General features: G+C 47.3%; 3 protein-coding genes across 4 annotated transcripts; 2 read left to right on the top strand and 1 right to left on the bottom strand.

The window, feature by feature from the left end:
• The first annotated feature begins 12,801 nt into the window (after positions 1 to 12,801).
• Positions 12,802 to 40,827, top strand: SNRNP200 (small nuclear ribonucleoprotein U5 subunit 200). Its single transcript, XM_014859119.3, has 45 exons — positions 12,802 to 12,981; positions 13,493 to 13,656; positions 14,937 to 15,108; positions 16,092 to 16,284; positions 16,768 to 16,823; positions 18,181 to 18,279; positions 18,649 to 18,801; positions 18,902 to 19,001; positions 19,187 to 19,323; positions 19,934 to 20,017; positions 20,114 to 20,287; positions 20,587 to 20,724; positions 20,960 to 21,115; positions 21,699 to 21,869; positions 23,066 to 23,259; positions 23,453 to 23,576; positions 25,937 to 26,086; positions 26,329 to 26,439; positions 27,005 to 27,136; positions 27,306 to 27,494; positions 27,853 to 28,050; positions 28,463 to 28,615; positions 28,729 to 28,809; positions 29,093 to 29,176; positions 29,833 to 29,939; positions 30,284 to 30,402; positions 30,707 to 30,861; positions 30,973 to 31,162; positions 31,368 to 31,541; positions 32,549 to 32,709; positions 33,027 to 33,254; positions 33,608 to 33,799; positions 33,887 to 34,065; positions 34,273 to 34,424; positions 35,282 to 35,390; positions 36,212 to 36,320; positions 37,061 to 37,250; positions 37,348 to 37,512; positions 37,742 to 37,863; positions 38,137 to 38,280; positions 38,376 to 38,552; positions 38,839 to 38,999; positions 39,100 to 39,181; positions 40,188 to 40,280; positions 40,385 to 40,827. The coding sequence occupies exons 1-45, from the start codon at positions 12,937 to 12,939 to the stop codon at positions 40,526 to 40,528; spliced, it is 6,411 nt and encodes a 2,136-aa protein (XP_014714605.1). The 5' UTR covers positions 12,802 to 12,936; the 3' UTR covers positions 40,529 to 40,827.
• A 2,109-nt stretch (positions 40,828 to 42,936) lies between these two features.
• Positions 42,937 to 47,426, bottom strand: CIAO1 (cytosolic iron-sulfur assembly component 1). The gene is made up of 7 exons (XM_014859118.3): positions 47,038 to 47,426; positions 46,341 to 46,489; positions 46,057 to 46,168; positions 45,854 to 45,942; positions 45,409 to 45,610; positions 44,657 to 44,744; positions 42,937 to 43,817 (listed from the first exon to the last, which is right to left on the bottom strand). The coding sequence occupies exons 1-7, from the start codon at positions 47,174 to 47,176 to the stop codon at positions 43,577 to 43,579; spliced, it is 1,020 nt and encodes a 339-aa protein (XP_014714604.3). The 5' UTR covers positions 47,177 to 47,426; the 3' UTR covers positions 42,937 to 43,576.
• Positions 47,427 to 59,377, top strand: TMEM127 (transmembrane protein 127). Of its 2 annotated transcripts, XM_014859117.3 has the most exons (4): positions 47,427 to 47,630; positions 48,041 to 48,358; positions 56,000 to 56,164; positions 56,948 to 59,377. In XM_014859117.3, exons 2-4 carry the CDS (start codon positions 48,115 to 48,117, stop codon positions 57,253 to 57,255), a joined length of 717 nt encoding a protein of 238 aa, XP_014714603.1. In that variant the 5' UTR covers positions 47,427 to 47,630; positions 48,041 to 48,114; the 3' UTR covers positions 57,256 to 59,377. The 2 variants fall into 2 exon arrangements, with proteins under 2 accessions (XP_014714603.1, XP_070367816.1); XM_070511715.1 differs by lacking the exon at positions 48,041 to 48,358.
• Positions 59,378 to 68,107: the final 8,730 nt, after the last annotated feature.

The raw sequence follows: 68,107 nt of genomic DNA on the forward strand, positions 1-68,107 counted from the left end.
TGCAAATTGATTATTAATTACAAAAGGAAAAATGGTAGCTTCACAGCAGAGAGAACTGGCAGTCACCATCATAACCAAGAGATCAAAATTTGCATCACTATTACGTGCTTCCTGGTAGGATGCACTGAGAAGGACACAACATCGCCTGGATAATATTCTTGACCGAAATGCATAACCTGTATAAGCCATGCTGTGGGGAAATATAAAATCAAATCGAAAGACATTTTACAAAATAACTGGTGTATACCCTTCAAAATGACAGTGTCAGGAAAGACCAAAAAAAAAAAGGTGGGGAGAAATAGCTCCAGATTTAAGGAGACTAAAGACAGAAGACAGTTAATGCAATGGATAATCCTGCATTGGATCTTGGAAGCTGGAAAAATATTATGAAAGACATGATTGAGATAACTGTCAAAATTGGAATATGGAAATATTATTATACTACTGTTAGGGAAGAAAATGTCCTTATTCTTCAAAAATTCACACTGAAATATTAAGGAGTAAAGGGGCATAACATATGCAACTTTGAACTATTTCAGAAGAAAACATTAGAGAAATAGAGAATGGTAAAAACAAACGTGGCAAAAAGTTAACAATTGTTTCATGTGGATAAAGCGTACAGATAAGTTTGAAATTACTTCAAAATAAAATTTTTAAAAAGAAAAATGAAATTTGTCTGTGCTAACAACTTAGTCTATTAATTCCACAATATAGAGCACATTGTGAGCAAACGTTACCCTTCCGTCAACTAACAGACATGGTTCTCATATGACACTTGCATGTTATTTGGTTGAAGTGATCGATCACATGAATATCACACGAAGGTAAGCCTTGGGAAAACACACTGTGACACAGAATGTGACCATGCCTGGCAGTGTTCAAGGGTTTGGCTGTGAGTGTGGAGAGAGTTCAGGCCAGAGTGGTGCTGTGCCTTAGAGAGCAGTAGTGTTGGGCTATGTCAGGAATATTTTAAAACAACTGTTGAAGTTTTAGGTGTACAAGCAAGAGATGTAATATGTGTTCATTGAAGAAATCTTAGAAAATCCAGGTAAGCAAAAGGAAGAAAACAAAAATCGTCCATCACTCCATCACCCAAGTTGCCTGCCGTCGGCTTTCTGGAGTTTACATAGGTTGGAAAGATGTCCACACAGAGGCCAAAGAATGGTTAACAGTGTGGGCTCTGGGGCCCTGCTCAACTGTTTTCATTTGTGAGGTCTTGGGCAAGCTATTTGACCACTTTATGTCTCAATGTCTCCATCCATGAAATAGAGAAAACACTACTTTGCTCAAATGGTCGATATGAGGAGTGAGTTAATATTTATAAATCACTTAGAACAATGCCTGGGATATGGCAAAACAACACACATGTTACATAAATTTTCTTTTTTTTTTTTTCTGCTTTATCTCCCCAAACCCCGCTGTACACAGCTGTATATCTTAGTTGCGGGTCCTTCTAGTTGTGGGATGCCGCCTCAACATGGCCTGACAAGCGGTGCCATGTCCACGCCCAGGATCCGAACCCTGGGCCGCCGCAGCAGAGCGCGGGAACTTAACCACTCGGCCACGGAGCCAGCCCCTAAATTTTCTTTTTTTTAAACTGAAATATCATAATAGGCAAAACTAATCTATAGTAGAAAAGATCACAACAGTGATGGCCCCTGGGGAGAGAGACTGATTAAGAAGGGCATGGGAATTTCTGGGGTAATAATAACGTTTTACACCTCGGTGGGGTTTGAGTTTACACAGGTATATGTGTTTGTCAAACTCTGAGAATTTTACACTTGAAGTCTGTGTATTTCATTGTATGTAAATTTTATTTCAAAAGTACAAAAAGAACTGTAAATAAATATTGAAATATTGCTAATGATGTTCATGCTAAAGGACTTAAGGGAAAGGGTATTGATGTCTGTAATTTACTTTGAAATCCATAAAAATAGAGGGTGGATAGATATGTGATAAAGCAAGTTTAGTAAAATGCTAGCGTTAGAATTGAGGTAGTGCTCATCATAAAATTCCTTCATCTTTTCCAGGTGATTAAAATTTTTCATTAAAAAATAGGAGATATGGGGAAAATAACATATAATATTGTAATGCCGTTTAACTTACTTGTTTTTACTCTAAAATGTGTGACAATTCGGTTATTAGTCTTTTCCATAAATGTAATAATTATAACATTCTATTCAATACGTTAGCATCATTAACTAAACCACTATTACATATTTCAATTGATTCTGAATTCATTACAAAGCAATTTGAAGGAAATAGAGACTATGCAGTGAGAAGGATACTTCGCAAAAGAACTATCATTAATACCCTCAAAGACTTAAGAGAAGATATTTCATCCGTGAAACTAGAACAAGATACTCTTTAAAAAATTAGAGTCCAGAAGGAGTTCTTGGAAATTAAAAACTTGATAATAGAAATGAAAAACCCAGAGAAACTGAACAATAAAACAGAAGAAATCTCCTAAAATTAGAGTGACAATACAAAGGGCTGGAAAAGAGTAGAGAAAAATTACAAGGGTCAGACAGGTAGGTCCAATATATGACAATTAGGGGCCCCAGAAAGAACAGAAAATGGAAGGGAGGAGATCTTGTCAAAGAAATAATGAAACAAGTATCCCAAAACTAGAGGACGGAGTTTTCAGACTGAAACTGAGCGTCCAGCACATGGATGAAAATAAACCCATACCAAGGTACCTTGTCAGAAAATTTCAGAACACTCAGGACAAACAGAAGATTCTACAAGCTTCTGGAGAGAAACAAATCACATACAGAAGATCATAAAGAATGGTGTCAGACTTTTCAGCACAGTGCTAGAAGCAAGAAGATGAAAGAGCAATCCTCCCAAATTCTGAAGGCAAAGGGTTTCTAAGTCTAGAATTTTATACTCAGCCAAACTATGAAACAAATGTGAGAGTAGAATATAGTTTTGGCGATGCAAGTTTAAAAAAAAACAAACCTCCCACATACCTCTTTTCAGGAAGCTGTACTGGTCCATTCCACAATCCTGCTGGATACCTGACTGCCCTGAACCCTGTACTTCTGGCCTCCTTTGTGGCCTCACCCACTCATGGCCCGAGTGACCTGGCAGACGCTCACAGAAGCTGAGGCTAGCCTGTGATACAGACATTCCATCTCACCTGTCCTTCTCTTGGGGCCTCAGTCTACTGGGACCATGTTGTCCTTTCTTTGCAGAGCTGGGTTTGTGCTTGCTACTCATTTTCTCAAAGCCGAGCAATATATTATTTACAGAGCATATATAAGTATTAAAACTATAAAGAAAAGTAAGAGAATGGTTAACATAAAAATCAGGAAAGTGGTGAGCCAGCCCTGATGGCTTAGCAGTTAAAGTTCAGCTCACTCTGCTTTGGTGACCCAGGTTGGGCTCCTGGGGGCAGAACCACACCACTGGTCTGTCAGTAGCCATACTGTGGGGGCAGCTCACATAGAAGAAACAAAGAACTTACAACTATATACAACTATGTACTGGGGCTTTACAGAGGCAAAAGAACAAAAAAAGGAGGAATATTGGCAACAGATGTTAGCTTAGGGCAAATCTTCCCCTGCAAAAAAAAGTCAGGGATTCTTCAAGGCAAGGGAAAACAGGATTGAAACAAAAAAACAGCTCACTAATTGGGAAAAAATATTTACAAGCCACTTATCCGACAAAGGGTTAATCTCCATACTATACAAAGAACTCAACACTGCTTAACAACAAAAAAACAAACAACCCGATCAAAAAATGGGCAGAGGACATGAACAGACATTTCTCAAAAGAAGATATGAATATGGCCAATAAACACATGAAAAGATGTTCATCATCGCTAATCATCAGGGAAATGCAAATCAAAACTACACTAAGATATCACCTTACCCCCGTTAGATTGGCAAAAACATCCAAAACCAAGAACGACAAATGTTGGAGAGGTTGTGGAGAAAGAGGAACCCTCATACACTGTTGGTGGGAATGCAAACTGGTACAGCCACTATGGAAAACAGTATGGAGATTTCTCAAAAAGTTAAAAATAGAAATACCCTATGACCCAGCCATCCCATTACTGGGTATCTATCCTAAGAACCTGATATCAGAAATCTCAAGAGTCCGTTGCACCCCTATGTTCATTGCAGCATTATTTACAATAGCCAAGACGTGGAACCAGCCTACATGCCCAGAAACTGATGATTGGATAAAGAAGATGTGGTATATATACACAATGGAGTACTACTCAGCCATAAAAAAAGACAAAATTGGCCCATTAACAACAACGTGGATGGACCTTGAGGGTATTATGTTAAGCGAAATAAGCCAGTCAGAGAAAGACGAACTCTATATGACTCCACTCATAGGTGGAAATTAGTATATTGATAAGGAGATCTGATGGGTGGTTACCAGGGAAAAGGGGGGGTGGGGGGAGGGCACAGAGGGGGAAGTGGTGTACCCACAACATGACTAACAAAAATATACAACTGAAATCTCAAAAAAAAAAAAAAAAAAAGTCAGGGAAGTGGTTACCTCTGGTGAGAGTAGTAGCATGGGAAGAACAATTAGGGAGGACTCCTCAGGGGTTTCTGAGGTACTGGGGTGATCAGCGCATTGGTGTTTCCTATTTCTTTGTCACACTGGTCTCTGCAGGAAGTAGCAGTCCAAACCTTCACTAAGCCTGCCCTCGGCTGCCTGTGTCTGCCTCTGAGAAGAGCTTATGCTTGGCACTGTCTTGAGTGCATGGTGGACACTACATCCATGCATATTGGCTTATTAAAAAGTTGGCTGGATACACCGTTGGGAAGGCTACAGTGTATCAGGAAAAAGTGATTAGGGCGTAGGATTGAATTTCATCCCAGCTAGCAGTCTGGGGCTGGGAGGATGAATAGGTAGGAACTTGGAGCTACCAAGACGAATGAAAATCAGAGCCCAAAGAGGAAGGTAGGCAGGAGCACAGGGAGATGCAGTGCAGGTATGACCTGTAAGCGCCGCTCTGCAATAGAAATCAGAGGGAACGAGATGGTAGGGAGGGGGAAGCCTAACAGAGGAGCTGCTCAGTAAAAGCAGGAGACTCAGCACCTACTCACAAATCTGTCCTCTATCTGTGGCAGAAGCCAGTCCTCGAAACTCTGCAAGCCACCGGCTGCCTGGATAGGAATGGATCCATCTGGGAACCAGTGTGAGCCACGCCTTGACACATGCCTTTGCAAAGAGCTACATTCATATACAGTTATGATGTTATTTCATTTTTAAACAAGCATATGGCAAGCTGCATACCAAAATGAGTTCTCAATCCCTGCAGATCAGTCACCTGGGAGGCCACATACTTAGACTAATAGTGTGGCCCGGCGCACAGCATTCTGGGACAGCCACCCAACCTACAGCCACGCTCCTGGGATACATCTAATGCTGGCAAACTGTTATCTTCTGTGTGAGGCCCGGAGTTTGGGGAAGAGCCTACAGTCAGTCATAACCAAGTTGGCTGGGGAGAAAGGCCATCAGGATTGATAAGACCATTTGGGATAAGAAAGGAAGGATATGACAAAGAGTGAGGCAGTGTTCCTGTTTGAGTCACAAACCACCTCCACACACAAAGTGTTTTATAAATGCTTTTGAGAAATGCAGCTCTGTTGGACAATACCCTACACTTGTGATTTCCTGGCGTAGTTTCAGGTGCCCAGCAACCCTATGAGTAGGTAAAACTATCCCCGTTAAACAGGTGATGCACCTGAGGCACAGAGTCCCTAAGAACTTACCCAAGCCTGCACGACTAGTAAGGTGAAGCTGGGATTCGAACCCAGGAAGTCGGACACAGGAGTCCATGCTTTTAATCACTACATCAAACTCCCTTTTGGTTAAAACAAGGACATTGCTCCTAACGTGGAGACCTGGAAGGGAACAAAGCCTGTTTAGAGACAAACTCCAGATGAATTCATTAGAAAATCAATTTTGTCACTACATAGTTAAATCTTACATATATCTTTTTTTTTTTAAGATTTTATTTTTCCTTTTTCTCCCCAAAGCCCCCTGGTACATAGTTGTGTATTTTTAGTTGTGGGTCCTTCTAGTTGTGGCATGTGGGATGCTGCCCCAGTATGGCTCGATGAGCAATGCCATGTCCGCGCCCAGGATTCGAACCGGCAAAACCCTGGGCTGCTGAAGTGGAGTGTGCGAACTTAGCCGCTTGGCCATGGGGCCAGCCCCAAATCTTACACATGTCTTCATACATCTGCCTTGTTTACTGTGCAGCCCTGGAACCTAGTGCAGTGACTGGCACATGGAGACAATAAAATTTTGCTAAGTGAAGAAGTGAATGAATGAACAAAGTAGTTCAAAAGTGTGCATTACTAGGTGACCTGATGTTCTAGGCAAACAGAGAGGGAACTACCATTTCCTGAATCCCTTCTCCATGTGGGGCATTGTGTTTACTGGAGTCATTCGATTTAGCCTCACTCATAGCCTGTAAGGTGTATGTTCAGTCCTAGGTCAGGAGGCATGTCACCATCCAATATGCAAGTTACCAGGGAGGTTTTGGTCACCCAGCGCTCCTCTGTCCCAGCCCCAAGAGTTCAGACAACCTAAGGGCTTCCTGGACACACCAAAGACAATCACCAAGTCCTTTTGGGTGTTGCTATCATTTCTAACATTCCGTACCCCCTGCCCGTCGTACCTCCATCGGCACACCTAACCTCTTGTTCTACCCCCTGCAACAGCCTCCCAGCTGTACTCTGTCTCTCGTTCTGTCCCCTGCCCCTCCTCCATCTTACGCAGCACTGTGAGAATCACCTTTCTGAAGCCCGGCTCTGTGAGGAAGACCCTCGACAGAGCGTCTGGAACGAGATGGCCTGGCTTTGAGGCAGGTGAGGCCAGGCAAGTCCGTTATCTTCTCTGGGCCTTGATTTCTTCGTTGGTAAAATGGAAGGAAGTCAGTATATTTCATAGGGCTTTATGAAGATTAAATGAGATAATGGATGCTAACGTGACACTTTGCAAATGCTTGCCATGTGATAAACAGTAAATGTTTGCTTAATCTAAATGTTGGTCCCTCTAATCAAACACCTGCTATAAAGCTGCCACAAACAAACAAAACCCCCCAAACCGGCCACCTGCTATGGCTTCCTATTGTCTCCTAGGATAAAGCAAAAACTCTTTACAATGGCAGTATTTTTTCAAGAGATTCTAAATATATCTATCCAAATTATATCACATTGTTCCATTTCTAACATTTGCCCCATACTCAGCTGAATTGAGCTCTTAGCTGTTCCCTGGGACATGCCTCTGTTTTCCATCTTCATGCTTTTGCTTTTTCTGTATCCTTTGAAATCTCCCCCACCCCCTGCCTCTACTCCTAGCCAGCCTTTACATGATACCTGCAAAGCCTCCCCTGGTCTCCTGAATCAGAAGCGACTTCTCTGATTCCCCACAGTGCCCCCTTGTGGCAATGACAGCATTCAGCTTTTTTTTTTAAAGGTTAGCACATGCGCTAACATCTCTTGCCAATCTTTTTTTTTCTTCTTCTCCCCAAAGTACCCCAGTACATAGTTGTATATTCTAGTTGTGAGTGGCATTCAGCTTTTTATTTGTATGTTTCAATTTCTCCTTCAAGACTAATTTCTCAAGGGTTCTAATTGCATCTTGTTTTTCTCTGAGTCCCTAAAAGTCCTCACAGAGTTTAGTGCACATATAAATATTTGAGAGGTAACTAAATGAAGTGAGAGGTCTCAAGGTACAGAAATTCAGGGCCCAGGAGCCTGAGTAACCCTGTGTCCAGGTCTGGGGCTAGGGAGGAGTGAATTCTGAAGGTCATCTTTGGAGAGAGGCAGTACAAGGGGGCACACGTAGACGGGAACAAAGCTAAAGCTGAGCCCAACTTGGTAACTAATGTACCCCAAAGGTTTGTGCCTGTCAGGGTGCTCCCAGGTCACTCAGCTTCCTGGGGATAATCCTGTTTAAAATTTTCTTTTTAAATAACTTTATTGAGATATAATTTAAATACCATATAATTCTTCCATTTAAAATGCACAGTTCAATGGTTTTTAATCTGCATTCAGAGTAGTGTGCTGATCACGGTAGTCTAATTTTAGAACATTTTCATCACCCCAACCAGAAAACTTGTTCCCATCAGTAGTAACTTCCTATCCGTCCTCTCCTACACACCCCCTCCAGACAACCGCTAGTCTACTTTCTGTCTCCACAGATTTGCCTATTTTTGACATTTCATATAAATGGAATTACACAATTCCTTGCTTTCACTGAATTCTCTCAGCTCTGGGTCTTCTATAATCTAGCCCCTCCCACTCCATTTCCACTTTCCCACCTCCATTCCTTCATCCACTAGAGTACCACGAACACAACAGTGCGTGGCAAACTCCTACTCGGGACTTGACTAAATGAATGGAGAATCCTGCAAAGCTCATATGGGTATAAATTTAAAAACAATTTAAACATCACTGCCTAAAAGTACATCAGCCAATCTGTGTGATGGGAAGTTTTTCTTTGCTTGTGGCTCCTTCAGGTCCCAGCTAACTGTCATCTTCCTGGGCTCGCTTGCTTCCTGGATACCTTTCTGTTCCTCTGTCTCCGTGCCTGCCTCCAGCGCCCCTCCTCCCCGCGCCATGCATTTCCCCCAATAGGAGAACTCCCATCTCTGATGTAAGCTCTGCCCCTTCCCAGAGTGAGGAAGCATAGCTGTCGTTTTGTTTTCTAAATCACATTTTTTTTCTTCCTGCACATACATTTCAGTGTGACAATCCTCTCTTGGCTGCAGCCTCCTCAATGTGGGAAGCTGAACCACTCCGTCTCTAAAGCTCCTTCTGATGTGGATTAAGGCTGCCCCAGCTAGAGAAGCCCAAGGTGACCTGGCCTACATGCCAAACTACATGACCCAGTGGACTTTTTTTATGATATGAATTAGGACTGCCCCAGGGAGAGAAGCCCAGGGCATCCTCACCTACATGCCGATCTATATGGCCAGATTCGTATCTAAAGTTATATGACCGCACAATAACCAGACCCCATCTGCACTGAAATCATTTAATGACTTTTTACATCATCTTTTCTTTTCTCCAGTAAAAATAAGTCACGTACCCATGCCTTATAAAATTAGCCCTAACCCTCAACTCGGGGCAGCAGCAGGAGCTCTGCCTGCCCATGGGCCCTGTCCCCATGCCAGCGGGGGAAGCAGAAGCGGCAGCAGCAGGAGCTCTGACCGCCCGTGGGTCCTGTCCCCACGCACCAGCTCTGCCTGCCCATGGGTCCTGTCCCCATGCCAGTGGGGGCAGCAGCAGAAGCTCTGACTGCCCATGGGTCCTGTCCCCATGCTATTCCACACTATTCTCTAAATAAAAGAGCACTACTGCCAGATCTTGAGAGTCTAAGAAATATTTCTTTCGACTCCTCGGCTCACCGACCCCGCATCACTTCCAGTTCTGATGGTCTATGGAAATTTGCAAATCCACGGAAATTGCTAAATGGAGGATTATATTTGGTAGAGCCTGCTTAGAGAGGAAAAGGGGAGATGGGAGAATTCTCTTTTTTCCCCTGCTTTGCAGATTTGCCTGTGGCTTGGGCTCAGCTGTGAACATGAGTACCACTCTTACGGAAATGCACAGCAGAATCCCTGAAATACCTTTCAGACCATTTTGTGTCAGGTGGATGAACCACAGCAGGGCCATGGAATAAAACTCAGTCTTGAGGATTCAAATTTAAATAACCTTCAGTGAGCCCCCACCTTGAGTCCAGCACTTCATTGGTGCTTTTAAACATACTACTTCATTTCATCACAACAGTCTTATGAAAAATGTTTTATTGCCTCAATTTTAAGGATGACAAAATGACACTCACCTAGAGAGACCAGGTAGCTAGCTTAAAGTCACACAGTCACTGAGGAGCAAAGCTGCCACGAGGAATTCACTGCCCCTTGGAAGGCCCAGTTAGATATACAAAAACACCGTCAGGGCTGCAACTCTGTGCTAGAGGGGCCAGGCAGGTAACACCAAGGAGTGAGGAGGCCAAGTATGAGAAAATAGGAGCCGTGGGGGAGCATGTGCATCCTCCAAGGGCGGCAGTTGCTGATTAGCAAGGGGCAAGTATGCCATGTAGCAACACGGTTCTCATGTGGCCAGTGTACTGATTTCTCCATAGATGCTGGAAATCTAGATGTGTCAACTATCCCAATTTTTAAATAAGGAGCCAATAGTGAACCAAAAAAACAGCAACAAAACCCTGCAGGTCAAATTTGGTTCAGGAGACTGCCACTGAGGACAAATTCCTGTGGCTTAATAGCCATCTTCCCTTTCATTCATCTTTCAAAAGCAAAGAGGCTATTGGTGCAGTAACCATTCAGCTATTAGTTGCCATTCCACAGGTGAGAAGTGCTTGATTGGAGTGGGGGCAGGGGAGCGCCTCCTTGGGCTTTGTCGTTAGGGAAGAAATTAAGTCACTATCTTCAAGGAGCTGGGCCTACCAGGAGAGCAGCGACCTTCACCAGAGTTCCTTGGGCTGTGGAGACCGGCCTGCAGTGGAATGCGACAAGCATTTGGGAGCAAATAGAGGGGCCCTGTCTGACCCAGAACCAGGGTCTTGAAAGCATGCCCTTCAGGTGGGACAGGTGGAGGACAGAGTTTTCTTTCAATTGTTAAATATACGAGAAACCCACAGGAAGAAAGCAGTCATTCTCTCTCTAAACACACACACACAACGCTCGCTCCACGGGTGCTTCACCTTCCTCATCCAGAAATGGGGCTAATTAGCCCCTCCTTGCCTGCATAACTCACCAGACTGTAGCTAAGTGTTGATGCAAATAATCCATAACTGATCTATAAATGAAAATTTGGGTGAGTTTATTCTGAGCCAAAATGTGAGGACTGGGGCCTTCCTTCCCCAGGGAAGTGTTACCCTACAAAGGGCACGATCTGCTGCTACAAGACAAAAGCCAATTGCCAAGAGGCAAGATGGTGGCAGAGAAAAGACATTTTATTACAGCTTGCCAGCAAGAGGGAAGATGGCCGACTAATGTCCAAAAGAACCATCCTAAGGGGGGCACAGAAACTTGAAGCAGTTATATAGGCCAGTGGGTTATAGGGGAGGGGGTTAGGAATGTTTACCCTCTGGTATTACGGATTGGGAGTTGCCACGCCAGATCTCTCAGTCTTCATTGATGATGGCTATCAGCAGAGACTCTCCTTTTGGGGGGTCATCACATTCCTAAGGAACTCAAAAGAACAAAGTTATCGTCTTATTGCAATTGGGAAGTATATGCACTAGCAGGCCTCAGAAAAACTACAGAACAGGCAGATCTCCTGGAGGGTGCAAATCCAGCTGGGTTAGTTAGAGGTCATTCAAAGTTATGACATGGTATCTTGTCTACAATATGGCTTCCGTTATGTCAACCTTGCATTGAGCCAGTTTCAGAAGGAAGGGTACCAAAGAAGTGGGGTGTACAGAGTGGTTCTATACCCTCAAAGAGCATGTATCACATATGATTGAAATGTCCCTTTTACAAGAGTCAGGAGACTGCTCTGTCTGCACGGCCATTGATGGACACAGCAGGTAGTAGGTCTGCTGTCTAGGGGGACACAGCAGGGAGGTAGGTCTGTTGTCTCAAGCTGGGTGGTCACGGGTGAGCGCAGCAAACAGTTCCTAGCCTAGGGAGAGATGCTCATCCTTAAGGAAACGCCAGTGTGGGGGAAGTTGCACCTTTATCTCAAAGGCATTTATTCTTGCCATAGGAAATGCTTAAAGTGGATATACAATACATGCTCAACGGCCATATCAGGCCCTTTTGGAAAAACAAGTCCGGCCAAATTAGGTTTACATCAAATGGCTTCCTCACATACTCCAATGTATCCTATTGCTTGTCATTTCTATTTGTCACAAGCCAAAGGAAGAAGCTGGTGGAAAAGTGCTTGGGGTAGGATGGAGAACTAAGCAGGCATACGTTTCATTATGACAAGAGATTTTCACATATTGTGGTATATGGGATAACTATTAGGGTTCAAAACAGATTCTGCTACTGCAGCCTGGGGTTTGCATGGTTCATCAAGCCATGCTGTGGTGGCATCCCACATAGAAGAACTAGAAGGGCCTACACCTCGGATATACAACCATGTACTGGGGCTTTGGGGAGGGAAAAAAAAAGAAGAGGATTGGCAACAGATGTTAGTATAGGGCCAAGCTTCCTACCAAAAAAAGCATACCTTAAAAAAAATAAATGCTTGAACTAAAGAAGCTTGACTTATGACCTATCAAACATACATTATACATCTGCTTTAACCATTAAAGAATGCACTCTCAAGATAAAAATGCCTACTTCCCCTCCTACGTCCTATTGGCAACCCCTGTATCAGTCCCTTTCCTGGCATCTCGGTGACACCGACCTGCTAATTCGCAACTGAATACCTCTCTGAAACTTTGATGAATGTGTATCTTGGGCTCCTTTAATGTATGTTCTTTGTCCTAAAAAGATATGACTGTACTGAAAACCATGCTGCTCTGGAACGCTTCCTTTCGAGGAAAGGCCTTCCCCCGTTATAATCTTCACTCCGGCTCAAGTAAAACACAATATTTCACTTATTTATAGAACAGTTATTGGTTATTTTGCATCCATGGTTATAATGTGCGTGTCTTAGGGACCCAAAGCCGGGCAGAACCGCGGGGAAAGCACTCGCCCTAGGTCCTAAGTGCGAGGGGGCGTGTTCCGGGTTCGGGGCCTGGGCGCGTTGGTCCCGCTCACCCCGCCCAGAAGGCCGCAGGGACTCGGCGGGCACCGGCCGGAGACACGCCCCGCGCGCACTTCCGGTACGCGACCCGGAAACGGAAGGTGGCCCGTATTTTCCTCCCTCCGGTGCGTCTTCCCTGCGTCGCTCGGCCGGACGGTAGCGGAGAGCGGCGGCGGTTTGTAGCGTGCGGTGAGGGCGAGCTGAGCTCTCAGACCCCGGAGCAGCCGCCGCCATGGCGGATGTGACCGCCCGGAGCCTGCAGTACGAGTACAAGGCGGTGCGTGTGGGCTCGGGGAGGAGCCCGGCTCAGGGAGCCCAGCGGGGAGCGGGAGGCTGAGGAAGGGAGTCTGGGTCTGAAGGCCTACAGGAGAACCGCGGCAGCCGAGGGGAAGTCAGATCGCGGCGAAGGGCGGGTACACGAGGTGGGGGTGTATGAATAAGCCCACAGGGGTCTGGCGCGGGCGGGATGGGCTGAGAGCTCTGCCAGCAGTGTTTGTGCCTGTCCGCTCGGCGCTATACCCGCCCACTTCCACATGTCACCCCCAACGTGCCCAGCACCTTTCCCAGGTATGGGTGGTTGTGGGCAGTGTGAGGAGCAAGGATTGTTCAGCTGATCTGATTGCCCTTTGCTCACGCGCAGTTATACGAAGCTGTTTCTCTTTATTCCCGCTCGTGCTTAGCGCTTAGTTGCTCCGATTCTTCCTTCCTTTATCATAAGCTGGAATCCCTGTGATGTGTGAATTAGCCCTGCACATGTCAGAGCTTCAGTAATTTTGTGATCTTTTCAGAACTCAAATCTTGTCCTCCAAGCTGACCGCTCTCTCATTGACCGGACCCGCCGGGATGAACCCACAGGAGAGGTGCTATCCCTGGTTGGGAAGCTGGAGGGCACCCGGATGGGAGACAAGGCTCAACGGACCAAACCACAGATGCAGGAGGAAAGAAGAGCGAAGTGAGTACCAGGGAAAATGACTTTTCTTCAGATCAAAGGCTGTCTGCCCGGGAGCATTTGAGCAGTGTTTTTGCTGAAATGCTTCGTGCAGGAGGAGACACCAGTGGCATTAAAACAACTGAGTGAAGGTAAAAACAGAACATTAGAGTTAAAAGGTTCTTTGGCTGTATCAGGGGTACCTGAAGTGGAAAACGACCTTTAGACCTTTGTCCAACGTGTGTTTCTGGTCTCTAGAGAGATCCTAATTTTCTTCATGGTATTTTCAAGACCCTTGCTATTCCTTTGTCTCAGCAACTCGTTTCTTTCTTCCATTACTAATTTCCCACCCCTACTTCTTTCCTCTCCTGTTACCCATTTCCTACTTTTGTTACAAGCTAACATTTAAGCATCTGTAATATGAATGACGTGTGGTTTTTTTTGTTTGTTTTTTACTTTTTGGGGGATTTATTTCAAAACTTAAAAACTTTTGAACTTTATCTCACCGTTATCTTTTGTCTCTGATCATCTGTCTTCCTCCTTTCCCTTGATGAAGTCTCAAAAATTTGTAGGGCCAGGTTTGATTAGTTATATTTGAAATGTGTTAATACATCATTGGTCCTCCACTTTGCAGAGTGTCACTTCTTTTCCAGTTTTGTTATAATTTGTTGGGAATCAGTGGTAGTAGATTGCTTTGGAGCTTCAGTTTCTCTGGCTAGAAGATGCAAATGTGTCTGAGGGGTGAAAAACTAGTCAAAATCCAATTGTATAATGTCATACAAAGTAAAAGGCGATCTTTTTTAAAAAAGTGAGGAGGATGTCTCATTGTAATGTATAGTGCATCTAGGGAGAGAATGACAGAAGAGTCCCTTTCTGTTACTGCGTTTCCATTAAAAAACATTCCTTCAAGTGACTAAGGCCAAATGGGAATTATTTGCTGAGGTACAAATTCATGAGTATTTTTTGTTATTTTAGAAATTTTTCCTTCTTCTCCTCAAAGCCCTCACTACATAGTCGTGTATTTTAGTTGTGGGTCCTTCTAGTTGTGCTCTGTGGGATGCCGCCTCAGCATGGCTTGATGAGTAGTGCCATGTCCACGCCCAGGATCTGAACCAGCAAAACTCCGGGTCGCTGAAGCTGAGTGCGTGAACTTAAGCACCCAGCCACCGGCTGGCCTCACACATTCATGTTTTTAAGTATTACCTGTGTGCCGTGAAGCTGAGGAGAGTAGAGTGGGCTTGATTTAGTCTTGCCTTTGGGACGGAAGGTTCTGCCTGTTCAACATAACACTATGTGTTCATTAGGCGAAGAAAGCGTGATGAGGACCGGCATGACATCAACAAGATGAAGGGTTATACTCTGCTCTCGGAGGGCATTGATGAGATGGTGGGCATCATCTATAAACCCAAAACTAAAGAGACCCGAGAGACCTATGAGGTGCTGCTCAGTTTCATCCAGGCTGCCCTTGGAGACCAGGTGAGACACCCAGAGGGTGAAGCCATGTTTTTGGAGTGGGAGAGGGTTACTACTCGGGGGCACCAGAAGAACCGTGTCTGGATTTTCCTGTGTAAGCCATAGCAGTTTGCAGAAGTGGCTAATATTTACTGAGCACTTACTTATGTGCGAAAGAACTTTATGTGTCTTCTCTCTTTCTTTTTTTTTTAAAAGATTTTATTTTTTCCTTTTTCTCCCCAAAGCCCCCCGGTACATAGTTGTGTATTCTTCGTTGTGGGTTCTTCTAGTTGTGGCATGTGGGACGCTGCCTTAGCGTGGTCTGATGAGCAGTGCCATGTCCGCGCCCAGGATTCGAACTAATGAAACACTGGGCCGCCTGCAGCGGAGCGCACGAACTTAACCACTCGGCCACGGGGCCAGCCCCAGCGTCTTCTCTCTTTCAACCCTCACATGAGCTCTATAACTAGGTGCTATTAATATTCATTTTTCCATTTTACAGAAGAGAGATGCGAGGCAAAGAATAGTTAAGTAATTTTCTCAAGTTACAGAGGTAGTATTTGGCAGAGCCAGGATATAAGCCTCGGTAGTCTATATCCGGAGTCTGTACTTTTGACCATTATGCGTGTGTGATTAGATTAAGGACCTTTAAAAGTCTCAGAGGCTCTGGTCAGGGGGGTGCTAGAGAAGGTGAGGACAAAGAATTACCAAAGTTGGCAGGTTAGAGGACTGCGGAGCCTCTGCCACCTGGAGAAATGTGGCCAACTGTTGTGGAAGCTGTGTCCTGTTTCCTTAGACCACCAGCTAGTCTTTTTTAAAACAGATGGGTCTTCCTTCAGTTGTGTGACTCTTGGTGGCATTTTTTATTAACATAAATGAAAATAAAACCTGCTATGCTGGTTGTAAAGAGGTATGGCTCTTCACATCCTGTTGTCACATAAAGCTTGTCAGTGATGTGCTATGTCTCATTGTTCTAAATGTTGTTGGGTTTTTTTTTTTGCTACCAGCCACGTGATATCCTTTGTGGGGCAGCTGATGAAGTTCTAGCTGTCCTAAAGAATGAAAAGCTTCGGGACAAGGAAAGGAGAAAGGAGATTGACCTGCTGCTGGGTCAGACAGATGATACCAGATACCATGTGCTAGTGAACCTGGGCAAAAAGATCACAGACTACGGTGGAGACAAGGAAATCCAGAATATGGGTAACTGAGCTTTTTATATTCTGATCGTATTAACTAGTTGCTTCTTGACCCCTAAATGTGATGTTCTGGCCTCAGTCATTAAAGCATCTGACCGTGTCAGTGAGTTCCCATAACCTATTTGGTGCTTATTGTGGAGTTATGATTGATGGACTCCAGAATCCCTAGATTACGGCAGGCGTTTCTTACCCTGAGACCCTTTTTTGTGTAGAGCACTTGGGAGAAAACCTGGGCAGAGCCTAGGGGGCTCAAGTGGTTGAGAAGGCAGAGCAGGGCCTAATCCAGGTTGGCAGGTTGGAGAATGCCTCAGTGGTGGCAGTACAGATGGCTCTCCTGTGGTGATCGCTAAGTGTCTTTGTGTGTCCTTAGACCTTAGATCTGTCTTGAGGAACGTAGGTCAGGCAATTGAGGAAGCAATTAGTTCCATAGTGCATTGTGACTAACCTTGTTCACTGTCTTTTTTTTCTCACTCCCTTGTTGTTTCAGATGACAATATTGATGAGACATATGGTGTGAATGTACAGTTTGAGTCTGATGAGGAGGTGAGTGATAAAGCAAATGGACCCAGTCTATTGTTTTTTGAGATTGTTAAGGTGAGGGGACCACTTCTAATGTAAAGAAGTTCCCTAGCTTAAGCCAGATAAATTTTATGATGTTGTGTGGGTGCCAAACATGGATGTAAATGTTATTTTGCTAAAAAATTGTTACAGTTATCTAGGTTTTGTAAAGCAGATTTAAACCTAGAAATACAAAAGTAGAAATAGAAATATAGAAAAAATAATTTAAAATAAACCAAGGGGGTCAGCAAAAAGAAAGACAAAAGAAAAGTACAGTGTATACCTGCATTGAGGGTGTATGCCGCCACGTTTTATTGCATTTTAACCGTATTGTGATAATTTCCCACTTTTCGGTACTGTGTTCTATTGCCAGTTTCAGCAGAATACACATTGCCCAAGATCATGGGCGTATTTTGTACATGATTGTTTAAGTAACAGTTGCAGCAGCCACTGAGGTTTGCCATCTAATCGGAATTTCTTGAATATAACTAAATAGGAACTAGGGGGGCGCTTGAAAAAATTTGCAGACTTGCCTTAGAGTTCTCAGTGGGCGAGTTTGGCCCTTGCCAGCCTTGGAATATCATATACTAGGACAGGAAGAAGGGGTAGCCCGGGAGAGTCAGAGGAAGGAGCACCAAATGGGGAGCCAAGAGGTCTGAATTTCCGTCTTGTATCTTGCGCACATGATTTTGCTTTAGCTTATCCATCTATCAAATGAGATGATTGAAGTAGGTGACTGCTAAGCCCCCTCCTGCAGCGTGGTTAGTAGGATTTATACTTTTAAGTAGCAACAAACTAAAAGAATGCTTTGCTCATAGTGTTCATTCATTTAACAAATCCTTATTATTAAGTGCCTGCTTTCAGCATGACACTGCTGAGTACACAGTGCAGGGGGAGCAAGTGTGGGAGTGAAGACAGTGGTGAGCAAGCTGTGTGTATGTCTGCATTTCTAGATCACTGTATGCTTTCCCAGGCAGCCTTCTGTGTAGCTCTTCTCTCCTGTTAGCTGATAGCTCTGTTTTTCATTTATTGGTTGTGTGTATATGAGAGAGACTGTGATCCAGTTGGTTGCCATTGTGGTAGAGTAAGGTGAGAAGCAGAATAGAGAAGAAAAGCATGCCAAGTGAACTTCACTATGCCAAGTAAACTTAGAGTGGGGAGGTCATTCTGTTAAATGCACTCTGGAATAAGGCCGATCCTGGATCCCAGTAAGCTGTTTGGTTTCACGCCAAAGCCATTGCTCTAACCATGGAGCTAATTTTAAATGACTCAAGGGGGAGGTTCTGCGGTGATGTCAGGGTCAGCTTCAAATGATGAGTTGGGGTTGGGACTATTTCCACAGGAAGGTGACGAGGATGTGTACGGGGAGGTTCGCGAAGAGGCGTCTGATGATGACATGGAAGGGGATGAGGCTGTGGTGCGCTGCACCCTCTCGGCTAATGTAAGTACAGTTTGCTCTTGCCCATTGCTGCAAGGCCAGGTTATTTCTGAGGGTAGCACTTCTTTCCCATACCTAGATCGTGTTAAATGTTGTTTGTTGACCTACCTTTTTATAGGGTGAGCCATAGAAAACATTTAGTGCCTTGATTTTCTTAAGATTTCACTCAGTCGTCCTCCTTCCCAAAGGCATGGATTATGAAATCTTAGTTTGGTGTGCTCCTGAACTCAATATAGCAGAGTTTTTACCCACTCTGGAAAGTCCTCAAAAGAGGCTAGGCTACGGGGGTGAATAGAACTTTGTTGCAAGGTGGTGAGAAAGCATTTGGGGCGAACAGAGACAGGTGAGCTAAGTTGCTGGTTGTCTTTGTAGCTTGTAGCCTCAGGTGAACTGATGAGTTCCAAGAAGAAGGATTTGCACCCTCGGGATATTGATGCATTTTGGCTACAGCGGCAGCTCAGTCGCTTCTATGATGATGCCATTGTGTCGCAGAAGAAGGCAGATGAAGTGTTGGAGATTTTGAAGGTATGGCCAGGATAACGTTGTGTTCAGTGGATCTGAGCAGATGGGACAGCGTATGAAGCAGATGGTTGCGTTCTTAATTATGGTGTTACCTTCTCTGCAGACGGCCAGTGATGATCGGGAATGTGAGAACCAGCTGGTTCTGCTCCTTGGTTTCAACACTTTTGATTTTATTAAAGTGTTGCGGCAGCACAGGATGATGAGTGAGTATATAGTGGACCCTCCTATAGTGTATGCATGTGTGTGCGCGCATGTGTGGTGGAAGTGGTGTTGCTTTCATAACTTCAGCACTTGTGTCATTTATTTTTCTTTCTATCCCAAGGTTGAAGTTTGGTTTTATCTCACCCCCTCATTCTCACCTTCCCTTTCTTCCTTTTGCTGTTGGCAGTTTTATACTGTACTTTGCTGGCTAGCGCACAGAGTGAACCTGAAAAGGAAAGGATCATGGGAAAGATGGAAGCTGATCCAGAGCTATCGAAGTTCCTCTACCAGCTCCATGAAACTGAGAAGGAGGATCTGATCCGGGTAAGGGCTGGCTTGGTTTATCTGTCTGATTCCTGAACTATAGTGTTTGCTTCATCTGCTTTGCAAAAGAGACATTGGCTAGAAGATTGCAGCATAAAGGTAAATTCCTATTAAAAGAGGAAGTTGAAGAAGTCAAATATTTCTCTAAATTCTTTGAGGTTTGTCAGTGGTATAGATTAGAATCAACACATTCACATTGGTGTGGTTGAGAGACCACTGACCTGCTGCTGTCTTCACCAGCACTGTGGGCCTTTACTGTTTGTTTATACGGTGTGTCATGGTATCTACTGAAAATACAGGCACAGGACACGTGTTTGCTGAACACAGAACCCATACTTCTGCCCCTCAGGGATAGCCTTTGATGTTGACTTGCTGAACGACTACTTTTGAAATCCTACACTGCGCACTGTCCCTTTAAAGGTGTTTGCTTGCTTTTTATCATTCTGGTTGTCCCCATAGCAAGTGTCTGAATGTAAGGGGATGTCTTTCTGTTATGAGACTTAACTAGTCAGCACCCATGAGTCCAGCTCAGCTAAGCAGAGACTGAAAAGGACAAAAACTTAGAATGATGATGAATTGTTGTTTTTCTTTTTATCTTTCCCTGTTAAAGGAGGAAAGGTCCAGGAGAGAGCGAGTGCGTCAGTCCCGAATGGACACAGATCTGGAAACCATGGATCTGGACCAGGGTGGAGAGGTGGGTATCAGGGCCCTTTCCAAGGCTGTGATGGATGGAAAACTCCTTGGCTCAGCTCGCTCACCTCTTTTGTATGTTTGTTTTTCATACTCCCAGGCACTGGCTCCACGGCAGGTTCTGGACTTGGAGGACCTGGTTTTTACCCAGGGGAGCCACTTCATGGCCAATAAACGCTGTCAGCTTCCTGATGGATCCTTTCGTCGCCAGCGCAAGGGCTATGAAGAGGTGCATGTGCCTGCTCTGAAGCCCAAGCCCTTCGGCTCAGAGGAAGTGAGTAAATTGCTTTTCTCAGTTTTTTGCTTAGTTCACCTCCCTTCCAGTTTGGATTTCAACCCATTGACCAGAATGTGGCCTTGTCTCATAAATAGTTTATTCCAGAAGTAGACACTGCTTCACAGTTTTCCCATTTTGATTTGGAGCCTAGGGGACAATATTGATCTTTTTGCTCTGGCCTTCAGTGGAGAGTTACATAGGGAGGTTGCCAGGAAATGCAATCCTGGAAATCCTGCAAAAACACACTCTGCTCGAGGTGCTGCCAGTGTGATGTGAATGGCATTTCTTCCTTCTAGCAACTGCTTCCAGTAGAGAAGCTGCCCAAGTACGCCCAGGCTGGATTTGAGGGCTTCAAAACACTGAATCGGATCCAGAGTAAACTCTACCGTGCTGCTCTGGAGACAGATGAGAATCTGCTGCTGTGTGCACCTACCGTAAGCACTGCCCTGCTGCTTTTTTCTTGTAGAATGTGTTGTATGTTTTTGGTGAAAAGATAGCTCATCTCCGCGCATGCCCCCCTCCAATTCTTTATTCTTTGATGGAAGAGATTAAATGGTAAGATCAAATTCCCAGGACATGCTCTATTTTCTTTTGGTGATGAGTCCATGGAAGTTGGGCAGTGAGTATATCTAGGTAAACAGACCGTCTCATCCTTGACCTCTGTCGTAGGGTGCTGGTAAGACCAATGTGGCCCTGATGTGTATGCTCCGAGAGATAGGGAAACACATTAACATGGACGGCACGATCAACGTGGATGACTTCAAGATCATCTACATCGCTCCCATGCGGTCTTTGGTGCAGGAGATGGTGGGCAGCTTTGGAAAGGTTAGAGCTTTTCTCCAGAATATATTGGGTGCAGCTCTCAGAGTATTGGGACCAGGCCTGGCACATCACTGCTTTTTGTATTGGGGCATCTCTGGAATGCCTCATATGGTGTTTCTTTTCCACTTCAAAGATGGAACTTGACCCAGGTACAGTGTTCCTAAGTGTAGAAACACTGAGCTGTCTACAGTGTAAGGCTTTAGCAAAGGTTTACTTTATTTCATCCTTTCCACAGCAGTTTTCTGCAGTTGTTGTCATGTGCATTATTGGAGTGTTTATGAAACACTCACATGGATATGGTTGATAAGAGACCTAGAGGTGTTATCCTAGGTCCTGTTATCGACAAGTTTCCATTTCCCTGTCTTGTGTGCAGAGCTCCCAGAGATCCTTTGTCTGCTTCATTTGTCTGAGTGTAAACTTGGGTTTGTTGTAGAAATATCTCATATGATTGATCTAATTTGCCTGATATCTCCCTGATGGGCTGGTACCTATTTTCAAAACCCTACACTCAGACTTCCCAGACAGAAAGTGTGGTATCAGGGCCCCCTTCAAGTATTCCTGCCTGACATGCCTTTCTTCCACCCAGCGCCTGGCCACATATGGCATCACTGTTGCAGAACTGACTGGTGACCACCAGCTGTGCAAAGAGGAGATCAGTGCCACTCAGATCATTGTCTGCACCCCGGAGAAGTGGGACATTATTACCCGCAAGGGTGGAGAGCGCACCTACACCCAGCTGGTGCGGCTCATCATTCTGGTGAGCAGGGAGTGCTCGGGAAACGTAGTGGGAATGTGAGCCCCGGCCTCGTCAAGGAGAGTTGGCTGAGTTTCAGCGCTGAACATTTCTTCAGTGCCTTTTCTCTGGTCACTGGCCTTTCTAATGGCAGCTACTGTCAGCATTGCTGTTACTGTTAAATGAGAATCTGGACTTTTCCAGTAGGTGCATAGCGTTTGCCATATTATTCTTTATATCTTTCTTATGTCTGAAATATCTTGAAATAAATATAAACAGACAAAAGAACTAATTGTGTTTTCCCAGAACATTAAATTAAAGGCCTTTATAAATAAATAGTCTCTTCTCAGAGAGAATGAGTAAAGAGTCAGGATATTGTGTTCCATATACACAGAAGCATCCAGGGAGGAATGACTTCGAGTCTGAGTGTAGTTTCTTTAAGTTGTCTGGGAAAGCAGAAAGGAGACCTCACACACTGATCTTTAGTGTTCTAGAGCAGGGGTTGGCAAGCTGTGGCTGCTGGCTTTTGTTTTATTGGAGCACAGCCATACCTGTTTATGTATTGTTTGCAGCTGCTTTTGTGCTGCGATGACAGAATTGAGTATTTGTAAACAAGATCCGGCTGGCCCACAAGCCTAAAATATTGACTGTCTGGCCCTTTAAGAAAAAGTTTGCTAACCCTTACTTTAGAGCCTTGCTTCTCAAAATCGTGTTAGAAATGTGGAGTCTATGGAATACCCACTGAAATACAATCTGCATTTTAATAAGATCCCCTGCTGCTACAATTTGAGAAGCACTGCCTTAGGCTATGTGAACTGTCCTTTGATGCCTGACATCTTGTTCTTGGTCAGGATAGTTACCCAGAGGTGAAGCTTTATTTGACAGAAATATGCTCTGGTCAGAAGCTTCATTTTTAGTAAAGAAATTTACCTTTGAGTGAAGTTATGAACTCATTTACCTGAAGTATCAGATTTTCTTGCCACAAAGCATTATGTTTCACTGAACTGTAGCAAAGCAGCTCATGGTCAGAGAGCGTTTTTTCCTGGAGTATTTCACGGTGAATATTGTCTCATCCTTTGGGTTTCTCTGGCTTGGGATCCGTTTTCTTGTCTTCTTTATTTGGCATATTAGGTGTGTACCTACAAAATGGGACTACTCTCAGGAAAGGGGGCTACATTCCTCTAGTCATAGAGGTAATTTGCTGCCCTCTCCTTCCTTAGGATGAGATCCATCTTCTCCACGACGACAGAGGTCCTGTCTTAGAAGCTTTGGTGGCCAGGGCCATCCGAAACATTGAGATGACCCAAGAAGATGTCCGACTCATTGGTCTTAGTGCCACTCTCCCCAACTATGAAGATGTGGCCACCTTTCTGCGTGTTGATCCTGCCAAGGGCCTCTTCTACTTTGATAACAGGTATAAAAAAAGACAAGGAGAAGTTTAGCCAGGGTGACCTTCCTGCTGTCCTCCTCCTTTTCCAAGGAGCTCTGTTGGATTGGGTTTTAGAAGGGCCTTTGGGTTTTGACGTGTGAATCCAAAAAGAGGACTGGTTATTTCCTCAGTATTCTGTGCCCAAAAAACCTCATTTGTCTAACTGTTGAACTTCTAGCTTCCGCCCAGTGCCTCTGGAACAGACTTACGTGGGCATCACAGAGAAAAAAGCTATCAAGCGTTTCCAGATCATGAATGAAATAGTCTATGAGAAAATCATGGAACATGCTGGAAAAAATCAGGTCTGTCCATGGTTTCTTGTTATTCTTTAACTCTATTCTTTTGAATTTCTGACTTACTGATCATTAGGCAAGGCTGGCAGAGATAAAGAGAGAAGACAAAACACAAATCACCAATATCGGGAATGAAATGGGGTATTACCACAGAACCTATAGCCATCGAAAGGATAATAAAGGAATATTATGAACAACTTTACATGTAAATTTGACAGCCTAGAAGAAATGGACCAATTCCACAAAAACCACCAACTACCAAGACTCCGCCTAGGTGAAACAGATAATCTGAACAGTCCTATAACCATTAAAGAAATTGAATTTGTCGTTTAAAAACTAGCAAAAAATAAAATCTTAAAAAAAAAAAAAAAAAAAAAGGGGGCTGGCCCCGTGGCCGAGTGGTTAAGTTTGCGCTCTCCGCTGCAGGCGGTCCAGTGTTTCGTTGGTTCGAATCCTGGGCGCGGACATGGCACTGCTCATCAAGCCACGCTGAGGCAGCGTCCCACATGCCACAACTAGAAGGATCCACAACAAAGAATATACAACTATGTACCAGAGGGGCTTTGGGGTGAAAAAGGAAAAAATAAAATCTTAAAAAAAAAAAAAAAAAAACTAGCGAAAGAGAAATCCCCAGGCACAGATAATCATTGTCTCTATCTACATTATCAAGGGTCCTTCCATAAGAGATTTGGGTGGCTTACACTAAAAATATAACACAGTAAAAATACAGATGAAAATTAAAAACTAGTGAAAGAGGGCTGGCCCTGTGGCCGAGTGGTTAAGTTCGCGCACTCTGCTGCAGGCGGCCCAGTGTTTTGTTGGTTCGAATCCTGGGTGCGGACATGGCACTGCTCATCAAACCACGCTGAGGCAGCGTCCCACATGCCACAACTAGAAGGACCCACAATGAAGAATATGCAACTATGCACCGGGGGGCTTTGGGGAGAAAAAGGAAAAAAATTAAATCTTAAAAAACAAAACAAAACAGGGGCTGGCCCCGTGGCCGAGTGGTTAAGTTCGTGCGCTCTGCTGCAGGCGGCCCAGTGTTTCGTTGGTTCGAATCCTGGGCGCGGACATGGCACTGCTCATCAAACCACGCTGAGGCAGCGTCCCACATACCACAACTAGAAAGACCCACAACGAAGAAGATACAACTATGTACTGGGGGGGCTTTGGAGAGAAAAAGGAAAAAATAAAATCTTAAAAAACAAAACAAAACAAAACAAAAAAACTAGTGGAAGAGGGCATTTTACTAGAAAGTATGATAGTATTTTTTAATTGAACACTGAGTTTAGCCATGTTAACCAAGACAAAAGCTAAGGAAAAGTAACAGGTTATGTATTTATTTTTCTCTGATACAGCATATGAGGGGCCAGCCCTGTGGCCTAGTTAAAGTTTGGTGTGCTCTGCTTTGGTGGCCCAGGTTCAGTCCCCAGCGTGGATGTACACCACTCTTCAGTGGCTATGCTGTGGTGGCAATCCACATACAAAATAGAGGAAGATTGGCATGGGTGTTAGGTCAGGGCGAATCTTCCTCAAACAAAAAAAGAAAGATGGGAAGCAGGTGTTAGCTCAGGGCAAATCTTTCTCAGCAAAAAAAAAAACCAAAACGCATATGAGTTTAGATGAAGAGACAAATCTTTTATTGCAACTAGATACTTGGAAGACTTTATTTCCTACAAAATGGTGCTAGTCTCATACTGAGAGTTATTTCCTAAGTCCTTTTATAAAGGCCAGTGCCCGTTATTTCATGTAAAATTTTTGCTGTTATTTTGAAGACACATTCTTCAGGTGGCTTAGCATCTTGTCAGGTGCCTAGACACAAGTTCTTTTTTCTTTTTTTTTAAAAGATTTTATTTTTTCCTTTTTCTCCCCAAAGCCCCCAGCTACATAGTTGTATGTTTTTAGTTGTGGGTTCTTCTAGTTGTAGCATGTGGGACGCCGCCTCAGTATGGCTTAACGAGTGGTGCCATGTCCACGCCCAGGATCCGAAGCAGCGAAACCCTGGACTGCCGAAGTGGAGCATGCGAACTTAACCACTTGGCCATGGGGCCAGCCCCATAGACACAAATTCTTAATTGAGATTCCTGAATTTGCATCCATATTAAACTTGCTATTAAAGATAGGGTGGTAAGAGTGAGTTGAGTTTTCCAGTTACAGGACTCTATCATTGTACTCGGTAAATTCATTCACTTAGGGTCTTGCTGGCCTTGTTCAGGCTTCTGAACCAGTACACATTCCTGCCATTGCTCCTCTTTAAGACCTTGGCTTTTGGCCTTACAGTGGTACAGCCTCTGCTTCCTGCTGCTGGTGCCCCGGGGCTGTTGGAGCAGCTGTTGGGACTGTGGCAAAGTGTGGTTTCTACTTAGGTGCTGGTGTTTGTCCACTCCCGGAAGGAGACTGGGAAGACGGCCAGGGCCATCCGGGACATGTGCCTAGAGAAGGATACTCTGGGTCTGTTTCTGAGAGAGGGCTCAGCCTCCACAGAAGTCCTTCGGACAGAAGCTGAGCAGTGCAAGGTGAGGAAAGACAGATCCTGTTCTCTCATTCCTACCTGGTAACTGGCTCCATTGGAGGTTGTCCAGACACTCTAGGACTGCATCATGGTGCTGTGGTTTCACACAGGTTAAAGTTGATTGTCTGGATGTGGTTATGTGGAATAAGGAAGGGGTCGGGTGTCACGTGAAAAGATTTACTTAGTCTCTGGGAGAGTTCCCACAGGAAGCCTCAGCTCATCACCTGTTCTTTTTCTGTTCCACAGAACCTGGAACTGAAGGATCTTCTGCCCTATGGCTTTGCTATTCATCATGCAGGCATGACCAGAGTTGACCGGACACTTGTAGAGGATCTTTTTGCCGATAAACACATTCAGGTGAGGGTCGTCAAAGTGCAGACTTCAGAAGACACGAAATGTCAAAGGTTGTGCTATATCTTTGCACCTGGTACTTTATTGTTTCTGGCTCAAGTAAGCCAGGTCAGAGTGGTGGTAGGTACAGTAAATATAACTTCGTGCCACCTCTCCCAACTTTCCACATGCCGCATGAGGGCAGATGAGTGAGTTTAGGAAAGTGTCTGAGAAGCATGGCGAAGCAAGCACGTTGGTCACTCCAGATATTGCCAAACAAGGCCTCACGGGGTTGGGACTTTGTTCATTCCCTGTCTCAGGGTTGCCTGTATTTTTAATTGTCTAGTAACCTTAAGTTGGTTAATATAGGTCTGCAGTTCTGCCTCTTAGGTGTCTCTAGAGCCTTGAAATGTTAATTCTTGAATAGATGGGGAACCTAAGGACTCCTCCTTTATTCCACGGTTAGGTTGACAAGTGTGGGACCCACCTCAGTCCTTTTGAAGCTCTGAGGCGAGTTGCTTAGAGAAATTGGGGATATTAACCCTCTGGTAGTAACATCCATTTTCCTTATTACCTTCCCTTGCTTCTGCAGGTTTTAGTTTCCACAGCAACTCTGGCTTGGGGTGTGAATCTCCCTGCACATACAGTCATCATCAAGGGCACCCAGGTGTACAGTCCAGAGAAGGGGCGCTGGACAGAATTGGGGGCACTGGACATTCTGCAGGTACAGAGCCTTTGAGTTTATCCTCCTTGGGAAAAAGTATCCTGTGTATAAAATGCAAGGGTACAAAAAAGCTGGCAGATGGAAAGCAAGGTTCTGTAAAGTGGAAGCCCAGAATCAAACCCAGAACCTCTGTGGCCATAGGCCTCTTGGTTTGCTGTCTCTGACCTAGATGCTGGGACGTGCTGGAAGACCCCAGTATGATACCAAGGGCGAAGGCATACTCATCACGTCTCACGGGGAGCTGCAGTACTATCTGTCCCTCCTCAATCAGCAGCTTCCTATCGAGAGCCAGATGGTGTCAAAGCTGCCTGACATGCTCAATGCGGAAATCGTGCTGGGGAACGTCCAGAATGCAAAGGTAGGGAAGGGCTCTGCTCTTGGCGCTTCTTGCCTTCTCCAGAGAGGCCAAAGTACCAGGAGTGGGATGGTCTCTGTTGTGGTGCAGTGGGCCACCAGCATCCAGGGTCCTCCAACCCTGCACCCGACATCTTCAGTGTAAGCTGTTTCTCATAAGCTTCTTAGATCTATGGCTGACAGTTCCCCTTGTTACCAAGATCTTAGAAAGGACTCTGTCTTTTTAAAAATGAAATATTATAAATATTCAGAAGACAATACAGTATACATCCTTATGTTGGGAATTAATTTCTAAGTGATCCATGGGAACTTTTCATTCGGACATCAGTTCTGTATGCTAAGACCTAAGCTGTGTCTTGTAGGATGCAGTGAACTGGCTGGGCTATGCCTACCTGTATATCCGAATGCTCCGATCCCCAACCCTCTATGGCATCTCTCATGATGACCTCAAGGGAGATCCCCTCCTGGACCAGCGCCGACTGGATCTGGTTCATACTGCTGCCTTGATGCTGGATAAGAACAATCTGGTCAAGTATGACAAGAAGACAGGCAACTTCCAGGTGAGCGGGCTGAGGGATTGAGGCGAAGTTCTCAGCAAAAGTTGTAGCCCCAGGAGACAATTTTTCAAGTTGCTGTCTTGATTTGAGTACTGCCTGTCTAATCGCCCATTGCTTGCAAGAGTAGAAAAACAAATGGGATTGGAATGTGCCCTTTGAACCTAGGAACTTGTAAAATGGTATAATAAAACCTGACAATGCCTCCTTTCCATAACTTGAGTTAAGGTGGCTAATTCAGTTATCTTTTCTGTGCGGGCATCAGTTCACTGTTGGTCAATTTATTGTACCATCTTTCCTCATGTACTTGGGCCAGGCACTTGTATTGCTGAGTTCATCCAGTGGGCATCTATTGTCCACAGTGAGAGGTTGCAGCTTGTTAATGATTGGCATTGGATTGAGTGCTACATCTTTGTAGGTGACAGAACTGGGCCGTATAGCTAGCCACTACTACATCACCAATGATACAGTACAAACCTACAACCAGCTGCTCAAGCCCACGCTGAGTGAGATTGAGCTTTTCAGAGTCTTCTCACTGTCCTCAGAGTTCAAGAACATCACCGTGAGAGAGGTAAGTCCACACAGCGTATTGGGACAGTGAGTTGGAACTCATCACCAAGTCTCTGGATGGATTCTCTCCCTGGCTCCCTGGCTTTTCCTTGATCTGTTAACCTCTTGTGGCAGGAGGAGAAGCTGGAGCTGCAGAAGTTGCTGGAGAGGGTGCCCATCCCTGTGAAGGAGAGCATTGAGGAACCCAGTGCAAAGGTGAGTGCACCTCCTCTCTGCTTGGAATAAGGACCAGGTAGTTTTCATAACCTTTTAGAAGATGAATCTCGAATTTGAGTTTATACTTTAACCTGAGCAGTTCTCCTAGTTTTTGCATCCTTCTCATATGTTGTTTTTGTATGGAATAACAATTGTTTAATGTCTGTAAATCAAGAGCTATGGAAGATCTTACCCAGGATTTATGCCCAGAGCAGAGATATGGTTCACTTTCTTGGACTGCTCAATGGTTAGCCTACTTCTGGCTGACTTTGTTTTTTTCCAGATCAATGTGCTTCTCCAAGCCTTCATCTCACAGCTGAAATTGGAGGGCTTTGCACTGATGGCCGACATGGTATATGTTACACAGGTGAGGGCAGGGTTGTGCTGCTGGGAGAAGGGGGCCTACACCGTTCCAATCCTTGTGTGCTGTGTGTGTCTTGGAGAAGGCAGGCCTGATGCTAGTGGCGGAGAAGGAATGCTGAGTTTTGCCCAAGTTGGCTTGTCAGTTGATGCATGTATGGTGTAGGCACTTGTTTTACTGATCTTGAGCGTGTGGAGAAGGTAAGGCCTTGAGAGAGAGCGCTGGGGAGGCTCCACAGGGAGATCCGCAAGACACAGTATCTGCTTCCCTACAGAGAGTGACTTCCTATTATGGCTGTGTGGCTCAAATAAATCCAGAAATGGCGAAAGGATGTAGTAACTATTCTTTGTCTTTATCTCTGAGGGTACACATCCTCACTCTTGTGAGAACCCTAAATGCTAAATGAGCCAAAAGCTTTAAAATCATGCAGTGAGCGTTAGGTTAAAATGTGCAGTGTACTCGAGCTGCACTTTTCTATTATGCGTTAAGCAAATGTCGACACTATAGAGCGGGGAGAAAGTAGTTACAGTGGGACTTTGTTTTTTTGAGTTGGTGCGGCTGATTGCATCGGAGCGTGAGGTAGGTGAAGCATGTATAGAGTGGCTTCGTTAGGTCTGGAGATAGTGGGGACTTAACAGCGGGCATGCTCCATCTTTCCCCAGTCGGCGGGCCGGTTAATGCGTGCCATCTTTGAAATTGTCCTGAACCGAGGTTGGGCACAGCTTACAGACAAGACCCTGAACCTCTGCAAGATGATCGACAAACGCATGTAAGGGTGCATTGAGCTGGAGACTGATCGCCATGAGTTGGGTTCCCAGGCTGAGAGTGTAGAGGGAAAGCCTTAGAGTGCATGTTATTTCTGGTCCTGGAAAATGAAATGTAACCTGTACCTCAGTGAAAGTTGAGAAGAAGGAAGGTCCCTTGGGGTGGAGCCGGGGAGTGAGGGGAGGGTGGTGGCGAGTTGTTGGCTCTCACGTCTCACTGCTGGTACAGTTTCGAAAGTCTTTAATGACTGCGTCTTGTGTGGTCACGGCTAATCTGTTGGAAGCCATAAAGAGGGCAGTTTGTTACAGGCCCTGTACAAGGGACTAGTTTTGTTTCCTTCCTGGATAGGTGGCAGTCCATGTGTCCTCTGCGCCAGTTCCGGAAACTCCCTGAGGAAGTAGTGAAGAAGATTGAGAAGAAAAACTTCCCCTTTGAGCGTCTATATGACTTGAATCATAACGAGATAGGTGTGTGGGACGCTATCGTTCTTCGTGTCCTTACAGCTCAGCTGCCTTTCTGAGCCTTTACACTTTCCCCTTCCTGGGCCCTGGGCCCTAATAGCTTGTGTTCATTTCTCGTGTCCCACTGAAGTACTAGGCCAGCTCTTGGTCTTGAGACTTTGAATCCTCTGGGCTTCCCCGAGAGTGAAGGGAAGAACCTGCCCCACTGGAGTCGAATCGGCCGGTTTCCTCTGGTGGCCCTCAGAGCCCAGTTTGCAGATCTGTTAGGCAGGCTGGGCTGCAGCCCCTGTCCTCTCTTGTGTCCTCATAGGGGAGCTTATCCGCATGCCGAAGATGGGGAAGACCATCCACAAATACGTCCACTTGTTTCCCAAGTTGGAGTTGTCAGTGCACCTGCAGCCCATCACGCGCTCCACCCTGAAAGTGGAGCTGACCATCACACCAGATTTCCAGTGGGATGAAAAAGTAAGCTTTTGCGGAGGGCCTGGGTTCAGAGTGATCTCGGTGAGCGCTGGATTGGAGGTGCTAAATTCACTCTCTGGCTCACATTCCTTTTATTTGTGCTTGTGTTGGCAGGTCCATGGTTCGTCAGAGGCATTCTGGATTCTGGTGGAGGATGTGGACAGCGAGGTGATACTGCACCATGAGTATTTTCTACTCAAGGCCAAGTATGCCCAGGACGAGCACCTCATTACGTTCTTCGTGCCTGTCTTTGAACCGCTGCCTCCTCAGTACTTCATCCGTGTGGTGTCTGACCGCTGGCTCTGTGAGTGTGTCTCCTCTGCATGGTCCCCTGGGAACAGGTCCTCCCAGTGCAATTATAAGAATGTCTTGCACTTTGTACTGGGCCAGACTTTGTTGGGGAGTGATACGTACGCTGCCTTGGGGTTTCCATTGTGCACGGAGGGGCTCTGGAGGTTTGTTAGGTAAAGAGAGGACTGCTCACTATGCTCCCATTTCTCTTCTCACAGCTTGTGAGACCCAGCTGCCTGTCTCTTTCCGGCATCTGATCCTACCAGAGAAGTACCCCCCTCCAACCGAGCTTCTGGACCTGCAGCCCTTGCCCGTGTCGGCCCTGAGAAACAGTGCCTTTGAGAGCCTTTACCAAGATAAATTTCCCTTCTTCAATCCCATCCAGACTCAAGGTAGGTGTTTCCATTCCCAGGTGGTCGGTTCCTGTGGAGGCCTTTTAAGGTCACCTAGAGATAGATACGTTCTGTGGCAGAAAGGGAAGTAGGGTTGCTCAGGTGCTTGACAGGCATGGGAGCTCCTTGAGCCCAACTGTTGGAGCACACTGGGGCATTTTCCTTTCTTGGACGTCCTCGGTTACTGTTAGATTTGCCTTGCTTCTTCTCATGTCCCCTTGGGGAGGGTCCGTAGAGCAAGGTCTTATCACAGCGCACTGTCCTTCTCAGGCTCAGGAGGCCGGTTGCCTGCCCCTGATACTCAAGCGTTGAACCGGAGTGTGCGGCGTTGACTGAGGCCTCCTCCCCCTCATCATTTTAAATGACTGCACATTCACAGAGCACACCCTGTTCTCTGTGTGCTTTTCGCTGAGGACATCCTGGATGTTTTCTCTTTTATTCCTCCTGCCAATCCGATGAGGGATTTACTACTTAAAATACTACTATTAGCGTCGTATTTTATAGATGAGGAAACTGAGGCGTAGAGAGGCATCCCAGTTGAAGCAGCTAATAAATAGAACTTGGACTTTATCCTAGTCTTGATGCCAGGGCTTAGGTTTTCACTTTCTGTCTATATTAGACTTTTCCCAAGAAACATAAGAGAGTGTTGGAGGGGCAGAGGAAGGTCGCCATTTCCCCTTTGTTCTGTATCCTGGTCTCTGAGAAGACCGGCAGAGAAGCAAAGAAGGCTTGGTCTCTTTTGCTTCTGTTGTCGTCCCACAGATCCCCATGGGACCTGAACTCTTGATCTTGATCTCTTCCCCTCTTCCCTTTGTGTGGGAGGGAGAAAATGAGGAGGGGGAGAGGTAGCAGTCCCAGCTGCAGTTGGAGGCCCTCATGCCATCACCCCTTGGTTGTTGGCACTCCATGGCTGACTGGCTGAGTTTCTCAGGTTGTCCTCTGTTCTGATGAGCGGTCTGAGTCTCTTCTCTCCTCGATATTCATGCTGCTTCTCTGTCTGTTTTTAGTGTTTAATACTGTGTACAACAGTGATGACAACGTGTTTGTGGGGGCCCCCACGGGCAGCGGGAAGACCATCTGTGCAGAGTTTGCCATCCTGAGGATGCTGCTGCAGAACTCGGAGGGGCGCTGTGTCTACATCACCCCCATGGAGGCTCTGGCAGAGCAGGTGTGTGATGTGGTGGTGTGTCACATGTGAATTTTCCTAGAAGCAGTTTTTATCTGTGAGTCCAGAACAAGGTTTTCTATGCAGTGAAATTTGCCGGGTCAACTGGGGCAAGACTGTTTGCTTTCCCTTGGTAGTTTCCTAAGTTTGTGTAGTAAAGAAAAGCACTCCCATCACTTAAAGGTTGGTGTGGGATTGTCAAGTAGCTTGAGATCTACAGATCAATAGGTCTCTTTGTTTGGATTCTCAGGTTTTTCTCATGATAAATGATGCCTGGCATAGCCTGATATTTTTCTGCCCTCCGTCTCCCTGCCTGCCAGGTTTACATGGACTGGTATGAGAAGTTCCAGGACAGGCTGAACAAGAAGGTGGTGCTCCTGACGGGGGAGACCAGCACGGACCTGAAGCTTCTGGGCAAAGGCAATATCATCATCAGCACCCCTGAGAAGTGGGACATCCTTTCCCGGCGGTGGAAGCAGCGCAAGAATGTCCAGAACATCAACCTGTTTGTGGTGGATGAGGTCCACCTTATCGGGGGCGAGAATGGGGTATGGCTTGATCTTGTGCACAGAAGAGGGTCTGTGACTGGCCAGGTGACCTGGCTTTGGGCTTTATGTTTGGGTCTGAGGCCAGAGATTAGGGGCTTCCTCCAAGAGGATTCTGGTTTTCGCCTAATTTCCAAAGGATGATGTGAGACTTGTGTGTAGTGCTCTTGGAAAATAGCATTGCTTCGTGGAGATTGGCTGCTATGTAGGAGGTGGAGCCAAAGACAGGAGAGCCCCCAGTTAGAAGGAAGAATTAGGAGATCATTCGAGCTTGTTGGGCCTATACATGAAGGGTAACTCAGGGCAGAGGATGGGGCACGTGGGCCTGTAGTTATTCCCTCCTCTGTCTTTCCAAGCCTGTCTTAGAAGTGATCTGCTCCCGTATGCGCTACATCTCCTCCCAGATTGAGCGACCCATTCGCATTGTGGCACTTAGCTCCTCGCTCTCAAATGCTAAGGATGTAGCCCACTGGCTTGGGTGCAGTGCCACCTCCACTTTCAACTTCCACCCTAACGTGCGTCCCGTACCCTTGGAGCTGCACATCCAGGTAGGACCCATTCCTCAGTCCTGTGTGGCCTCCTATGCACAGTACCAGGTCTTGTAACCTGTGTCTCTCTTCTTCTTCTGTCTTCAGGGCTTCAACATTAGCCATACACAGACTCGCCTGCTGTCCATGGCCAAGCCGGTATACCATGCTATCACCAAGCACTCTCCTAAGAAGCCTGTCATTGTTTTTGTTCCATCTCGCAAGCAGACCCGCCTCACTGCGATTGACATCCTCACCACATGTGCAGCAGACATCCAGCGGCAGAGGTGGGGTGGGGTGGGGTGGGGCCTGGCTTCTGGGGGTGGATGTGAGGGGGAGTTAGCTCAAGTGAGGTTGGCCTACCCTGAATGGTGTTCTGTTTCTGAGGGTGGGGGTTGGCCCCCATCTGGCTAGGGACTGGGCAACTGCAGTTTGAGGGGTATTTGCCAGGGACTGGAACTGCTCTGAGCTGAATCAGTGCTTGTGCCACCCAGGTTCTTGCACTGCACCGAGAAGGATCTGATCCCATACCTGGAGAAACTAAGTGACAGCACACTCAAGGAAACACTGTTGAATGGGGTGGGCTACCTGCATGAGGGGCTCAGCCCCATGGAGCGACGCCTAGTGGAACAGCTCTTCAGCTCAGGTAAAAAGTAACTTGTGGCACAGCGTGAGATTATATCCAAGGATATCACAGCTGCTATGTCTTAAACTTTAGGGTGTTGGTGGTATTTCTCTATAGCACAGTAGTCATTTTGAAAATACTTTTCTGATTATTTTATCTTTTATCTCATTTGATCTTCCCAATGACTTTGTGATATAGGTGGGACAAATATCACTACTTCTTAGGTGAGAAAACAGGCAGGCACATAAAAGATGTATTATTTCAGAACCTGGTTTTCTAGACCAGGACCTTTGGCCACTAGGACCTGGTTTTCCATGTTGTTAGACTTTAGAGATGTAGTAAATGGTAGAACCGTGAGCCTCCCTTGGGTGGTCGTGTTGACCCGTGGCATTTCATGTGGAGTATTATCATTTTGACACTGCTTGGTGGTGCTACAAGGGAGATGCTCCCGCCAGAATTACTTACTGTCACTCTTTGACCCTTGAATCTGTTGGGTTTGGGGCACACTCAGAGAGAGCTCGATTTTCCTGCCATGTACTGAGCCAGCCCATGGCTGACTTGGCATTAGCACTTTCCAGTCAGCAAGGCTGGTCTGTCAGGCAGGTGTCTAACCTTAGCTTTCCCTGGGTTTGGCATTCTGTTCCAGCATTACCTCGCTTCCTCTAGGATAGTCCCCCAAGCAGGGCAACAGTGGCATGGAGCCACCTCTTACATTTCCACATCAGTCCTCTTAGTCACCTTAGACCTTGTTCCTAGTAAGCTTTGCTCTGAGTTCTGAAATGTAGCACAAGATAAGCCCCTGCCTGCCCAGGAGACAGAAAATCCTGCCTCACCCAGGGAGCCCTGCACTCAGTCATCTTCTCCCCTCTGCTTCTCAGGGGCTATCCAGGTGGTGGTAGCTTCTCGGAGTCTCTGCTGGGGCATGAATGTGGCCGCCCACCTGGTGATCATCATGGATACTCAGTACTACAATGGCAAAATCCACGCGTGAGTCTAGCTGTGCTCTGCCTTAACGGGAACCTCCCTCCTAAAATGAACATATTGTCTGAAAATCCAGAAATTAGCTACTATGAAGAAAAGGTGTTAGGGAAGTAAACAGCTAGCCGAGATTCCACCACAGCCAGGTATTCGAGAGAGTTTTTAGTCTCAGGACCTGGGCTCACATCTGCTTTTATAGTCGTCCTCCCATATTTCAGCAAGTTGGAGAAGCAGGAAGTTTGAGCCAGAGGGAACCTTAGAGGTTACATGGTCAACCTGTTTATTTTACAGACTGGGGAAGTGACTTGGTCCAGGTCACATACCTTTGTGGTGACACGAAGTAGAAGGTTCGGTTTTTCTAGAAAAAGCTAGAATAATTTAACTCTTAAAAACAATTGTTTTTCCAAAATGCAGATTATTTTCAAATGAGTTTTTATATTATGGGCTTATTTTTAATGTCTGAACCTGCTTCTAGGTTTGGATTTAAGTTAGATGACTTGCTAACTCATGAAATACGCAGTTGTTAAGGTTAGGCAGCTTGACTTAGATATTTGATCCTTTAATCGGGGGTGATTTTGCTTTTGGCATTAGGTGGGTTTATAGCTTTGGTTCAAGGACCCAGAGCAACAAAGTGACGACTCTTACACTTGAAAATGACAGTGATGTATAGATAAGCAAGTGAAACTAGTGCCTAAGCACAGGTGCTCATAAACACAGAGTTTTGCTGCAATTCGCCCATATCTCCCAATATTTGCATTTTATCCGTGGACGTTTAGGGAGTACGGTCTCCGTGCTGACGCACCTTTGCCTCCTTTCCCCTCTCTCACCAGGTATGTGGATTACCCCATCTATGACGTGCTGCAGATGGTGGGGCATGCCAACCGCCCTTTGCAGGATGATGAGGGGCGCTGCGTTATCATGTGTCAGGGCTCCAAAAAGGTCAGTCCTGGCTTCTTGCACCACCTAGAGATCCTGGGTCTCCGAACAGATCTCACTTTTTTTTTTTTTTAAGCATTGGCACCTGGGCTATCAACTGTTGCCAATCTTTTTTTTTTTTTCTTCTTTATCTCCCCCAACCCCCCCTGTACACAGTTGTATATCTTAGTTGCAGGTCCTTCTAGTTGTGGGATGTGGGACACCGCCTCAACGTGGCCTGACAAGCAGTGCCATGTTCGCGCCCAGGATCTGAACCCTGGGCCGCTGCAGCGGAGCGGGCGAACTTAACCACTTGGCCACGGAGCCGGCCCCAGATCTCACTTTTGATAGATGTCTTCAGTTACTTTTTTGTGTTCTTTCAGTCAACTTCTGCCTCTCTTATTTTCCACATTGCTTTTGTAATAAGCCTCTCAGCCACATGGGATTTTGTATTGCTTCTCTGTTGACTCTATGTCTTGAGCTCCTCGCCTTCTGGCTGGTTCTGTCTTTCCTCATGCACTGCTCTGCCTGCGGGACGCGGTGTACCCTGATCCCACTTTAAAAATGACAGTGATGCCAGTGGGAACAAGATACACACCCAACATTCCAGGTCCAGACTACCTCACCTTGTCTCTGCACCTGGTTTCTTCTATTTGTGTGTTAGCTGTCACACAAGGGCCATCCCCTTTTAATTTGCCCTTGGCCCTTATTTGTGATTATGTTGTCATGAACTTTATTACTGTCTCCCCTCCCCTAATCCATAGGATTTCTTCAAAAAGTTCCTATATGAGCCATTGCCAGTAGAGTCTCATCTGGACCACTGTATGCATGACCACTTCAATGCTGAGATTGTCACCAAGACCATTGAGAATAAGCAGGACGCTGTGGACTACCTCACCTGGACCTTTCTGTACCGCCGCATGACACAGAACCCCAATTATTACAACCTGCAGGGTCAGTGGACTTTGGAGTACACACTATCCTTTTGTGGTTTTCACAGCCCTTGCTGGTCATCTCCCTGTGACTCCCCACTTACCTCTCACCTTCACAGGCATCTCCCATCGTCACCTGTCTGACCACCTGTCAGAGCTCGTGGAGCAGACCCTGAGTGACCTGGAGCAGTCCAAGTGCATCAGCATTGAGGATGAGATGGATGTGGCACCTCTGAACCTGGGCATGATTGCTGCCTATTATTATATCAACTATACCACCATTGGTAAGGGGCTGGCAGGGGCTAGGTTTGTGTCTGTGGGGAGCCTAAGCTAAAGGAATCTTACAGGGGTCTGCGGCCCATGGGGATGAGAGATGATGGGGATTCCAGAGCCCCCATGTTTGTCAGAGGGACATATTGCAGGGTGGAGCTAGGGTAGCCCAGGCAGTCTCCTCTCTGCTTCTTTCCTGCCTGCTTTTGACTCCTCCTAAATCTCCTCCTCGTTTTTTGTCAGAGCTCTTCAGCATGTCCCTGAATGCCAAGACCAAGGTGCGTGGGCTTATCGAGATCATCTCCAATGCAGCAGAGTATGAGAACATTCCCATCCGGCACCATGAAGACAACCTCCTGCGGCAGGTGTGGACGTCTGGGCTTCAGGAGAACATCCTTGGAGTTCAAATGTGGCCTGTGCCAAGAGCACGTGGTATCCCTGTCACCACAGGACAACCCCAACCCCCTCCCAACACCTCCATACCTCCCTCACCTCCACACACATCTCTACCCCCACCACCCACACCTCTCTGCATTTTGAAGGGTTGTTAGCCTTGGACAGGTGGTGCTGTTAGCCTGAGAGCTCATCTTAGGCAGGGTCACCTGTTAGTCACCAGCTGTTTTTCTTCCACTCTGCAGTTGGCTCAGAAGGTGCCCCACAAGCTGAATAACCCTAAGTTCAACGATCCGCACGTCAAGACCAACCTGCTTCTGCAGGCTCACCTGTCCCGCATGCAGCTGAGTGCTGAGCTGCAGTCAGATACAGAGGAAATCCTTAGCAAGGTATGGTGTGGGTGTGGGTATGGGGTGGAAGGGCCAGTGGTGGCCTATGAAGTAGTTCCAACCCTGCCTGTTTTTGCACTCCTGTCCCTGTGCAGGCAATCCGGCTCATCCAGGCCTGCGTAGATGTCCTCTCCAGCAATGGGTGGCTCAGTCCTGCTCTGGCAGCTATGGAACTGGCCCAGATGGTCACCCAAGCCATGTGGTCCAAGGACTCCTACCTGAAACAGCTGCCACACTTCACCTCAGAGCATATCAAACGTTGCACAGACAAGGTGAGCTGGGTCTGGACCTAGAGTGTTGAGTGGCTGAGCCTGAGAGCCGAGTGTCCTAGATTGGGGATGGCTTGTGGGAGGTGAGTCACAGTAAGGGAAAATTCTGGTTCCTCTGAAGGCGGAGGTGCTGTTGAGATACTGAGATGCTAGCGAGCCTGATGATTGTGGGCTGTGTTCTTTCTGGAGCCTTGTCTTCTAGTGAGGAAGTAAAAGTAGCAGCTGTTTGGAGCCAGTTTCATTTCCTCTTAGTATGTGTTTTCTTCTGACCTCTGAATACCCATTGCAGGGAGTGGAGAGTGTTTTCGACATCATGGAGATGGAGGACGAAGAACGAAATGCATTGCTTCAGTTGTCTGACAGCCAGATTGCGGATGTGGCCCGCTTCTGTAACCGCTACCCTAATATCGAGCTGTCTTACGAAGTGGTGGATAAGGACAGCATCCGCAGGTGAGCCGGAGAGGGGTCCCTTCTGGGTACAGCATGCTGGTGTGATTTGTGACCCCACTGCCACATCACTAATGTGCTGCCCTGCTTTTCTCCCCCACAGTGGTGGGCCAGTTGTGGTGCTGGTGCAGCTAGAGCGAGAGGAGGAAGTCACAGGCCCCGTGATTGCACCTCTCTTTCCACAGGTATGTCCTGCTAGCTGCCTTTACTTGTTGTTTACTTGAGACCCAGTTCATTGGCTAGAGTTGGGGTACAGGGGCACATTGTCTTCCTCTACTTCATATGTGGGACGCCACCACAGTGTGGCTGATGAGTTGTATAGGTCTGCACCCAGGATGTGAACCCCAACCCAGGAAGACTGGCATGGATGTTAACTCAGGGCTGATCTTCCTCACACACACACACACAAAACCATCCAGTTGATGGGAGAAAACATCAGTTCAGTTGTGCAGTATGTCTGTAACTGTGACTGTTTAGGATGCATTTGTCTGTAACCCTAAGTGGCCCCAGGACAGTTGGGCTTTTCTAGTTGGTGTTTTTTCTCTCTTGTTTCTCACTGTCACTTACTCTGCTTCCAGTTGCTTGGTTCTTTACCACCAGAAAGAAAATCTGATACGTGGGAGAATAATTGAAGGTTGAAAGCAGAAATTACATACACTATAATGTTTAATTTTACAAACTAGTTGTTTAATAGGCTCTGAGGAAAGAGCACTTTAAACTGGAATACTTGGGCTTTCTGAGAGTGGAGTGGGCAGTAGAGAGGAGTTCTTGATAGAGGCAAGGCCTACTTTGGATATTCTCTCCTGGCCTGTTAACATGTTTTTCTCATCTGGCATACATGCCTTTTACTTAAAAGGGTCTCTGAGGAATCCAACACTGCCAGGCCCCAAAGACTAGATCTCTAATAGTGAAAGCTTAGATTCAGTGGCAGGCACTAAATAGGAGAAGGTACTCTGGGATAAGGAGATGAACCAGAACCAACAAATGAGTTCATCTCCCTACTTAAAAACTGAGTTCATTTGAGACACCGTCGACAGTTGAAAATCTTAGTTATATCAAATTGCATTTCAGGAAGAAATTTTAGAAACCCTTCTATCTGGGTTTTGTTGTCCTACTTTTATGACCATTCTCATGGTCTCATTTGGCCATCAAGTTTTACATGCTGAAATTCTTGGCTTTTGGTCACTGCAGAAACGTGAAGAGGGCTGGTGGGTGGTGATTGGAGATGCCAAGTCCAATAGCCTCATCTCCATCAAGAGGCTGACCCTGCAGCAGAAGGCCAAGGTGAGTGTGTCCACTGGCCCCAGCATTTGTTCTGAGACGGGGGCAGAGTGAGAACTCTTGCCCTTGTGTCTGTGCTCACCCTGACTTCTGCCTGCTTTTTCTAGGTGAAGCTTGACTTTGTGGCCCCAGCCACTGGCGCCCACAACTACACTCTGTACTTCATGAGTGATGCTTACATGGGATGTGACCAGGAATACAAATTCAGCGTGGATGTGAAAGAAGCTGAGACAGACAGTGACTCGGATTGAGTCCAGAGGATTTACTCTCTCGTAGAGGAGTTGAACCTGCATTAGGAAGGTGCACAGGTCTGCGGGATCTCAGTTGTGAAAGACCAGGTCTGTTGGTGTGAGGTCTGGCTGGTCAGTGCAGGTGCTGTCCCACCCCACCTCCACTGCTTTTCCCTCTTGTTACCTTGCCATCCAAACTTTGGATCTTGTGTCTGCAGGTGTCATGTAGTTGTCAAGCATAAACTGTGCATAGCATTTTTAGGCATGTCGTTTGTAGTTCCTTTTGTCAGACATTCTAATAAAATAACTTGGAGAAACCATTTGTCTTTGCAATGATTCCAAATTATGTTTCCTTTCTTCAACCTAAGGCCTGTGGCCAAAAAGATTTGGGTTTTTTAGCCTTTGAACTTGGGTATAATAAACACTTGTAGAGGACAAGGCTGCTTTTTAGTTGGGCTGTCATCTGTAGCCATTGCAGTCAGTGTGGAGGAGGGAAAGTGTTCGGCAGCTTCTCTGCAGTCGGGCTCATTCCCTTGGTCCACCTCTATCTGTATATAATGCAGAGATCAGCACTATTGCAGGAACTAAGACTGAACTTTGGTAGAGAGCAACTTTCTCAAGATCCGCAGGGTCTCCTCCCATAAGGAGGCAGCACCAGAAGGGGGATTAAAATGCACCAGCTGAGTGTGGTAAACCAATTTTGCAATCCAGATCTACAAATTTTCCTCTTCAAATTCTTGCCTTCTGTGTTCTTTAGGAATATGCATACATTTGGAAGATAATTCTGAAGAATAATTTCATGAGGCCAGCAGTTTTCAAATGATTTGTTGGTCTTAGGACCCCTTTATACTACAAACAATTAAGGACCCCAAAGAGCTTTTATTATCTAGATTATATCCATTGATATTTACTATATTAAAAATTAAAACAATTTAAATGCATTTTAAAGAAACAGTAACTTAATTATGTTAACTTTTTATGAAAAATAACTTCCAAAACATCCAGGGAGAAGAGTGGTATTTTACATTTTGCAAATCTCTTTAATGTTTTGCTTAATAGAAGACAGTTGGAGTCTCACAGCTGCTTCTATAATCTCTTGAATATTGAGTTGAAGTAAAATTACGTAAAGCTGACTTCACACACATATGGAGCTGGAAAAGGGAGGAGCTTTTAAATAGACTTTTCAGGTAATTGTGGCTATTTGATACTACACTGAGACTCCACAAGTGGTCGTTTCTTACAGGCAGTGTGGAATCTGAAACCTTATCAATGAGCTTTTTGTATTCTGCTACATTAAAATCCACTGGTCTGTCTCACACTTGGAATGAGTCTCTTGCCCATGAATGATTTTGTAACATCTTGCATTAGTCATTTGGGAAATGTTGGTTCACTGAATTATGCAGACTTTCCAAATGCATGTATATCATCATACAAATCACATTTGTTAATATCACCACCAATCTCCTCAGAAAAGTCCACTCAGAAGATGTCAAGCTTATGGTGGCAATACAGGTTTTCAAAAACTCTAATTTTTGTTTGAAAGCTTTCATTTTATCATTGGCAACACTCAGTTTCCCTTGAAGTGAAAGACTCATTCCACTCGTTTTCCAGAAAATGTCTGCCAAATAGCCAAGTCTAAATATCATCGTTTGCTAGTTCTTTCAAGTAAAGATGGTATGCCATGAAGAACACAGCTAATTCAGTTGGCAACTCAATCGCACAACTTTTTTTCCTCAAGACAGCATTACTCCATCATTCAGCAGAAATGATGGATACATGCTTCCCATTGTCACAGGATCTTAGCAATCTCAAAGGTCAAGATTTAATACAATTTAATTTTATTAAGGATGTTAATTCTATCAAGGGCATTTCTAAGTGAAGTTGGCAATATTTTTACTGAGATCAAGGCAGTGACGACTACTAGTATTTGGTGCCACTGCCTTGATTGCTGCCAAGGTGCGAACGGCTGATCTCAGATGCCCCCGAGAGGCTCTCAGGACTTCCAGGGATCTGCAGACCACATTTTGAGAACCACTGCTCTAGGTACTGTCCCAGCTGTCTTTCCAAAATCTAAGGTCATGATTTCTGTGATGTGAAAACTTAGAGGGCTATTCCTAAAGCTGCAGCCTTCACTTGAAGTCGAAACCCATTTGGAAGGGAGTGTCAGAAGACAACTTGAGTGGGGCGGAAGAACTGATTGCCTACCACAACCTTTTCCCATTATCACTCCCCTAAGGAGCCTTGCTAGACATCTTTGTCCTACTCGCTCCCACCATGAAAATTTAATACCATGGTCATACTGTGTGTTTATGTACTGTGGTCCTTTAGAGTCCCACAAATTATTGTCTCCAAGATTTCTTCCCTTTACCCAAGAACCCAGTTTCATCCCCACTGACAATGTATGGCCTGTGGCCAATAATAACTCTCCCTTTTAGGGTTCATGTCCTTCCACATTTATTTTCCAGCATTCCCCAGTTGCCTTCACAGCATAATGGCACACAAGATACATGAGGGTTTCTAAGGGAAAGCAGAGGTGTCTCTTACTCTAAACCAGCCTACATTAAAAAGTTTCCTTCAATGTTGATTGAATGTCTTAAATACAAGGATTTACCCAGACAGTGGGAAGGCAGAACCTATTTCAGAAAAGACTCACTATGGAATTCTTTTAAACTGTGAATGTCCTTATAATATAAAACAGGATTTGGGACTCAGATGGATTATTTCTAAAAGCTTACAATTTCAGAAAGGTCTGAGATACACTCCTTCTACATATAGATGCAGTGATTATAAATAGTATATTCACTCTCCAAAATTTAACTGTGCCCTAAAGCAAGCAAAATCTGTGGCATAACTACAATGTGCTGATGTTCTGTAGCTCTTTACCAAGGGCCCTGTGTCAAAGGAGGGGAAGAGCGAGTGGTTCTGTGGCTCTGCCCTTCTACCCAAGTCTGAATGGAAGAGAGCCAAGTGCAACGAAGGTCAAGGATGCTCCCCCAGGTCCTCTCAAGGGCTGGAAAAGTCTTATGACATTTTCTGGGGAACCATGATGCTGTCCAAAGTTGAGGTGGCTCAGAGGCCTTCAGGCCGTTGATACTTCCAGAAGGCCACCTCCCCATCATCACTGCAGGAAGCCAGAAGCCCCCGCTCCTTGGGGTTCCAGGCCACACAGTTGACATCCTGGGAATGGGCCTGAGGCAAGTGGGCTGTCAGGGAGAAGGTGGGCTGCTGCGGATCTGAGCTGGGATCCTCCTCAAACACTCGGATGGCATCATCCCCACAAGCTGTAGCCAGGGCCCCTGTCAGCTGACACCTGGGAGGAACGCGTGCATCAATGTGTATGCAGGTGGCTCCTCCCTCCCCAACCTGGCAAATTAGGTAGAAGACACTGGTTCTACAGTTGCTGGCCTGCTCTCTTCCCAAACTTCAGGCCTCAGCTAAAAGCCTCTTACTGAAGAGCTTCCCTAAATAATATACAGCCATAAGCATGAGCCCCCTGAGTCTTCAAGTGCTGCCATCTAGGTTTTCCCCCAATATAATTAACCTAGAAAACTACATATGATTCTGAATTGCACTGTTCTCACTTAGCATAAACAGTTTCCCTTGTCACGAAGTATTCGTCACCATTTTTTTACACAGTGATATAGTAGGCCATTGAATTTTACCATCCTTAAGTCTGTTTTTTGTTATTCCCAAATGTTTGCTAATATAAAGTTTAGATGCACATCAACTTTTTTCATTATTTAGGATTATTTCCTATGCCTGACTCTCCTATATAAATAGTGTGGTTTTTCTAGACTGCATAAGGGTAGAGTCAGTGTTACCAAACCATAAAAAACCCAACCACGAAGCCACAGTTTGAATAATATTTCTGGATGGTATGGTGCTCTGTGAGCCCCAAAGGCAGGTGCTGCCCTCACAGCCTGGGATCTTCACGCAGGTGCAGGCCTGGGTTTAAGTCTGTTCCCTGCTCTTGTGAAGCCCAGACCTGCCAGCTCTAAGCCAGCATAGGAGTCGGGCCTGACTGAAGACATGAGGGTGGCTGCTCTCCATTCCCATGTACTCCCAAAGGTGGCAGAGAGCAGCACAGGGTCTTGCCTTCTCAAAATCTCTCCAAACTGGTGGGGGTGGGGGGGGAGATGGAGGTCTTACCAAGCGACGTCATAAATGGTCCTGGAGTGGAAGCCCGACAAGGTGCAGATACATTTCCAGCTGGGGTCAGAGCCGCTGCATGCCACCCCTGCACGACAGACTTCTCTTGAGCCTAACACGTGTCTGTGTCCTGGGCAGCTCAGGGGAGTAACTGCCCCACTGTAGAGGAGATCCTAACTTGTCCACCCTCGCCCCCACCTTCAATCATGAGTCTCATCTTCACGCCTCTGTCCCCATCCTTGCCCATCTGCCTTACACACTGGCCAGACTGGTATTTTTACAGCAGAATTCTGAGAAGGAAATGTCCCATTCCCTAAAAAACTTTTTGCTGCAGTCTATGTCTGACTAGCCTGCCTTTCAAGGCCACCCACCAGCAGCCCAACCCACCTTATTTGTCCCCAACCCCTTTAGACCCTATGCTCCATCTAAATGAATCACTGCTCCTGGCCTAAGTCTAGGCTTTCCCACCTTCACTGCCTTTGCTCACGCTGTTCTGTTTTCATTCAGAATTCTCTTCTTAGGTTCAATTCTTCTTGTGTTAAAATCCTACGCACCCTTTCACATTTGGATGAAATGGCCTCTCTTCCACACAGGCGTCCCTCATTCTTCCAGCACTCTCTCTGGAGCCCTCTTGTGACACATCTCCCTTTCTACCCCAATTTGCCGTGAATCATGTAGGTGTCTTGGCCCCTTAGTAGACTGTAAAGCTCATGAGAGATGAGTCTCCTTTAGCTCTCCAACTCGCCCCTCACCTTGCTCGTTGCCTGGTGGATACTGCCGCCAGATGCGCACAGTATGGTCATCACTGCAAGACGCCAGGCGCTGACCACTGGGATCAAAGGCCAAGCTCCACACAGTGGATTCGTGGCCCTCAAGGGTGGCACAGCACACCCAGTCATCCTCTTCCTCTCGGTAGAGCTTCACTGTGTCATCATAGCTGGCAGAGGCTAACAGCTGGGGGGGGAGGGAAAACACAGCACCTGTCTGTATGGCCCAGGAAGTGCCTGTGATTCCAGTATCTCTCCTTGCTAGAACAGGACAGTCCCAGAGGTCTGCTTTTATAAAGGGATTAATGTCCTTTGGTCACAGACAGAGATCCCTTTAAAAGTCAGGCTGAGGCTGAAAAGTGGAGGAAGGCTAGGCACAACCCTCCACACCAGAATTCCTTCCCACCAAGACACTTTGCCTGACTCTTACCTCCTGGTTCGGATGCCAAACCACATGCTTGACATCCTGTGTATGGGAGTTGAGGACACTGACACATTCATACTCATCTTCTTCATCAACTGTGGGAGAAAAAAGAAAGGAGCCCATGAGCTGATCCTGTAAGGGACTGAGGGACACAGAGGGCGATGTCCATCTGCTGGCTCCCAACTTTACCTGGAGGGACCCAGACTCACCTTCCCAGACCCACACACTCTTATCTCGGCTGCAGGTGGCAAGGAGGTTGCCAGATGGGGCCCAGGCCACTGATTTGACCTCATTTTCATGGCCCTCCAGAGTGGTTACACACTGTGAAAAGGTAAGACAGACAATAACAGCAGCTAAGACCCCTGGGGTCCTTTTCATGGGTACAGCCAAACTGGCCTGGGTTGGTTAAGGTTCCTGAACCAGCCCCGGTGGGGGTGGGGATGGGGATGGGGATGACACAGGCAGTGATCCTGGTCCCATCCAAGCTAGTTACCTCAAAGTCATCCTGGTTCTTCCTCCAAATGCAAGTGGTAGCATCAAAGCTAGCAGAGGCCAGGTAATTCCCGCAGGGGGACCAGGCCACCTTGCGCACAGTGCGCTGGTGGCCTTCAGAAAGGACGGATTTGCAGATCCAGCTGTCACCTAAAAACAGAGGACAGGCCAGGCTCTGGAGCTGGATGCACAAGAAGGTGCTGAAGCACTACTAACGTCATTCGATAACGGGGGCTAGTACTGGAGCCAAGCTGGGGGAAAACGCTCCAGCCTCATATTGAACAACATGCTTTTAGAAAGAGGTAACTGACTCCACTTCCTCTGGAGGCATCATTCTAAAACAAATCTGAGGAGTCACCCTCCTGATTTAAAACTGTCTATGGCTCCCAAATGCCCTCGGAATAAAATTCAAACTTGACCATCACGCAGCAAATTACTCTGCAGGCTACTTTCCTACCACCCTTCTCTCCTCATTTTCCTGTAGAAACTATCACAATTTCCTCAACAGTTCCAGCCTATCCATTGACGTTTTTGCTTCTAGCACTTGCCTACACTTTTGCCTGAAAAGTCTTTCTCAGAGCGGCCAACGTTCAACTGGAGGGCAGCCTCTCCCTCCTCTCCTTTGCCCGCCTGCCCCCCACACCATGCGCACGCGGAACCCTCGGCGGCAGGGGTCTCGCAGCGAGGCCAGGCCTGACCTTCTGTGCCCCAGATGCGGACTCTACGGTCGCCACCGCACGAGGCCAGCAGGGTTCCCGCGGGGTTCCAGGCCAGGAACCAGCAGCGAGAGTCCGGGTGCGCCGGGACACGGCCCAGCAGCACCAGCGAGTCCTTCATGGCGGCCTGGCGCAGGGTGTGGAGGAGCTAGGCAGAGTCAGCCGCGCCGACCGCGGGTGCCCCCACGCAGACCCCCGCGACGCTCCTCCGGCCTTCCGCTGCTGTCGAGTTCAGCCCCTTCCTCCCGGAGGCCCAGCTCGTGCGGGGAACTGAAGCGCCCGCTGATGTGGCCGCGCTGCCCTCTGGGAGTTGTAGTCGGCCTCCTAACCCACACCCAGCGGAAAGCATCTTGGGACCGCCTTGAACTACCAGTCCCGTGAGGCCCTGCGCTGTGACGCGACGGGGCGGGGAACCGGAGGATGCGGAGGTAGAGGTGGAGGAAGCCGGAAGTAGATCGGGGCCCGGTCGGTCCGGGCGTTGCGGGTTTGGGGCCTGGGATCACTCTGCCTGGGGCAGCTGAGGAGCCGGTGACGGGACGGAGCGGCGCCATCCCGGCCCTGAGGCCTGCTGACTGGTGAGGAACAGGAGTCAGTGTGGGGAGGGTCCTTTCTGGGCACAAGTCGCACCCCAGATCTGGTTCCCAGATGCCAGGTCCCCGATCCCCGCGGCCCAGCCTGTTCCTCCGCCCCTCGGCACCGGATGGCCGAGACCCCCGCTCTCTCCGCTACCAGTAGCCGATACCTCCGCCCCCCTCCCCCTCGAGTCTGCCTAGATCCCAGCCGGCCCCCAATCCTCTCCGAGTCCTCATCCCGCATCTCCGCAGCCCCGTTTCAAGGACCCCGTCCCCGCCCCCCCGAATCCCTGCAGCCCTCCAGTCTCTGTCGGCCCCAGGTCCCACCCCCAATCCTCCGGGGTCGGCCCTGACAGCACTGCGTTGTCCTCACCTGCCGCGAACCCAGCGCGTTGCTCTCCTCCCCGGGACAGGCAGGCTCTGTGCGCCCCGCGGAGGTCGGCGGCGACCAGCAGCGACCGCGGAGCAACGGCGGGCGGCGCCGGGTATGTACGCCCCCGGAGGCGCAGGGCTGCCCGGCGGGCGCCGGCGGAGGAGCCCGGGAGGCAGCGCTCTGCCCAAGCAGCCGGAGCGTAGCCTGGCCTCGGCGCTGCCAGGCGCCCTGTCTATCACGGCGCTGTGCACCGCCCTCGCCGAGCCTGCCTGGCTGCACATCCACGGTGGCACCTGTTCCCGCCAGGAGCTGGGGGTCTCCGACGTGCTGGGCTACGTGCACCCGGATCTGCTGAAAGGTGAGGGCGCTGCGCGCTGGCCCTCTTCCTTCTGTGCGACAGGGCCTCCTTGGCGGGGAGCAGGATGTAGTGCGGGCTGGAGCTGAGATAGCCGGGGGCAGGCACTTAGTTGAAGGAAACAGCCCCATTCCTGCCTGGTGTTCTTGCCCACCAGGTGGCTCTGTTTGGGGTCCGGCCTCTCATTAATTCTGATGTTATTCAGCCAAGCACCTACTCCTCACGCCACGCTAATCTGAACTGCTGCTATTTTAGGATTCTGCCGGAGGAAGGGCGCTGTATATCCAGAGAAGATAGGGGTGCTAGGCATCACAATTAGCTGTCCCCTTCTAGGCAGCCTGTGGGATATAGGAAGGTTTCTTTGGGGCAGCCTGATTGATAGAGAAAAGGGAACTTTTAATATGGCTAGATTTTAAGAGATATTTTCTAGTTCTATAGTAGTCGGATTTTCATTAGAGAAAAAGGGAGTCTATGTATGGCATTTTCTGTAACCAGCAGTCAGTTCCTTTGCCACCCTCGGTAAAACAATCGGAACGTGGCTCCTGGAGCCATTAGAGGTGTGCTGGACTGAGGTGAGGTTGCTTTGTTCATCGTTGTGCTTCCCACCCAGGTAGGCAGAGGAAAGGAGAAAAGGACTGTTCTCTTTACTGGACACAGGGGAGGCCAAGGCCTATAGGGGGGCCTGTCCCAGGGAGCCCCGAAGCTTATCATGCACAGCCCTGTCTCCAGTGATAAGGGCTGTGTGGTGTGAGGGCAGGACTGCACTGCCTGGCTTTTACCCAAAAAATTGTCAGCAGACCCCAGACAGCCCTTAGTAACAGCACAGTTCATCACTGCCAAGGTCTTTTGAACCAGTCTTGAAGGTCTTCATATTTTCTCCCTGTGCTACTCCCCAGCTGTGATGCCTTCCAGATGTTTAAAGCCCCACATAGCAGAAGCCCTTTCTGTTGGGTATCTTCACATTGCCTCTTTAAGGATTCAGGCCCTGGGATTTGGTAAAAAGGTCAAGTTCTCCTCTGTGCCTTGGATCATGTACCATTTCTGCAGGTCTAGGCTGAAAAGCCTTATCCTGTAGCCTAATGTTGTCTTTCTCGGAGAGTTCTCGTACTGTTTTGCGTCTCTCTGGAGTTTCTGAGGCTTTAGGATGATTTTGTAGAGAAACATTCTGGTTTGTCTCCAGGTTTCACTGTGATGATAGCCTTTTCTGGGTTGCCTCATTAAGACCAAATTATACACATGATGGAGGCCTTGGGACATGCCGCTTTTTCACTGGCGTGTAGCTGATGGCAGAAAGGCCATCAAGCTTGAGTTGAGTCTGGGTGGTTTTTCCCTCAGCGCATCCCCCGCCCTTGCTTTCTTTGAAGCACAGCTGCTACTTTTCCACCACTTCATCTAGACTTTATAGTTGATGCGCTGGTGTTTCAGTGTTTCAAGAGCTTGGTGTCTCCTACAAACTGGGAGAGAGTCCACGATGCTTCTCCCTTTCAGATCATGCTGGGGAGGCTCATAAAATTCGTGTGATGGAGGGAGAGGCAAGCTGATCCCATGTCCTTATTTCAGAGGTCCAGCAAGCTGTGTCTCAGAGAAGTGAAGTGCTCTCTCCAGGGCCACACAGCTGGGGGTGACACAGCTGAGTCTAGGTCACATCTGTTGACTCCAGTATAAAATGATGCTGTCGTTTTACAATGATGTTATGTTTCTTAACCTTTATTTTACTTCAGCTGTTATAAGGAATGAGCTCACAATGATACCACTTTAGTGTGCATTCTCATCAAAGGCGTGTAAAAATTAAAAATGAATTCTTGGTGCCGGTTCTCCTTTGTTCACATATATATTTATCCTTTCTGAGAAATTATTCAAGCCAGGTTTTGTCTTTTATAAAGCAGGTTGCCTTAACCTTTACATCATGTTTGCACATGTGTTTAGGGATCTTAATCCATGGATGGTTTCAACCTGCTTTCCTGTGGCCATCTCTTGGCCGTTGCAAGCTAGGAACACTTGCTGTCCATTAATAGGAGAGTTGACAGTGGTACCTCAAGAGCTGTCACAGAAGGGAAGAATCAGGAGGTCCCTGGTTGCTTCTCTGTACCTGTTGTTTTTTGGTACCCAGTGGGCCTTCAGACATATGCTATCCTGTGCGATTATGCCGATCCTCAGGACCTAACATGTCCTAGCGTGGAAGCCTGGCGTATTCCCCATCTCAGGAGGGAGCAGAGCTGTGGGGCACAGATCTGGTGCCTCTAGATGCATCCAGAGGGAGAACAGACACTGCCAGGTCTCTGCAGGTGATGGGGAGTGGGGCAGTGGGCAGGGCCAGCGGGCTTTGCAGTAGTGCCTTCCCATTTCTCAGCCCTCTGCCTGAGTGCCGGGCATTGTGCTAAGCACACTCCCTGCCTGGCTTAATTTCTCCTAAGCAATATCTCTACTTGGCAGACACTGTCATCAGCCCCACTTTACAAAGGTCTCAGGTTCAGGGAGGTCAGTTAACTTGCTCAGGGGCACACAGCTGATCTGTGTGGCATTGACTCCACTCTTACTACCACACCTTAGTGCGCTCTGTGTTTCTTTTTCCTTCTGTCAGAGCTGTCCAAGGCTTATTTCCCCATTTTAGTTGAGGTTTTTCCACAAGCCTAGCCAAAGCTGTGCTTTTTCAAGTTGGTGATCCTGAGGCAAAGCTACTCATCTCCCTCTGCCATTTGCAGAGCCCCAGAGCCTGTAGCAAATGCAGGCCAGCTCAAAAGATCCTGTCCTGAATTCTTCCACTCCCCAGGGGGTGCCTGCTTCTTACATAGCTCTTTGGCCTGGCCCAAGTCCAGAGACATCCTCAGACATTTAGTGGCCCCAAGAGGGGGAGCCCCAATCCCTCTCTGCCTCTCAAGTATGGCCAGCAAAGGGCAGCACTGACAACAGCCTCAGGAAGCATCTTTGGAGAATGAGGAAGTTTGGGATTTGAAGTCAGGTGAAGCATGATTGACAGCAAGCCACTGGAAGATCAAGGGCCTTCCAGGGAGGGCTGGTATGCCTGAAGGGTGGTGACTGAGGCACGTGGCACTTCCGCATCCTGTGGGGCCTGTCCTCAGAGGCAGCTCAGCCAAGACCATTGGTATCTGTGGTGAAGAACCAGCCGGGCAGTAGAGGGCCCTGTCGGAGTCCTATGGCAGAACCTATCTGGAAGCTAAAGAGTCACAGTGGGGACGATGAGCGCTGAGAAGGACTGGGGCTGTGGAAGTTCCTCTAATTCACAGAAACTCCACTGAGTGGGGGAAGGGAGGGGGGATGGGACAGAAGAAGGAAACTGGCCAGAAGCCACTTTAACCTTCCTGCCTGCAGCCTGTCTGGGTCAGGAGGCGGTGAGGCGATGGGCAGGTACACAGGAAGAGCCAGGGCCTTCAAAACAAATCCAGCCCAGTGACTCACCAATGACCCTGGGCAAAGTCAGTTTCTTGGGATCCTATTACACAGCAGCTGCCTTCTTCCCTGGTGACTGAAGGGGACAGTCAAGCAATACTTACCAAAATAAACAGGCCACAGCACAATTGGAGGATAGGATGTGCTTGCCGTCTTACCAGAGTGTAGTGGACTGCACCACTGGTTTGAATTTCAAATTAGGACCCTGCCCCAGGTGCCATTTCTCTCCACAAATAAAATAATACATACATAACATTTGAGAATTTTGTTTCTCTTTAGCAGCTCTCTCAAGGGAGCAGATATTCGTTGCCCTGCCTGTCATGCTGATGTCCGGCAGGGCAGGAGAGGAGGAGACATTGAGATCCTGCCCCCAGGAGAGTCAGCGCTGGGTTCTGAGTGTGTGTGGGATAGCCCTGGCTGTCCTCTCTGTGTGCTCCGAGACCCTCTGATGAAAGAGCGCCTAGGATGTGGGGCAGGCTTCTGGGGTGTCTATTAGCATCACTCCATGGAAGTTTACATTTGGTTTCCCCACCAAGCCTGAGGGTTTACTCACAGCTTTGGAGTCAAGAAAGGCAGTCACTTTGAAACAAAACCTGTTTGAATTTGGGGTCAAAAGCCCCTTCTCTGTATTGCGTCATCACTCTGGTGGGGCACATCCTTAGTCTGGCTCTAGTGGGCTCTTTCTCTGGCCCACATTGACTGATGTGTGGATGAGGGAGTCTCGGTGCAAGGAGGAAAGGCACACCATGGGTGACACTGCTGTGGCCCAGCTGAAACAGCCCCATGCAAAGGTAGTGGGGCAGTAACAGTACAAGTGGCTGCTCATTTGTGGCCCAGTTGAGTTGACTCTCCCCATGTGCCCCTTGTAGAAGGGTCAGGTGTTACTGCTTTCATTTGATAGATGAGAGGGCAGAGGCCAAGGGCAATTAAGTGACTTGCTCAAGGTAACGTAGTCTGTGGTAGGTCTAAGATTTGATGCCAAGTCTGGTGCCTTTCTGGTGTCCCCCCTGTTTCTAAGAGCCAGATTCTGATGCCTGCAGAAACTTAGACCACACCAAGCAGGTTTTGCCCAGTAATTCCCAGTATGAGCCCTTTTCATCGCTTAATGACCTAAAACTTTTGCCTAAAAGATTTCATGCTTCCAGCTGTTCCCTTGGTGAGCTCAGCAGCTGCTGGCTCTGAGGGTGGCTCTGACAGCATTCGTATTAGCTTTTGACCCTTCATTCAAGTACACCTCTTCAGAATTTGATTGATTATCTCCATCAGGGAAAAATAAAATAGCTAACTCTGGTGCTTGGTAATTCCTAGCATCATGATGCAAGGGAGCCTGACCCAAGTTTGGGGTCTGGCTCTGTGCTGTGTGACCTGGAGGAAGTCACTTAACCTCCAGGAGCCTCCGATTTCTCATCTGAGCTGTGTGATGAAGCCCCCGGAGCGGAGTGAGGCTTGACTAAAATAACATTTGACCCATCTGCGTGCACAGGCTATTCTGGAGGGGTACAAAAGAAACTGCCAACAATGATTGTCTCTTAAGAAGGGTGGTTGGACATCTGGAAGGGGAAGGACGTCCTCTCTGAAGCTTTGTATCATATGCAAGTCTTTATTATTCAAATAAGTGTATTATGAAACATCAGACACATAGTGTATATGAAAGATGTACTTTTTTTTTTTTTTTTAAGATTTTATTTTTTTCTTTTTCTCCCCAAAGCCCCCCGGTACATAGTTGTGTATTCTTCGTTGTGGGTCCTTCTAGTTGTGGCATGTGGGACGCTGCCTCAGCGTGGTCTGATGAGCAGTGCCATGTCCGCGCCCAGGATTCGAACCAACGAAACACTGGGCCGCCTGCAGCGGAGCGCGCGAACTTAACCACTCGGCCACGGGGCCAGCCCCGAAAGATGTACATTTTTAAGGATGCTAATAGAATGGAAATCTTGTACTCACAGTGCAGCTGAAGAAAGTATCTTTGAAGCCCTCATGCAGTACTTTTTTCAGTTAAAACTGAGTTGATTTTTCAGAACCACAATTAAAGCACCGCCCCAGTGCCTGGCCACCGTGAGTAACGCGGGTGGAATCTGCACACAGCCTGCTGCAGAGTGCACTGTGATGTAAGCCCTCACGCTCTGCTGCTCCCAGGTTATTCTTGCAAGCACTAAAAGAACACTTTCGTCCTGCCCCGTCCCTGCTACATGCCATGTGGACATCAAGAAGAACTATCACAGAGAGCTTTTAGCAATATTCAAAATAAAGTCAGGAGACAGCCCCCGTCTTTGGGAGCCCCGTGGGTTTCTAGACTCTTTCAGGTGCCCAGTGCTGTCTGAGGCTGGGCAGGGCCGGGTTCAGTGAAGGCTGGTCTTGGTTGCTGGCAGAGCTAAAGCACAGGCAAGCCTCCTGGCTGTACGCTTTCACCCAGGCTGGATGATTGGGCCCAAAACGGTCAGTTGACAAGAGAGTGACAGAGAGCAGCTCTGAGGGCAGCATAGTGGTTGACTTGAAGCCAGACTGAAGCATATGAGTCTTGTGCGGGCTCAGCCAACATCTGCCTGGTGAATTCGGAGCCTGAGGCAGGGAATGCATGCTGTCACAAAGGCCCAGGGCCTCTTGATGTCTGGTTCTTTGGTGTGCGAGGCCGGGCCCTCTGCCCAAGACCCCATGATGCCAATGTCTGTTGGTTTGAGTCTGCTTTGTGGGGTCCAGGTCCCCCCTCCCCAGGTTCTTGGACCCACCTTCCCCTGGGTCCAGGATCAGTGTTTCTTGGAGTGTAAGGCTTGAGCCACCTGCGTGGAAATTAACTGGGCTGCTTGTTAAAATCCAGATTCTTAGACTCTGCTCCAGACTGAGAGCTTAGAATCTCTGGGGCCTGGAAACATGCTTTCAACCAGCACCCCAGTGATTCTGGATGTGCACTAGAGAGAGATGTCTACCATCCCACAGCCTCTCAGCCTGAGATCAAGACTCAGGGAAGGAGCCTATGGTCTAACTCTTGCCAGCCCTTTCCAAATTTTCCTAAATCACTTGGTGACCAATGGCCTAAATGAAAGAAGAGCTTGCCACTGGCTGGAAGAGAGGAAGGAGAGGAAGTTAAGGCCCGTTGCCTACTTTTTATTAAAGCTTGAAGTGGTTTCTTTTTGGATCAGCCTTTATTCTGTCTCTGTGTTTCTGGGAACTATGGCAGTTTGCATAGATATCAGAGGGAACTGACAGTGTTGTTTAGATGAAATTTTAAAAAAACAAAAATGGTATTAAGTCCTAGAAGGAAATATAGGTTGCTCTAGGTATCGGGTGTACAGTTGTTGTCCTGGGACCTCCCTTCACCATGACCCTGGGGACTCTTTGAATGTTGAGTGCCCTGTTTGAGCATCTTCCTTTCCCTTGCTTGACTCCCTCATTTTGGTAGAACACACACCCCTTAATGGCTTTGCCCTCATTTTAGAAGGTATTTGGTGCTGTCAATTTCCGAGCCTTTCAGGCTTTTCTGGTGTAAATCTAGTTGCTTCTTCGCTTTTCCTACTTCTCGCGTACACTTCAGCGTCTCTAGTCTGTTAAGTCAGTTCTAAGTAGTTCTAAGTCCCTTTACTTTCCAGTTTCCAGAATTTTGTTTTGCTTTTCTCCTCTTGGTATGGGTTATGCCTTAAAATTTTTTTTTCTTTGGTTTTCGTAGAGTTTAGGTAGGGAGCAAAAATAAATGTGAAGGTCCAGTCTGCCACCTTTCCTAATTTAGTTAGTACTCTCTTGTAATTACACATTTCTCTAAACTGCTTCAGCTTCTTTTTGAACACAAAGTGAATGAATGAGTGACTGGATAGAGAATTGGCGTTAATCAGCCTCTGCCCTTAGCCTCTTTGGCTGCCTCAGCTCAGAAGTCAATGGACTTTTTCTGCTAGCCCAAAGCATGCTTTAGCAAAATGGGTTAACATGTTGGATTGATCGTCAGGGTCTTTAAAAATGGTTAGAAGAGTGTGGCAAGTACAATGAAGTGGAATCGTGTACTTAGAGTTGTCTTGTTTGGAAGGGAAGAAGGACTTGAGGCACGTGGGAGCAACCACCCAGGGTTCCTGTCTGCTAATACGGAGGCTGTTCCACCTCCTCCTGCAGCTGGGAGCAGGAGCTAAGACTGCTCCCTCCGGGCCTCCCTGGCTCCCTAGGACTGTGGCAGAGGGAGACAAACTTCTCCCAGGTGAGGACTTCCTACACTAGGCTGTTGCTTGAGGCCCTGAAGATTTGGTTCTCCCTATACAGATTTCTGCATGAATCCTCAGACAGTACTGCTCCTGCGGGTCATTGCTGCCTTCTGCTTCCTGGGCATCCTGTGTAGTCTCTCCGCGTTCCTTCTGGATGTCTTTGGGCCCAAGCACCCAGCCCTGAAGATCACCCGTCGCTATGCCTTCGCCCACATCCTCACAGGTAAACCCGGGCCTGCTCTCAATGGGGGAGGAACTACCCCAGGGTCGGGGTATCCTGCCTGGATTTGCAGTTGGGGATGAAGGCGTTTCTATGAGCAGACACTGTTCCAGATGCTCGTTTCAGCTCTAGCCTTTCACAGAGCATTGGGGCGTGATAGCAGCTTGCTTCCGTCATTTGCATGTACGCCTGCCAGGACCACAAACCCACTTGGCCCAGCTGTAGGGAGGGAATATTGTTAGAAGTGCACAAGAAATCTCATGGCTCTCTAAGAACTGGATTTGAAGATCAGCCGGGCTCGTGGGTCCTGGAACGAGCAAGGAAGGAACCAGAGTATCTCACTGTATCTCCCCTGGAAAGCCTGCTGTCAGTGGATTCTCTCTCCTCCCCCTTCCTCTTTCCCTGCAGACCAGTCGTCTTTGCTTGTACATGGCTTCTCTCCTCGCTCAGGACTGGGCGGGTGTGTTGATTTGACTACGGTGGTGCCAACTGTCCTCCCAAACTGCATGACCTTGTCTCTTCCTTTCAAGCACCCCTGACTTCTAGCAGCCCAATTCCAGATTCTTAAGACAGACAGAATCTGCCTGGCCCAGACAGGGTCAGGTATCCGTCCCCAGCCCCAGCCTGAGAATCCTATGGCCAAGAGAGCTCCCCCTTGCAGGGCCTGGGGCCAGGCAGGTTCTCTGAGAATGGGGTTTGAGTAGCGAGGCTGCAATTGGTTCCTTAAGCATCCCGGCTGCAGGGTGCCTGCTAACCCCCTTTTTGTGTTGTTCCTCTGTCCCCCAGTCCTGCAGTGTGCCACTGTCATCGGTTTTTCTTACTGGGCTTCCGAACTCATCCTGGCCCAGCAACAGCAACATAAGAAGTACCATGGTTCCCAGGTTTATGTCACCTTTGCTGTTAGCTTCTACCTGGTGGCAGGAGCTGGCGGAGCCTCAATCCTGGCTACAGCAGCCAACCTCCTGCGCCACTACCCCACGGAGGAAGAGGAGCAGGCGCTGGAGCTGCTGTCCGAGATGGAGGAGAATGAGCCCTACCCAGCAGAGTATGAAGTCATCAACCAATTCCAGCCACCTCCGGCCTACACACCCTAATGCCAGCCTGGGCTTTCTTCCTCTGCAACCCCTCCCCCACTCTGCAGCGCCTCTCACACCCTGAGGAGCTCCTTTCCCCAGCAGGCCTCACTGGTAGGATCCTGACCATCTTCACCAAACCTTCCCCAGGAGAGACTCTGCCTTTAGGGTTGTTCATGATCCCTGCTCTCGAAACCTGGGATTCACCGATTTTATATAATGCACTGTTTCCCCTCTTGCCACCTTCCCCTCCCTTCACAGTCACTACATTACCAACCAGGGATGGTCTTACGAGTTTTCTCCCTTCATTGAGACCAGGACTTTCCTTGGGGAGCTGCTGACAGTGGACAGTCCCAGATAGAAGAAGTGTCAACAGGGCCCAAGGGAACAGGGACTGTGCCCTGCAGGCATGCTTCATAATAGTCACCGTGTGTTCCACAGCTGTGGCTCTGGGCTGACCCCGGCCCCCCCCCATTCCTTCTTGGAGTGCCGAGTACCAGGCCGCGCACTCTGTGGAATTCTCTGCACTTTAGTCTTTGGACTTCCCATCGAGTGTGTTCTGGTTTTACGGGGAGAAGGAATTGCTGCTGGGAGGCAGAGCTGGTGCTCTTCCCATCCTGCCCTTGCTTGGGTGTCTGGAGCCCAGGCAAGGAGAGCAGCACCTGGTGCCCATAAAGGATCAGAGTGAAGGGGGCTGAATCTCCCCAGCCCCTTCACCTTTTAAAATGTGAGTGGTTTTAAAAGGAAAAAAAAACAACCAAGCAACAGCAACAATATTCTCTTTTTAAACTAGCGACAAGACTGTTGTCATTTTTCAGATATTTATCCTGTTCCCTTTGGCTCTGCAGTGTTTTGGGCCGCAGCTCCTTCCAGCCCATGGTAGTTCTTCCCTGAATCTCTCCCTGCAGAATGCAGCCCTATCCCCTTGCTCCCTCCCTCCCAGTGACCACGGCTCCCTGGGGCCTTCCTGTGGAACCCAGAGCCCTGTCAGCCCAAGGGGCTGAGGACTGTTGCCTGGCTGGCTGGCCAGCGTGGTGCTCCTCAGGACTGTGGCACTGAGATGTAACCTGGCCTCCGTGCAGGAACAGGGGCCACAGCAGGGCGGGAAACCCACCACTCTCCACATAGGAACCCCAACCAGTGGGGCCCCATTGCGTGAGGTGTCAGAACCACCCTGTCAGACTAGTGGACCTGCCTGTGTCCCTCAGGCTCAGTGTGTCCCCTAGACCATGACTTGGGGCAACAGCTTGCTGCATGCCCCTTTCCCCTTCTTGAATGTACTCTGGTCTTGCAGTGTGCTACTGGCTCTTTCTTGCCTAGCCATCACTCTGGCTATCCTGTTTACCACATGTGTGGCTCTGGATCTGGCTGAATTTTCTGCCCTGACATCTGGGGCATAAAGAGGGAAAACTTGAGACGTTCAGTGTGGATCCAGATGGCCAAGTTTCTTTGGAATCAGTGTCCAGTGCTGGGTTGAAAAGCAGATGGATCCCAGTCTCCTCCCCCAGGTGATAGAGCAAGACTGGAGAATGGACATCACTGTTGAACTGTGGCTAGAAAGCGACTGTCATTTCCCTTGTCCTTCTTTGGCACACTGCCTGGGGATGTCTGGACAGATAGGTGTGTGGGTAGTGAAGAGCATATCCACACATGAGTGAGCGGCTGCCTGGAGTTCATTGTTATGCCAAAGTGTGTCCCATGCTGACTCTCACACTCTTCCAGACTCTCTTCTTAGGCAAGAAAGACTGCCATATGATACCTGAGCACAAAGCCAAGGAGCTAAATTAAGTCTTGTCTTTCTGTAAAGCCTGAGTTTGTCTATGTGAGATTTCCAGGGTGTGGTCAGCTCTCTCTGACCATGGGTGTCTGAGCGGGCAGACCAGGAGACCGGGCACTGAACAAGCATGCCATGTGACCGGTCATCTCATGAGGACCCGGACGTGACCCTGTGGGCCGTTCCACATGATTTGGAGCCTGGTTTTTATTAGCTTCCCATGCCTCTGGCCTTTCTTTCTCTTTTCCCCTGCCATCCTGACACTGATAGTTTGTCATATAAATTCCCCTGGTTGTGTTTTTTTTTCTAGAAAAAAAATTAAAAAGCAAAACAAAACAAAAAACCAGAAACCACAAATAAGAATGTAAATGCCAATGGCTCCCTGTCGTTTTTTTGTTGCAGTTTCCCTGATTTGGTTTGTTCCCTTCCTCTTAGAGAAGCAGGAGAAAATGATGAAGTATGTAATTTTAAAAAAAGTTAGAAGGGACTTGCATGTGCCTACTCCATGCAAGGCATTCCCACCTGTACGATCCTCCTAATCCTGACCACTTCCACACCAAGGGCCACAGCTAGGAGCCATGGACGCCTCCTGCCCAGGCCTTTGACCTCACCCTGAGCTCCTCTCTCTACATCTGCTGGTTAGCTGCAGAAAAGAGAGCTGCTTCGGAGCACTAGCCATTGCGTGGGAAAAAGCAGACTTCTTTAGGGCTAGGGCTAGCAGAAGAAACCGCACTTTCTTTTGAAACCACAGGGAATGATTACTTACGGGGAGAGGCCTGTGAGTGGAAGCAGTTCTGGGAGTATAACTTGTAGAAGAACTTTTCAGTGTCAGTGCCTCGAACGGTTACACACATTCCCTTCGTTCATTCATTCATACATTGAGCCGTCTCACCGGGCCCCAAATGTATTGTGGTAAGAGCTTGGAGCTCCCTTTGAGGAGCAGCCCATTTCAGTGTTCTTTTTTTATTCCTGGGAAGAGCATATGTCTTGGGTGCTAGGAATGTGTTCTCTCTCATTTCACTTCATTTCAGACATTTATGAAAGGTGCCTTGTGTTGGGTACAAAGCACTGTTCGGCACCATGAGAGGAATGTCCTTCAGGGTTCCTGTCTCCAAGGATTTTATATTCTTAGTTCAGGAGAGGGACTTGTCCATGAAAAGGCACAGTGAAGTGAGTGGTCTGATGGACAGCTGGGAAAAGTGCTGTGCCAAGAGGGGTGGCTGGTTCTGACTGGAGTGATTCTGAAAGGCTTCATGGAGGAAGCAGCTTGAGCTGGTTTATGAGAGAGTATTTGGAGGTGGGGTGGAGGGACTTCCTGCTGAGGGAATAGCAAGAGCAGAAGCACAACTGGTGGCCAGGACGTGGTGACAAAAGAGGTTAGAAAGGTGACAGGGGCCCATTTAAGGCACTAAAAGCAGTGGGGAGCCCCGGGAGGATTTTGAGAAAAGAGGGACCCAGGTTTATTTTAATGGCTCATGACAGTATAAAGGAGGGTCAGCCTGGAGGTAAGTGGAAGAGTCTGAGGGCGTGGGAAGTGGGGGACGGATGGGAAATGGTGTGGAGGACCTGGGACCTGGCAGAAGAGGAAGGAGAGAGCAGTCATAGTTGGTCCTCTGGACCTGGTGTGTCTCAGCCAGGTGTTGGAGTAGGGAAGCTGGGAGCCCCGGTCCCTGCCACGTGATGGATGAGGAGCCAGTGGTACAGGCCTAGAGGAGCTCCTGCATGAGATGTGGGATGTGAAGGGCAGAAGGAGAGAGCCTTGGGAACAGAGGAAGAGGTGGTTGTGTTTTGGGAGAGAGAAGTTATCTTAAGATGAGAATCCTTTCAGCTGACATCTCACCCTTAAATGTCCACAGACACAGCCACTAAATTAATGGGTCACAAGGTTTTGTGAGACCACACAAAGGAATTAATAAACTTTGTGGCCCTTGTTTTCAAATAGCCAGGAACCTTTCCTCCTCCCCTGTGTTTTCTGTGGGAATGGCATTTTAACAGGAGTTGAGAGGTGCATTTAGGGGAGAACATGTCTCCTCTTTGAGTGGGTCCACCTGAAGTGAAGACACTCTATTAGGGACACGGTTTGAGAATTAAAATACCGGTTCCTCACAGTAAGCTTTGGAGAAAATGCTTGGCTTTGTTGCTGGGGCCAGAGGGAGGGGGGGTTTCCTCAGGAAGGATTTCTGTTGGCCTGGTCAGCCCACTCAGCTGAGTGGGAAAACAACACAGTGGAGGATGAGGGCCTCCGTAAGGTGTTCAAGGAGAGATCTCTCTCTCAGCTCAACCATGAGTCTGAAGAGTTCAGTCATGAAAGAACTTTCAAAGAGGTGTCTGTGGTTCCATCTTGTTTAAGGGCTTGTACGGCACTATGAGAACAGGGCCTGAAGGTGTGCCTGTTTGGAAGCTTCCTGTTTTCTGTCTCTCTAGCAAAATAGCAGTAGCATCCAGTAAAGGACCTTTTCTTCGTGGTGACGTCTGGCTAGACCCTGTAGCCCAGTTCCCCAGTTTGGTTTTACCTTCCTCTTGGGGTTCTCACCTAGCTTTCTAGTGCCACCACTATTGGTGGGGGGTTTCCTTCTGGAATAACCTTGGGGTGGTGGGTGGGTTTTGTTTTAATAAGAGGGAGGGTGTCCCTTATTCATCCTTTCCCACCTGTTTGCCTCTGTGCTCTGGCAGAGTGGTGAGGGAAATTTGCGTGTGTGTGCACTCAGATACACATACATACTATTTCTATTATGTTGACAGGTTTTATGTCTTTCTTGTTTTTTACATTATAAGTTCATTTGGGCCAGGGAGTCATGCTTTCTTATGCAGTGTTCACTCACCAAATACACTGAACACAATGTGCTTTGTGAAGGATGCAAAGATATTAATGCATACAGTCCTTGCCGTCAAGGGCCTAACGATCCAACTGTCAGGAAAGAGGAAACCTGACAAGGGGCACTTGATGCCCCTCAAGACTGTAATGGTCCAGGAAGGCTTCATGAAGGAGGAGAGACTTTATATGGGTCTTGAAAAATGGGTAGGCTTTCATGAGAGAATGGTGTAATCAATGGTGTGAAAGCACGAAAGAAAGGGATGGGCTTTGGGGAACACTGAGTCAGTATTTTGAGCAGTGGTGATACCCACTAGAGGGGAGTGCTTGGGTGGATGGGCCCAGCCTGTGAGGGCCTGGAATGCCAGGGTTATTGTCAGAACACTTAGAGCTGCAAGATACAGAACTCAACACAGAACTGTCTTAATTAAAGGGAATTTATTGGTTCATGTAACTGAAAAGGCAACTTGGCTGGATCCAGGGACTCAAATGATGATGTGAAGACAGGATTTCTCTCCATCTGTCTGTTCCACTCATGGGCTCAGGCAGTCTCCCTCAAGGTAGTGAAGATGGCCACCAGCAGCCCCAGGCTCACACTAACCTATTGTTTAAGGCCTGAGATGAGTCACTTTGGCCCAACTTAGATCATGTCCCTTTCCCTGAACTGTGGCCAAGAACTTGCAGCTTCATACCATGGCCCAGGATGAGGTTGGTTACATGTGTGGTCTTGGATTCAGAGATGGTGCCACTAATGGTGACTGGGATGTGGGAGCACAAGGGCAAGGCCTACACCAATCAGAGATCTTTGCTGGCATGAGCCTATGAAATGGAGATGAGACTCCCATAGTCTCTCCCTTAGCCCTCCTTACTGTGATAATAGGGCAATCAGCCACTGACCAGCTCTGCTTTCTCACAGAAGTTGTGTGTGTCCTATCTTTGAACAGGGCTGAGCCTTGAAATCAGTTTTGCCCACTTTCAAATAGGCAAACTGGGCCTTCATTACACTGGCCCTATCCTTGGAAATTGTTTCTTTTGCTTGCCCCTTTCTTCCAGCTCCATTCCAATGCCCGCCCAGCTTCTGACTTCCCCGATTTTGTTTTTCTTTCCCACTCTGAGCTCAATGCTTTGCTTGGGTAGTGCTTGGCACTCCTGAAGACACAGCTTGCACACATCCTGGCTGTTTTGGGGAACCGCCTACCTAACTCCAGTCCCACCCCCACATCTCCATTCTGAAGTGAGCCCAATGGGATGAGGAGGGAGTGGGCAGCAGCAGACGAGCAGAAGGCAGTGGGGCTGATGCCATGTGCCACCATTTGGGTACATTTTTGCATTAATTCCTCCATACTGAAATTTTTTCTGATCTTGGAATGATGTCTTACACATGTTCAATATCTAACATGTCTCTATGGTGGGTTTTCTTCCCCAACCTACATACTTCAGAAAGATGTTGAGAAATTGGAGAGCGTCCAGATGAGCATTCTAAGTGGAAGAAAAATAAACAGCTCTAGAGAAAAGGACGGAATAGCAATCTGAAATGTGTGAGAGGATAATTAGTTACCAACTAGATGCGTTGGCAGACATCTCTCTCTGGGACTCAGTTTCCTCATTTGTAACTGAGGGGCTGAACTAGATAACTTGAAAGTTCTGCCATCTGACTTCCTGAGTGGGGAATGCCACCCTTCACTCTGGGGGATCAAGAAGGAATGACCTTGAATTTATTTTAAGCATTTAAAAGACAACTTTGTTTAGAAAAAATTTTGTACTAGCTGAAAAGTTGCACGAATAGGACGAGTTCCCATACACCTTTCAGCTAGGTTTCCCAATTGCTGACATTTTTGCCACATTTCTTTTTATTAAGGTACAATTCACATACCATAAAATGTACCCTTGTAAAGTATAATTCACTGGTTTTTAGTATATTCACAAGGTTGTTCAACCATCACCAATAACTCCAGAACATTTTTATCACCCCCAAAAGAACACGTACCCATCAGTGGTCACTCTCCATTCCTGCTTCCCCCAGGCCCCTTGGCAATCACTAATATACTTTCTGTCTCAATGGATTTGCCTATTCTGGACATTTCATATAAGTGGGATATGTGGCCTTTTGTATCTGTCTTCTGCCACTTGGCATAATGTTTCCAAGGCTCATCCATGTTGCATCATATATCAGTACTTCATTATTTTTTATGGCTGAATAATATTCCATTGTAGGTATATACCACATTTTGTTTACCCATTCATCAGGTGATGGACATTTGGGTTGTTTCCATGTTTTGGCTATTATGAGTAATGCTGCTATGAACATTTGTGTACAACTTTTTGTGTGAACATAAGTTTTCAGTCCTCTTGGCTATATACCTAGGAATGGAATTGCTGAGTTATGGTGACTCTATGTTTAATAGTTTGAGGAACTGCCAGACTGTTTTCCAAAGCAGCTGCATCATTTTACATTCCTGTCAGCAATGTGTAAGGGTTCCAATTTCTCCACATTCTCACCAGCACTTGTTATTGTCCTTCTTTTTGATTCTAGTCATCCTAGTGGGTGTGAAGTGGTATCTCATTGTAGTTTTGATTTGCCTTTCCCTGATGACTAAAGATGTTGAGCACCTTCTCAGGTGCCTATTACCCATTTATGTATCTTCTTTGGAGAAATATCTATTGAAATTTCTTTGCCCATTTTTTAATTGGGTTATTTGTCTTTATTGTCGAGTTGTAAGAGTTCTTTATATATTCTGGATACTAGACCCTTATTCAAGGTGGCAGAGTGACCGTGGCAGGGGATCTAAAATCTGTGCCCAAGAGATACACATTTAAAACAATTTGGAGAAATAGAAAAATATGGCTTGCTACTTTCCATTGCAATAGAACGTTTTTCTTCTTCTTCTTCTTTTTTTTTTAACAAATAGAACTTTAGGTACCCTCACCAAACCTTAGGGTTAAGGAAACATGTTGAAACCTCTTTTCTGATCTTACCTAAGAGGGTATTAGTCAGTACACTTTAGTTGCAAAATGACTAAAAACCCAAAATTGGTCATGCAAGAAAGGCATTTATTGGCTGGGTACTAGAAAAGTCAAATGCTGCAGTGAATTCAGGGGCTCCAGAGGTGCTATCTGGACCTGTTTACTCTCTTTCAGCTCCATTCCTGGATGCTGGCTCCATTTCCTATCCAGGCTGTTCCCTAATGGTGGCAAAAGGGCTGCTTAGCTCCAGGCTTTCGTCAGAGCACTAAGTTCAGCAGAAAACAAAGCGAGCTCTCTTTCCTTGCAGTTTACAAAGGTTCCAGGGTTCACTCTGATTTGACCAACTTGGGATTGACCTTGTTCCTGAATGAGTCCCTGCGGCCATAAGGATTCAATGCCCTGATTGGCTTGGTCTAGGGTCCCTTGTTTCCCCCTGATGCTGGGAATCGAATCACATGGATGAGAGAAAGGAGGGTTCCATGAAAAGGAAAGCAAAGTATTTTTATTAAAACAGGGAGGTATGGATGCTAAGCAGCTGAAATACAAATGTCTCCCAGAAATGCAGAGGACACTGGGCTGGTGAAGCTGTCACACATGCTAAGCTTTCCCCTCCCCTGCAGAGGTGGGCTCCCCTCACTGGTGCTACTAACAGAGCCTTGCCTGCAACCCCCATTAGCAAGCTCATCACATGGCGTAGTCATTGTTTGTTTCCATGTCTGTCTCCTCAAGTTAGTTTCTTCATTCATCTTTGTCTATTCAGCTGACCTCCAGAGTGTCTTCTCTTAGATCTTTCCAACTAGTAAGGGAAGGAAATAAGGTAGTTACCCAAATTATGAACCCGCTTACTAAGGATATACCAAAAGCCACAATGGGAATTCAAAGAAGGGTAAGATTGAAGGGGTGAGGAAAGCTCTTGTAGGGTCTCTGAGGCCCTGAGAAATAAAGGAGTAGCAGCCAGAGGCCGAAGTGTCTCCTTTACTATTGATAGAGAGGCTGGGTTGGAGGACGTAGTTTTAGGTCTGTTGCTAAGTAGACTGCTAATACAATCCTATAATGAGGCTGACTAACCCACCTAGTCAAGACAGCACTAGACCAGAGAAAGCCTCCCCTGACCCTTGATCCCTATGGGGTAGAACCCACCTCAGCAAGAGCAGTAGGATTCTGTACCTGCAGGCAGCTGACACTTCCATGCATGACCAGTCCCCCTACCCCACCAGAGTAGTCATCTTTTACTTTCCAGGAGGCAAAGTAAATAAAGGGGTAGAGAGAGGATAGGAGTGTTACCCCTAGTGGAGCTCCTTGTAAATGGAAGGAAACAAGTAAGGTTTCCAAAGGTTTATGGAAGGTGGCATTTAAGATGGGTCTACCTAGGTCCTAAGTAGGAGGGATTGAAGAGGCCTCAGGCTAACACTCTTAGATGCAGCTTCTTGTCACCCCCACTGTGGCCCTACCCTTGTCTCATGGCTCTAATGGCTGTCCTGCTTGCCTCCCGGCCTGGGTTGTAGTACCTCTAGACCCTGGTACTTGGGTCTCAACTTGCTCATACGTGGTTGTGCATCTCTGTACCCTAAGACCCTCTCCCTGCTACAGCTGGGTTGGTTCCTCTGCATCTGCTACACTGCATTGAGCGGGTCCATTTCCAGATGCAGCAGCTCCTGCTGTTGGGCTTCTTCCCATTCTGAACTGGGCCAGGTTGAAGATATGATAGTAACCTAAGCTGAGCCAGAAAAGCACTTACCACAGGGAAGGAAGGAAGCAGTAGGAGTCATGTGCACTACTTCACTCCCTGGGCTCCAGGTGCTCTACTGCCCAGTTGGAAAAACAGGGGCAATTCTTGCCTACATGAGGCAGGAAAGCCTTGCTCTCTGGAAGCGGGGTGTTGGTGGAGTCTGCCTGAATATGATTTTCACCACAGATTTTGATCTGATTCTGAGAAGAGGTGCCTTTGGCCTGAAAGTTCCATGTATAGCTCCATCCTTGATGACACAACAGATGCTTTCATGACTTGTTTTTAGGTTATGAATTAGTGGGCAATTGACTGCTATGAAGAGACTTCACGTACTGATGAGTAAGTGGATGAATATTGTAAACACTTTCCATTCTGAATAATAGATAAATAGAGCTTTGGGTTACATACCACTTAGAAGGGAAGAGAAGGCAATTACTGCTGCCTTTTGGCCTGACAGTTGGAGACCGTGGGTTGCATCAGACTCAGACAACTTACTTTCCAAGTACTTGGGGAAAAAGGACCAAAGCATAGGCATCAAAGCTAACCCTGATTAACTTAGAGTAGAGCCATGTAACCCTCTGGGGAATACCTATCCACAGGTGTAATGCCTGAGAAATAATTTCTACACATGCCACTGCTAAGCCAACAAATCGGTGCTTCCTAACCCTGTCAGATCCCCAAACTGGGAGAGCTGATGTCCAGTCTAGGACCTGGAACCTGCAGGCCAAGAGGAAGGGGAGGACAGAGGGCAAGTGCATCTGCTAAGGGACACCAGAGAAGGATGGCTGGAGAGGGGAGTGTGCAGTGCCCCTAACACTTTCCAGGCAGAGAGAGAGAGCTCATGTCCTCACTCCCAGTACCAGCTCTGGACAGGCATATTCTACTGAGCTCAATGACAGAGTCTGCTACAGGTTGGGTTCCCTGGGCAGCAGACTTTGAGATGATTAGCATGTAGTACTCAGGGTGCTTTCAGGTTCAACACTTACTGAGGAAGGGAAGGAAGCAGCCTTGGTCAGAGGGAGAAGGTGTGGTGCAAAGTAGTCTCAACAAAGGCCTCAGCTGACCCCACAGAGAGTTCTGAAGCACGGATGGCCTTTCAAGTTGTCTTGAGTCGGGGTGAGGGAACCAGGCCTTTATACCGCAGCTTCAGCCAATCACTGGATGCATGCTGTCCTCAGAGAGGAGAATGTGACCTTGGGTAAGGAAGCTCTCTTCCCTGGGGGGCAATTCCTGAAGAGGGCTGATAACTGAGGGCTGTTAGCCAGCAGGTAGAGGCCAAGCCCTTCAGTCATGAAGGCGGACCTGGGTGGCAGGTCCTGCTACTCCTAATGCTACTCAGATCCACTTCTTTGTATAAGTTCTGGGAGCAGCTCTACTTTTCCTGGGGGAAACTGATAGTTAATGGGACAAACCACAGTCCCTACTCCTGCATCTGGTCTTGAGGCCCCAAATGATACTCATCATCTCTCTCCTCTACTGTCCATTTTAGATTCTTAACACCCTCAGGAAGCACCTCTGTTGAGCCCCTGGTCACCATGCCCTTTTTAGGCCATGTTCCTATCTATTTACCATCAAAATTGAGCAAGAGTGTAAC

The sequence above is a fragment of the Equus asinus genome, chromosome 6 (genome assembly GCF_041296235.1).
Source record: "Equus asinus isolate D_3611 breed Donkey chromosome 6, EquAss-T2T_v2, whole genome shotgun sequence".
In the NCBI taxonomy this organism is placed as follows: Eukaryota; Metazoa; Chordata; class Mammalia; order Perissodactyla; family Equidae; genus Equus; species Equus asinus.

Coding starts and splice junctions, on each gene's coding strand:
- SNRNP200 (XM_014859119.3), top strand. CDS start 12,937: ATGGCGGATGTGACCGCCCGGAGCCTGCAGTACGAGTACAAGGCG. Junction 27,137..27,305: donor GGGCACTGGACATTCTGCAG/GTACAGAGCCTT, acceptor TCTCTGACCTAG/ATGCTGGGACGTGCTGGAAG. Junction 28,616..28,728: donor AGAACATCACCGTGAGAGAG/GTAAGTCCACAC, acceptor CTCTTGTGGCAG/GAGGAGAAGCTGGAGCTGCA.
- CIAO1 (XM_014859118.3), bottom strand. CDS start 47,176: ATGAAGGACTCGCTGGTGCTGCTGGGCCGTGTCCCGGCGCACCCGGAC. Junction 45,943..46,056: donor GAGTGTGTGGGTCTGGGAAG/GTGAGTCTGGGT, acceptor TTTCTCCCACAG/TTGATGAAGAAGATGAGTAT. Junction 44,745..45,408: donor TCCACCAGGCAACGAGCAAG/GTGAGGGGCGAG, acceptor TCTGTCGTGCAG/GGGTGGCATGCAGCGGCTCT.
- TMEM127 (XM_014859117.3), top strand. CDS start 48,115: ATGTACGCCCCCGGAGGCGCAGGGCTGCCCGGCGGGCGCCGGCGGAGG. Junction 48,359..55,999: donor GCACCCGGATCTGCTGAAAG/GTGAGGGCGCTG, acceptor CTCCCTATACAG/ATTTCTGCATGAATCCTCAG. Junction 56,165..56,947: donor CTTCGCCCACATCCTCACAG/GTAAACCCGGGC, acceptor TCTGTCCCCCAG/TCCTGCAGTGTGCCACTGTC.